The sequence below is a fragment of the Malaclemys terrapin genome, chromosome 3 (assembly GCF_027887155.1).
Source record: "Malaclemys terrapin pileata isolate rMalTer1 chromosome 3, rMalTer1.hap1, whole genome shotgun sequence".
NCBI classification, from domain to species: Eukaryota; Metazoa; Chordata; order Testudines; family Emydidae; genus Malaclemys; species Malaclemys terrapin.
This window is the reverse complement of record NC_071507.1, coordinates 185,102,203-185,174,291: the sequence shown is the minus strand read 5'-3', so window position 1 is coordinate 185,174,291 and position 72,089 is coordinate 185,102,203. Positions and strand designations below refer to the sequence as shown.

General features: G+C 43.5%; 2 protein-coding genes and 1 non-coding gene across 3 annotated transcripts; 2 read left to right on the top strand and 1 right to left on the bottom strand.

Annotated features, from left to right (window-relative positions):
• Nucleotides 1-39,846: 39,846 nt before the first annotated feature.
• Nucleotides 39,847-40,035, bottom strand: LOC128835167 (U2 spliceosomal RNA). The gene has a single exon (XR_008444596.1). It is a non-coding gene; the product is annotated as a U2 spliceosomal RNA (small nuclear RNA).
• Nucleotides 40,036-43,660: 3,625 nt separating this feature from the next.
• NT5C1B (5'-nucleotidase, cytosolic IB) lies at nucleotides 43,661-55,609 on the top strand. The gene is made up of 6 exons (XM_054022432.1): nucleotides 43,661-43,998; nucleotides 44,672-44,839; nucleotides 51,045-51,174; nucleotides 52,092-52,214; nucleotides 52,984-53,168; nucleotides 54,657-55,609. The coding sequence occupies exons 1-6, from the start codon at nucleotides 43,840-43,842 to the stop codon at nucleotides 55,017-55,019; spliced, it is 1,128 nt and encodes a 375-aa protein (XP_053878407.1). The 5' UTR covers nucleotides 43,661-43,839; the 3' UTR covers nucleotides 55,020-55,609.
• A 5,763-nt stretch (nucleotides 55,610-61,372) lies between these two features.
• Nucleotides 61,373-69,742, top strand: RDH14 (retinol dehydrogenase 14). Its single transcript, XM_054022431.1, has 2 exons — nucleotides 61,373-61,900; nucleotides 67,913-69,742. The coding sequence occupies exons 1-2, from the start codon at nucleotides 61,373-61,375 to the stop codon at nucleotides 68,528-68,530; spliced, it is 1,146 nt and encodes a 381-aa protein (XP_053878406.1). The 3' UTR covers nucleotides 68,531-69,742.
• Nucleotides 69,743-72,089: the final 2,347 nt, after the last annotated feature.

Below are 72,089 nucleotides of genomic sequence, written 5' to 3'. Positions count from 1 at the left end.
ATGATTTTAAGAAGTTTGTTTCAAATTTCAATGTATATTTTTTATGAACTTATTTGAGCTCTAGATTTTTTCTGAACAATTAATTGTTAAGTATTCAGTCAATTATCTAATATTTTCAATTTGCTATTAAACCTTCATCACAGGTCTCCTAAATTACCTGATAGCTGATCTTGGAAATAAGTAGTTTTCTTGGTTAAACAAATATTGGCTATGATCCATGTTACTGTTCACAAAAAGTAAATAACAAATGACTAAATAAATAACTCTCTCAAGCCCCTCCTATAACCCAAACATCCAGAACCATTATATTCCCAAAATAAGTTTTAGTGGAAAATCAAGGTGACAAAAGACCCATCGTCTACCAATTCCAGCTAGGCTCCTTTTGCACAGGATATCATGTAATGTGCTCGGAGTGTGCATGAAATACTGAACTCCACTATAGCAAGCAATAATCATCAGAGGTGAGCTGAGGAAGTCAAGATGACACAGGAAGCTGATCAGTACCACTTCTTAAAGAACCTAGCAATAGCAACTGTTTTCTTTAAATGTCCAAAGAGATGCACTGAGGATGAAATTCAATGTATGCAAAGGGCCAGCACAACGCCGTTGCACCACTTATGGCCCAGTCAAGTCTTATTAGGAGGGTTTAAGTAGGAATCAAGTGGTGAATAGGCTCTTTGCTGGCCCTCTGCATGGAGGTGAATTTCACCCTGAGAGAAAAAGTGGTAAAGGGAGAGAGAGGTTTATTTTATGCAAGGCTATTTGAACCTAGGGTGACCAGACAGCAAGTGTGAAAAATTGGGACAGGGGGTCGGGGATAGGAGCCTATATAAGAAAAAGACCCCAAAATCGGGACTGTCCCTATAAAATCGGGACATCTGGTCACCCTACTTGAATCTGTCTTCTTGGATATCTTGAGCTGGTCCATTTAAGTGCCATGCTCACTTGGTGCCATTTTTAGAAGGTGTTCTTGAGAGACGATCGTGAGATATAGAAAGAGGGAGAAAAAAATGTGAACAAAAGGATTGTTACTGGGATTGAGAGGCAACAAACAAATAATTCCAGTAATAAAAATGTCTTTGAAAAGCCAGCAATTCTTAGTGTATTTTATGTACAAGAGGGGGGATTTTAGAATGGTTGCAGTCCATTTATATACTTCCCAGTCTTTTCATCGCTGTTGCTCACAATAAGCACTCCCCTCCACTGCAGTCGTTCCTCATCACAATCCTTTATTATCTCTTCTCCTTTTATGGTTTTATGCTTTAAATTGCTCTAAGTCTGCTGGTAAAGGAAAATACCTCAATATGTAACAGATACACCAGTGCACCTTGGGCGGAATGTTTTATCGACTCACATGTCATCACACTCTTCACAATCACATGTTCCGTCCCCCTACACATGTGGTGCACAGCTGAAGCATCCTGGAACTGCTCTTACTTGTCGTGTGAACTTGGGAGATTCTTGGGTTCAAAACTAAAAAAAAAAAATATTGAACTCTTTTTAAGATGTGCTACATTTAATAGATGCAGCAGCAAAAAAGATCAATGAGGAAGCATGGATGATGCAAGAAATAATATTTTCCATGTCTTCAATATGCACTATTCCAATAGCAGTAGAAGCTGGATGGGACATTGGTAACCCAGAGTCTGCATCCCTCAGCACTAGGGTTTTTATCCTGGACATATCAATGTTTATTGAAATGATAGCATTGTAGCATTAAATATTTGCATCTGGTATGGTCAGACTGCAGTCCTCTAATAATAGGACTTGGTATTTAAGTAGCTCTTTTCATTCAGTTACTTTCAGTTACACTTTATAAGGGTGGAATCATTATCTCTATTTTGCCACTCAGGAAAATTTAGGTACAGAGGGATTAAATGACTTGCCCAAGAAATATCTTAAACATCATCTGAGGGACAGCAAAATACTAATGACCTCTGAGACAGAAGCTTTCAGAAGTTAATGCTGAACAATAGGTCAGTGGCAGTGCTTTAATCAACACATACTAAACGTCCTTTCATTCTTGGAGACACCGAGGAGAGCATGCATGGATTCGCGAGACTGGAATAAACCTTTAGCCTCTGCAGCTCATTGTGTGTACTACTTAATACACCAGGAAGTTCCAACACACAGCTGGGCATAAACATGAAGAGCTTGTGCCCCACACACATAGCCACACAGGACAGATCCGCCATGGCAGGACTGCACAGGGCCTGGTAATTGACCAATGTTATTTTTTATCCTGGCATTCCTCTTTCACCCTAGTCATTCTGGCAGGATTAGACTTGCCCAGTGTATTAAATTCAATAAATTTTGCCCCCCTTTGGTTAATGTAACAAATACAGGCTGCCAGCTGTTCCTTTTCTTTTTCTTGTCATCTTGAGCTTTATCAGCCATAATAGACAATATGTCTGCTGGTTTTATGTTGACTGGCAGCATTTCCCTAGCACATCTGTCCATTCATTGGGTTTATATGGATGACTTGCATTGCCTGCTGGCCGGCTTTAATTTTACATCTGGCAATTCCAAAACATTTCGTCTTGTTCTATTTTCAAGATAATCTTCCCTGTGTAAAGGCAATGCTTGTTTTTAATAAAAATCTACTTGGTTCAGCAGGATGCTTCTTGCTCTTTCTCCATTCTTGCTTCATAAAATGGGACAAAACATAGGAGATGCTAAGAACCAATTGGCCGCAATGGGGATTCCCAGTGGTCAACACATTCCAGGATGTGGTCTAGTAACATATGTTCATATGGAATTTACATCTCATCCTGAAAGCTACCACCTCTTTCAGTGAGGATGTTTGTGGCAGTCCACAGTGTTCAGTATAAATGTTTATAAATAATATAAATGATGTATTTATTTATCATTATTTGTATTGCAATAGTTCCTAGAACCTACTCCTGGACGTGTAGCCCACTGTGGTAGGTGCTGTACGGACACGGACCAAAAAGAAGGGCCTTGCCGTAAAGAGCTTATTACTGAAAAAAGTCTTTGATGGAGTCAGCCCTTAGACTGATATGCAAACTATATAGACTGATCATTTCACATACATATCCGTCTACTGAAATGAAGGTGTTTCTGGGGTGAAGCATGGAGGCTGTTCACCAAGCTGATTTGGAAAGGTTTCCTAGGTAGTAAGTGTTTGCAGGATCATGCCTGGAATTAGGAGACAAAGTGAAGAGGAAGACTTATCAAACTGAAATTGCTGGGGATACTTAGGTAGGGTTGTGAACAGGTGTCAGGGGACCATGGCCAAACTCCCTTTCCCAGATTGCAAAATGGGAGGAGAATCTTGGTTAGATCTGACTTGATGGGAGGAGGGTTCTGGGCTGATTCTGGGATGGAAAAGGTATTGGAATATGGGAAACGGTGAGACTAACTGGGGTAGGCAAGCTGAAATACCCAAATTGGAATGTGGATAGAACATGGAGATTAACATGCTACATTTGCAAAATATGCTTTCTTTATTCCTAATTCTCTCTCTATTCCCCTTTCTATATTGTATGTTTATTGCTGTTTGATGATGTTTTCCTATAGCAGTGTACTTTTTCAAAATACAAGGCAATGAGTCATACTGCACAAATAAGAGATTGGTGGTACATTCTGGTTTTTGAATGATTCCAGATTACTGGGTGTATCCTCCCATCACTCACGTTAACAAATCTATATTGGGATGGCAGGAATGGACCCATATATCAAGGGAACTGTGGCCACCCAGTGGTCATTCAGTATTACATTACTTGGCAAATGCCTGAAGGATTCATGGAATCATAGAAAGTGTAGGACTGGAACGGATCTCAGTAGGTCATCTTGTCTGGTCCCCTGCACTCAAGGCAGTACTACGTAATAACTAGACATTCCTGACAGGTGTTTGTCTAACCAGTTCTTAAAAACCTTGAGATACCACAGTCTCTGTGCAATGTATTATTTTATAAAGGTATTAGACAGTACTTTTTCTTGGGCGGGAAGAGGGTTAATACAAATTATCTGAAACTGTATGATCTGGTGATTATAAATATGCCTAACCTGAAGGTGTATGGTATGAAATGTTTGCAAGAAAATCTCCCTCCTCCCCCGATTGGCTCCCTCCCCGAATCCCCACCTCTTCCCCAGGCTCACCATTCCTCCTCCCTCCACAAGCGCTGGAGGGAGGCCCGGGAGACACAGGGGGAGCGCGGGGCTGGGATGAGTGAGAGTCCGGCCTGGCCCCGAGCAGGCAGGACTCAGTTGGGTGGTAGGGAGAGGAGGGGGGTGGCCCACAGGGCCAGGCAGCGGCTGTTCTCCCCCCCCGGGCAGTGGGACTCGGCAGCAGCTGCTGCTGCAGCTCCCACTGCCGCGGGGGGAGGAAGCGGCCGATGGCCAAGCTCGGCGGCTGCGGCTGTGGCTCTGGCGCCCGGGCCGGAATCCCCCGAGCCTGGGCCTGCTGCGGGGACTCAGCAGCGCATACACTGCGCCCAGCCCCTGGCCAGTCGTGTCTGGGCTGCTGCCCATCTGGTGCTATCCCGCGGCGGCCCCGGAGCGGAGGCATCGGCAGCCCAGCCCCATTCGTTCCCCTGCGGGACCCAAGCAGGACGGGGGGGCTGGGGCCTGCTGCCCCCACTCCGGGGCCACCGCGGGATTGCACCAGCTGGGCAGAAGCCCAGACACAATTGGCCAGGGGCTGGGCGCAGCGTACGCGCTGCTGGGTCCCCGCAACAGGCCCGGGCGCCAGAGCCGCAGCCGCCGAGTTTGGCCATCGGCCGCTTCCTCCCCCCACGGCAGTGGGAGCTGCAGCAGCGGCTGCTCCCGAGTCCCGCTGCCCGGGGGGGAGAACAGCTGCCGCCTGGCACTGCGGGCCACCCCCCTCCTCTCCCTACCACCCAACTGAGTCCTGCCTGCTCAGGGCCAGGCCGGACTCTCACTCACCCTGGCCCCGCGCTCCCCTGCGTCTCCCGGGCCTCCCTCCAGCACTTGTGGAGGAAGGGTGGTTTTTTTTGCCCCCCACCCCCGCATCACCCTCTCCCCCACGTCCCAATATTTGACTTGGGTGATCTGGTCACCCTATTTGTGGTGGAGCTTTCAAAAAAGCTCAGCTCAGTCCAACATTAAGCATTTTTGAAAACTATTCTTTTTCTGTCCTCTTTTGCACAAGGATGATCAGTATACTGGGCTACATATTAAACCTCAAGGCTCCAAGGTTTAAGCCAATCTCTCACTCTTAGAGATCAGCATGAAGGTGGGGCAGATTATCCCAAGCGTAGGCCTACTGCACCTTCCTCTAAAGGATCTGTGACTCTCAGAGACAGGATGCTGGACTAGATAGACCACAGGTCTGATCCACTACAGCAGTGCCTATGTTCCTACATACATGAACCCCAGATTTAAAATGAGCTGAATTCTTTTTTTATCTGAGGAGGGATGATGTAAACCACATTTATTGGCATCCTAGAGGATTTCATCTTTAAGTTTCTCTTGACACATTCCTTCCCTGTAGCTGCACATGTAGATATGGTGTCTGAGAAAACAGTCTGAATTTGCTTGATCAGTTGCAGTTTTTTCCTGTTAATACCCCCATTCACATGAATTAGAGTTCCTCCCCCAAACACTTGTATGAGTAAAAGTAGATGTTATTGGAAAAGTAAATAGAAAAGATTGTCCAGTGGACACATGATTCATATTTCAGAACCCTGTTTGCTAATAATTATCTCAATTCAACCAGCTCCTGATTTGACATGAAATCAGCCGAAATTTAGTGATTTCAGTTAAACTTCACTCGTAGTGTTAGGGTCATTTTCACTCACAACAAAAAGCAAAATTTGAAAAGTGCAAACCAACAAGGGGCAAAACAGAAGGTAATGGTCCCACAAACCAGAGCCAAGCAAAAATGTTGAAATTTGCCCTGCTCTAGTAATTACAGTTTATTCAGATTTAAAATGGGCTTACGTCGCACTATTTTCCAGTCAAAACAAGGCTACTGAAGGGGTAAGTCCTTTTGACTGCCTGCAGAACCAAACCCGTTAGACTTTAAAATAATAATTTTGTATTCTTTATGGCCAATTCTCACTGCAAGCGTTGTTCTTGCTTTGAATCTGGTAAAATGAGAACTCTGCAAAAAATATACATGTATTGACTTGGTAGAGAGTTCCTGAATGACATGTACTATGAAAAATACCTCACCAATCTGAACAATAGTTAGAGATGGGTTTGAAACAAACTGTCTGAATGCAAACACATGCATACTTTATGTTAACTTCAAATCCAAACCCAGCTTGAGCTTTGAATTTAGCAAATGAACCTTGTTTTTATAATTGGCAGAACCAAAACTTCAGATCCAAATATCCCAAATTTCAAAATCTAGTTGTGTATTTTGTGGATTGGGCCCATCTCTTTTGGTAGAGATGTTTTCAAAGTTTTTTCCATAAGAAAGGTTTATTAACGGTCATGAGATTTTTAACATCTTTCTCTTCAGAAAATATTTTAATATACCTTTCAAATAATCTCTTTTGAATTGCACCAGTCATTTGCTCTGACTGCAGTGACTGCTATGTGGCCATATCTGATCATTTGCAGACCCTGTTAAACAGGCTGCCCATGACTTCAGCGGATATTTTAGCTAACATAATTTCTATGGGTATGTAATATAGCATTAAGGATCAGAGAACAAAATGACCCCAAGATTCTCTCTTCGGCTTGTAATGTAATTTGAGTTTAGGAATTATAAAATAAGAGCTAAGAAGCCTGTAGTGTAGATTATAATAGGGTTCATTTAGGGTTAATAGTAACATTAATAAATGTAATACTACAGAAATTTTACCAGTATGCATATGGGAACAAGTTTGTCACAGCCAGATACAGAGAGTGATGTCTAATGTTTCCAAGAAAATATTTTTTTGTGATGGTCCCACACTCAGGCAAAATGCTTTAATCAATGTTGATTTAGCAGTTGTTTCAAACTTAACTCACAGTCTCCAAATAGCAACAGCAATATTTATTTAGACTTAAATAGACATCAGTAGAGCTGGTAAAAAAAAAAAATTAGGAATTTTTCACCAAAGGTTTACAAATTTTGATCAGTTCTAGAGATAAATTATAAGGACAGATTCCACATAGTTCATATTTTAGATATTTCTGATATGACATGAAATATGACTGTACATTTTTAAAGTACCGTATATGCTCGATCATAAGCCGGTTCGTTTATAAGCCGACCCTCCCAAGATGGATAAGTAAAAATGGAAAATTTTTATAACCCGTTCATAAGCCGACCCTATAATTCAGGGGTCAGCAAACTTTGGCTCCCGGGCCATCAGGATAAGCTGCTGGTGGGCCGAGATGGTTTGTTTACCTTGAGCGTTCGCAGGTAGGGAGGTAAACTTAAGTAAACAAAGTGTCCCAGCGTGCCAGCTGCTTACCCTGACAGGCCAGGCCAGAACAGCAACTGGTGGGGAAATTTTTTGGGGGGGAGAAGCTGGGAGTCAGGGGAGTAATCCCTGTGACCACCACCCACATGACCCTCCCCCCCAGCCCAGGACCCCCACACTCTCCCCATCCCTTCCTTCCCACCTTATCTGGGGAGGATGTCTCTGGCCTGGCTGGAGCTGCTCCGGCAGGCTGGGCAGCGCGGCCGTGGCCTGCTCCGGCAGGCCAAACCGGGCAGCGCGGCTGCAGCATGTTCCAGCGGGCTGGGCTGAGCCAGGCGGCGCGGCCACAGCCTGCTCTGGGGGGCGGGGCCAAGCGGCACGGCTGCAGACTGCCAGCCCTGGAGTTGCAGCTGCTTCGGAGGCTGGGGGGAGAGCAGCATGGCCAGAAGCAGATAGACTCCTCCCTTCTGGCTCTGCTGGCTGTGCTACATCTCCTTGCTCCCTCTGTTGTGGGGAGGGGCTGTGTCCCACCTATCCCTCTCTATACCCGTTCATAAGCCAACACCCCTTCTCTGGTGCTTCCCTTTTTTACTAAAAAAATTCGCATTGTGAATGAGTATATACGGTATATTGCTCAATGCATTTCTTTATCAAAATTAAGATGTCAGATTTTGTTCTCAGATATTCTTGATTTACAGAGTTATAATTCCACTAATTTCACTGAAGACAGAATTTGGTCAAAATTATAGATTCTAGGACTGGAAGGGACCTCGAGAGGTCATCGAGTCCAGTCCCCTGCCCTCATGGCAGGACCAAGTACTGTCTAGACCATCCCTGATATAAATTTATCTAACCTACTCTTAAATATCTTCAGAGATGGAGATTCCACAACCTCCCTAGGCAATTTATTCCAGTGTTTAGCCACCCTGACAGTTAGGAACTTTTTCCTAATGTCCAACCTAAACCTCCCTTGATGCAGGTTAAGCCCATTGCTTCTTGTTCTATCCTTAGAGGCTAAGGTGAACAAGTTTACTCCCTCCTCCTTATGACACCCTTTTAGATACCTGAAAACTGCTATCATGTCCCCTCTCAGTCTTCTCTTTTCCAAACTAAACAAACCCAATTATTTCAGCCTTCTTTCATAGGTCATGTTCTCAAGACTTTTAATCATTCTTGTTGCTCTCCTCTGGACCCTCTCCAATTTCTCCACATCTTTCTTGAAATGCGGTGCCCTGAACTGGACACAATACTCCACTTGAGGCCTAACCAGCGCAGAGTAGAGCGAAAGAATGACTTCTCGTGTCTTGCTCACAACACACCTGTTAATGCATCCCAGAATCATGTTTGCTTTTTTTGCAACAGCATCACACTGTTGACTCATATTTAGCTTGTGGTCTACTATAACCCCTAGATCCCTTTCTGCCGTACTCCTTCCTAGACAGTCTCTTCCCATTCTGTGTGTGTGAAACTGATTTTTCCTTCCTAAGAGGAGCACTTTGCATTTGTCTTTGTTAAACTTCATCCTTTTTACCTCAGACCATTTCTCCAATTTGTCCAGATCATTTTGAATTATGACCCTGTCCGCCAAAGCAGTTGCAATCCCTCCCAGTTTGGTATCATCTGCAAACTTAATAAGCTTACTTTCTATGCCAATATCTAGGTCGTTGATGAAAATATTGAACAGAGCCAGTCCCAAAACAGACCCCTGCGGAACCCCACTTGTTATACGTTTCCAGCAGGATTGGGAACCATTAATAACTACTCTCTGAGTACGGTTATCCAGCCAGTTATGCACCCACCTTATAGTAGCCCCATCTAAACTGTATTTGTCTAGTTTATCTATAAGAATATCATGCGAGACCGTATCAAATGCCTTACTAAAGTCTAGGTATACCACATCCACCGCTTCTCCCTTATCCACAAGACTCGTTATCCTATCAAAGAAAGCTATCAGATTGGTCTGACACAATTTGTTCTTTACAAATCCATGCTGGCTATTCCCTAACACCTTACCACCTTCCAAGTGTTTGCAGATGATTTCCTTATTTACTTGCTCCATTATCTTCCCTGGCACAGAAGTTAAACTAACTGGTCTGTAGTTACCTGGGTTGTTTTTATTTCCCTTTTTATAGATGGGCACTATATTTGCCCTTTTCCAGTCTTGTGGAATCTCTCCCGTCTCCCATGATTTTCCAAAGATAATAGCTAGAGGCTCAGATACCTCCTCTATTAGCTCCTGAGTATTCTAGGATGCATTTCATCAGGCCCTGGTGACTTGCAGGCATCTAACTTTTCTAAGTGATTTTTAACTTGTTCTTTTTTTATTTTATCTTCTAAACCTACCCCCTTCCCATTAGCATTCACTAGCTTAGGCATTCCTTCAGACTTCTCGGTGAAGACCGAAACAAAGAAGTCATTAAATACCTCTGCCATTTCCAAGTTTCCTGTTACTGTTTCTCCCTCCTCACTGAGCAGAGGGCCTACCCTGTCCTTGGTCTTCCTCTTGCTTCTAATGTATTGATAAAAAGTCTTCTTGTTTCCCTTTATTCCCATAGCTAGTTTGAGCTCATTTTGTGCCTTTGCCTTTCTAATCTTGCCCCTGCATTCCTGTGTTGTTTGCCTATATTCATCCTTTGTAATCTGTCCTAGTTTCCATTTTTTATAAGACTTCTTTTTATTTTTTAGATCATGCAAGATCTCGTGGTTAAGCCAAGGTGGTCTTTTGCCACATTTTCTATCTTTCCTACCCAGCAGAATAGCTTGCTTTTGGGCCCTTAATAGTGTCCCTTTGAAAAACTGCCAACTCTCCTCAGTCATTTTTCCCCTCAGTCTTGATTCCCATGGGACCTTACCTATCAGCTCTCTGAGCTTACCAAAATCTGCCTTCCTGAAATCCATTGTCTCCATTTTGCTGTACTGCCTTCTACCCTTCCTTATATGCAGTTCAGTCCAAATGATGTGTTTTTCAGCAATTTAGTCTCTCATCTTCTATGTAGTTTAATAAGAATTGTTCAGCTAAGATCTATTTTGCTGTCAATATGTATGCACATCTTGTGCACATGTTTATGGGAATGGAGAGAGATAAATAGTGGTGTCCCCAAGGGGTCTGTACTGGGACCAGTCCTATTCAACATATTCATATATGAGCTGGAAAAAGGGTTAAACAGTAAGGTGGAAAATGTGTAGATGATATAAAACTACTCAAGATAGTTAAGTCCAAAGCAGACTGTGAAGAGTTACAAAGGGATCTCACAAAACTGGGTGACTGGGCAACAAAATGGCAGATGAAATTCAGTGTTGATAAATACAAAGTAATGCACACTGGAAAATATAATCCCAACTATACATATAAAATGATGGGGTCTAAATTAGCTGTTACCACTCAAGGAAGAGATCTTGGAGTCATTATGGATAGTTCTCTGAAAACATCCACTCAATGTGCAGTTGCAACCAAAAAAGCTAACAATGTTTGAAATCATTAAGAAAGGGATAGATCATAAGACAGAAAATATCATATTGCCTCTATATAAATCCATGGTACGCCAACATCTTGAATACTGCGGGCAGATGTGGTTGGCCCATCTCAAAAAGATATATTGGAATTGGAAAAGGTTCAGAAAAGGACAACAAAAATGGTTAGGGGTATGGAACAGTTTCCATACGAGGAGAGATTAACAACACTGGAACTTTTCTGTTTGGAAAAGAGACGACTAAGGGTGGATATGATTGAGGTCTATAAAATCATGACAGATGTGGAGAAAGTAAATAAATGTTATTTATTCCTCATAACACAAGAACTAGGGGGTCACCAAATGAAATTAATAGGCAGCAGTTGCTAAACAACAAAAGGAAATATTTCTTCACACAACACAGTCAACCTGTGGAACTCTTTGCCAGAGGATGTTGTGAAGGCCAAGACTAAACAGGGTTAAAAAAAGAACTAGATAAATTCATGGAGGATAGGTTCCTCAATGGCTATTAGCCAGGATGGGTAGGGATGGTGTCCCTAGCCTCTGTTTGCCAGAAACTGGGAATGGACGACAGGGGATGGATTATGTAATGATTACCTGTTCTGTTCATTCCCTCTGGGGCACCTGGCATTGGCCACTGTCGGAAGACAGGATACTGGGCTAGATGGACCTTTGGTCTGACCCAGTATGGCCGTTTGTATGTTTTTATGTTCTTATGATGCATATTTACTTATATCAGAATAAACCACCCTGGAGATCAAGATGATTATATACCACTAAAACTGGTCAAAATGTTCAAAATGTTTCTGAATTCAAACTTCTGATTTTTTGTCGAAATTTTGTAGTTCAACAACAGTACACCACTCACAAGGGATTTTTTCCAGAATTTTTTTCCAAGCCAACTAACCTTCAAAACTTCTAAATCTTCCAAAACTTTGAATACCTTCCTATCCAGAATATGTATATGTATAAATGGGAGTAACTGCATTGAATCCAATTCATGTAAGTAATGTCTGCAGATGTGGGCCCTTATATTATTAAAAAAAGAAAATATAACATCCAATTCCAACAGATAAAGAAGAAAATAAGGCTTATCAAAATACTAAACAGCTAGTCTTATAAAAATATGCCAACGTAGGCCATGTAAGAAGCAGAGAGGTCCTTGGGAGAAGCTGCCAGGAGCCCTACGGAGAGTAGGCAGTGGGGAAAACCTGCTGGAAAAGAGGTACTCTAGGAGAAGAGCCCTGGGAGGTAGCGCTCAGTTTAAGTAGCACAGAAGAACTCTGCATGGTCTAGGAGTAGGGGCAATGAGCATGGAACTTCAGTGTATCCCAAAATGGGCAGAAGAAGCTTAATTTTGAGGTTTATTCTGATTTTCAGTTGGACTTTTGTCTGGAAGGTGCGTGACCTTAAGAGATGACCTGTCTGGAAGGCTGGACCATGGTAGATGTAGACAGAGCCATACAGAAACAGGACATCAGGAAGCCAAAGAAGAGATAAACAGGCCTGGGTGGTGCGTGAGCCCTCCCTTTGGGGAGGCCAGCCACACAGCCCCGCCCCCTCCACCCAAGGCCCCGCCTCTACCACCCCCCTTCGTCCGCCAGAGCCCCAAACACACACACACACACCCCTTTCCCCCTCCCCCAGCCAGAAGAACCGTGGCCAAACTGCCCCAGGCCACCGACCAGCACCCGCACTGGGTCGCCAGCCATCCCCAGCACCGGCCAGGCTGCTGGCCTGGCCCGCTGGCCCAGCTGCCTGCTGGCCTCTGAACAAAGCTGAGCCCCCATTGGCTTCAGGGGAGAGGGTGGAGCGTGTGCAGGGCCAGGGCCTGGGCTAGGGGAGGCTTAGCCTCCCCGGCCTAATATACCCTCTGCCATGTAAACAGGGGGCACTAGATGAAGACCCCAGTTATGCCCTATATTGAGGACTTGTGTGGGATTTGTGTCTCATACTCCTTGTGCTAGCTATCTACACAGCTGTTAATTTCATCTGAAAGACCTGTTCTATTTGCTGAAGATTTCAGTTAAATCTATACTTTTCCGGTAGCAGAAATGAAAGGTACAGTGTCTTCTACTTCATACAGTAAATAATCAGTAAATAAAAAGCGTGGGGAGAGATTGGGGAGAAAAGATGGAAGAGGTCTGCATTTTTAACTTCAAACTAATATTCTCTGGGGAGAAACTACTAAATAGTTGAATTTCTACATAATACTAATTTCTTATACTCATGTGATTAACAAGGGCTGCAGAATAATGAATCATATCATCACTTCAGAAGATAACATGTACACCCTTAATGTGTTTGAATTTCATAAAGATGACATGACTATTGTTGGTGACTTGCCAAACTTTAGAGCACTTATAGAATTATATGCACAGTATCAAGGTACAATAAGCAAGCAGGAAAAACAATGTTTTGTAGTTACAGACAGAAACTGGAAAATAATACGTTAATGGATAAGCAGACCTAAAGAGGCCCATTTTTTTGTTCTGTGATATTTCACAGGCTGGCCATGTCTCATATATGATTAATTAGTCCCCTCCATGATATGCCCCTCATTATGTTGCTGAGATGGTAAACAATTAAATCTTTTTTTCTTATGTGTGTTATATAATTGCAAAAACAAAATCACTGCTCTCTCTCTCTCTCTCACACACACACACACACACACAGAGAGAGAGAGAGAAAGAGAGAGAGCTCTTTATAATTTTAGGGCAGAATCTAGCTGCTTTTGTAGAACTGTGTAAGGGGTAGAAGTGGCAGTACATATATCCTTAAAACGTTCAATGATTCTAAGGCCAGAAAGGACCACTGTGATTCTATAGTCCAGTGGTTCTCAACCTGCGGCCTGTTTGCAGCCCAGTCAGCACACAGCTGCGGCCCATGTGACATCTTGTTAAAAAAATGTAGACTGCTGCACAGATTGCCTCACTCCTGGGTCCTGGCAGGCCCAGGGCCGGCTGAGGGGGAGACAGCACCACAAAGCCCTGTTCTTATCAGAAGCTGTGAATGGGCGACAGGGGATGGATCACTTGATGATTACCTGTTCTGTTCATTCCCTCTGGGGCACCTGACATTGGCCACTGTCAGAAGACAGGATACTGGGCTAGATGGACCTTTGGTCTGACCCAGTATGGCAGTTCTTATGTTCTTAGGTTCACTCCCTGCCCTCACTGGGGAGATGAGCATGCTCTGGGCTGTAGTGCTCCCTGTATTGGCCCAACCATGGGTTGTCTGCAGCAGGCGGTGCCTGCCTGCCCGTCCACCCGGAGCTCACTGCCAGAGCAGGAGGATGCCCTGCAAATCCCGTCTCTGCAGGGAGATCTGGTGCAGGATGGAAATTTATCCAGTGGCTTCCCAGCTAGGATTCGCCATGTCTCAGTGGGTGGGATCACCCCTGCTGCAGACTGTCTGGGAGCAGACATGTGCATGATGAGGCAACCACAGAAGGCGGGGTGGGGAGGAGCCCTCTCCCGCTCCTCCTTCCGTGCAATCTCTGCTCCAGGGCTCTAATGCCCTCTGAAGCAGTGACCCTCTCTGGCCTGGACAGCTCCCCAGTGTTGAGCCCCACATGGGACTGAGTACACACTCCTGGTGCCTGCTGCACTGAGCGGAGCTCGGAGCAGCCCGCTCTATCCCAGCTGTACCCCCTCCACAGTCACTACTGCCACTCAGAGGTCAGTGCCCGCTCACCCATGCACAGAGACAGCAGCTGGGCAGCTTCCAGCAGGGCTCTGCCACCATCTCAGATGAGCTCCAGGTGAGAGGCGCCCAGGGCACAGAGCTACTGTGTGCCGCATGCCATGCACGCTGCCCCCTGCACTACAGCCCAGCAGCCCAGGGGAGAACTGACGCAGGTGACTCTGCAGCTGTTTTGTGGGTCCAGCTCAGGCAAGACTTAAAGTGAGCAGAGTCACAAGGGGTCACAGTCCCGGCAAAAAAGAATTAAAAATGCTGTTGGGTCACTGAGGGGTGCACTTAAGCGCTGCCCTACCAAGTGCATGAACATTTATTTCAGCTGGGATTACCATAGACCCACACACACACACAAACATGACTTTTCCAGACCACTTTAAGCACAGAGCTCAGGGATTCACAATTAGATTGCAGTGATCGACACAATCCTGACTATTGTACAGACACTGGTTGATTCATCACGGGCACTGGTACTGTCTGTCTCCCATGACTCACACACACTGGCTCTCACACACTTCCCACCTGTTTCACACAACTTTCATTTATACACACTCGCTCATTCTCATACACATGCACTCTCACTCAGCCACACCTGTACAGACCAATGTGTTAATAGAAAAAACCCTTTATTTCAATAAATAGACTCGCTACTTTGGGGCTATTTTTTTTAAGTGACTTTAGGCTATTAGTGCTGTAGAAATCTGGCAACCCATCGCTTTGTTGTTCATGGAGAGAAATGACCATTGGAAGCTTCAGAAACCGATGAAAGATAAATGAAATATGAAGGAAAGAAGTATCCCAGTTTGGTAGTAGACGGCAGAAAGTTACAAGACTAGACTCTAGATCAGCGGTGGACGGCCTGCAGCTGCACACAGCCTGTCAGGGTAATCCGCTGGAGGGCCGCCAGACAGTTTGTTTACATTTGTATGGCTGCCCACAGCTCCCAGTGGCCACAGTTCACCATTCCCAGCCAATGGGAGCTGTGGGAAGTGGCATGGGCCACAGGGGCATGCTGGCCACTGCTTCCCGCAGCTCTCATTGGCCGGGAACAGTGCCACTGGGAGCTGTGGCTGGCCATGCAAATGTAAATAAACTGTCTGGCGGCATGCCAGTGGATTATCCTGATGGGCTGCATGCGGCCCACAGGCTGTGGGTTTCCCAACAGTGCTGTAGATGATCACAAAAGTTCCTAGTCTGATGGAATAGCCTTGGAATCTGTGAATCTATGAATACCAAGTGTGCCAAAGTTCCTCCTCTACCTTGGTGGGTCCTGCGCTTATTGGCGGATTTGCTCACTTCACAGATTCACCCTGTGGGACAGGAAACAGTCCAGAGACCTTCCCCTCTAGTAGAAGCTATAGTCCAGGTCAATTCCTCCTGTGTTTGATCAGGAGTTGGGAGGTATGGGGGGAACCCGGGCCCCCCTCTACTCCGGGTTCCAGCCCAGGGCCCGGTGGACTGAAGCTGTTTAGAGTGCCTCCTGGTACAGTTGCACAATACCTACAACTCCCTGGGCTACTTCCCCATGGCCTCCTCCCAACACCTTCTTTGTCCTCACCACTGGACCTTCCTCCTTATGTCTGATAGCGCTTGTACTTCTCAGTCCTCCAGCAGTATGCCTACTCACTCTCAGCTTCTTGCACACCTCTTGCTCCCAGTTCCTCTCACACACTTCCTCTCCCCTGGCTTGACTGGAGTGAGCCCTTTTATAGCATCAGAGGGGCCTTAATTAGAGTCAGGTGCTTAACTGCCTCACCTGACTCTTAGCAGGTTAATTGGAGTCCGGTGGTCTATTAGCCTGGAGCAGCTCCTGCTCTGGTCACTCAGGGAACAGAAAACTACTTATCCAGTGGCCAGTATATCTCTCTTCTGCTACTCTGCTGTTCCCAACTGGTCTGGGTCTATCATACAAGGTTTAAAATAGCTGCTTATTAAAGAAAAAAATCTGGAATATTTGACCTGCTGTTCTTTCTTTCTTCCTTTTGAGATGTACAGGCAGTATATATATCATGTGGATGCAACCCACATAATACATAGAGAGCTGCATTTGTGACCCACAATGGTAAAGAGGTTGAAAACCACTGATGTAATCTAGTCTCCTGCATAACAATCCCCCCCTCAGTTCCTTCTCAACCACCCCTGGTTAGAGACGAAGTTATTCACAATCCATTGCTTTTGATTTTGCATTTCTATATTTAGTTTACCTCTTAGTATTTAGCATACTTATAGACATAGTCATACTTATAGTCATAGGACTAGCTCAGTGGTTTGAGCCTTGGCCTGCTAAAGAGAGGATTGTGAGTTCAATCCTTGAGTGGGCCATTTAGGGATTGGGGCAAAAAACTGTCTGGGGATTGGTCCTGCTTTGAGCAGGGGGTTGGACTAGATGACCTCCTGAGGTCCCTTCCAACCCTGGTATTCTATGAACTTCATTTTTCTACTTTAAAAAAAAAGCACTTTATTTTTTCCTGCTTTTTTTTTCCTTGTTGGGGACCCGTCCCCCAATAGGGCATGCTTCAAGCAGTGCCTCTCTTGCAAAGAGGTGATCCTTGTTGCAGACAAGCACTTCCAGTGCATTCGCTGCCTCAGGGAAGGCCTCATTTGACAAAAGTGTGGTCTCTGCCAGCAACTCAGGCCCCAGTCTCATAAGGATAGAGAGCTCAGACAGAATATTATCTCTCTAACTGTTTCCAGACCTGTGCCATGAGTCACCAGGCAGATGAGAGTCTTCCTCACGGCCCTCAACAGCTAAAGGTTATGGGTTGAAGAAACAAGGTGCTGACCCCCTCTCACAAACCGCCGAAAAAGAGAGCAGGAAGTCCCCACAATGAGCCCTGAGATAGCCACAGGTGCTCTCTCTCTCTCTCTCTTCAATGCTTAGCCAGACAGTTGGCCATAGCGATCGTTCGCCATTTTGTCCGTTCCTGCAAAGGCTTGACGGCCTAAGACTCCAACATCAGAACAAACTTAGTGAACCCATGTAATAGGGGGTCTGTCTCTGGCCTCCTCCACCCCTCGGTTGATGGAATTTTATCCCGGATGTTACAAGCCACCGGAGAACGGCATTCACTGGAACATCTTATGGCATCCTTGTGACATGTCCAAAAAGTGTAAGGCACCGCCTGCGGACAATGGCCCTAGTAGTCAATAGACCCGAGCAACCATAAACATCTGCATTACAGATGAAGTCGTACCACTTTATGCCCAAAATACAATGTTGACATTTTGTGTGGAAAGCCTCCAGCTTTGTCCAGTCTGAGTGGCATAGTGTCCATGTTTTGCCACTGTATAACAGTATGGAAAGTATACAGCTCGAATAAATCCTGAACTTGGTTGTCATACTAAGATGATGTTGATTCCATATCCATTGTAAACAGCCCACGGCAGCTGCTGCGATGCCAATTCAATGGAGAACCTCCATGGTAGAATTGGAGGAACTGGTAAGTATAGAACCCAGATAGCAAAAGCTGGAAACTGATTTGACAGTTTTGTTGTTCAAAGAGATTGGAGTCGCGGGTGGTCCTAGATTTTGCAGTTTTGTCTTTGACCATGAAACATGGAGCCCAATCTTAGCTGACTCCTCCTCCATAAGCTGGAGTGCCTCAAGAAACCTTTCAGGGCTCTGTACTAAAAGAACAAGTGCTCTCTGGCATGCTCAATGTCCTTGGTACTGTCGGCATCAAGACTATCCCAGTCTGGTACTCATGGTTCATGAGAGTCCAGAGCAGCAAGGTCTTGTAAGGGCACCAAGTCAACAATACCAAGGAACAAGGACAGGAGTAATCAGTCCATGAAAAAAGGCATTGCTGGTACATGATTCTACATCAGTACCATCATCAATGCCTCATCCAGCACCAGAGCGACCAGTATGGACAAGATCCCTGTCCCCCCAGGTACCATCAATGGCACCAAGTCTGTCGGAATTTTGACACTCCAGGGACCTCAATGTATCTGACATACCAGAATCTCATCTTCTCATTGCCAGGACCTCCGCACTGAGTCTTTACCTGGCTTCCTCGCTGCCCTGCCATGCTCCCCTTTTCTCCAGTGAGGACTTGGATAGCGAATTTTAGAAGTTAGCATCACAGTACTTCTCCCAGGCCTCTTACGGTGCCCAATATCAACAGCATACCCTCAAATGGCCCCCTCGCCAGCATCTTGGTACAGCCACCCATGGGCACCACCACTGAGCTCTATGCCACCACCACTTCAGAGGCCATAATGGGATCCTTGGGCTGCATATGGCCAGCATACCAATCGAGCTTCTAGCCCCACTTGAGAACCCTCAAGACACATCCCTTCAGCCACAACATCCAGAGCTTCAGAACCTCCAGAAGAAATTGTGGAGGAACAGGAGGGCGGTTCTTCAGAAGAAACGAGCCCAAGGACCATATCCTCCTCCTCCCTAGATGAGGCTTTCATGCCTCCCCCACTGTATCTGGCTGATGACTTTCACCTCTTCTAGGACCTAGTGATGAGAGTGACGGACACTCTCCAAATACTGCTAGAAGAATTCAAGGACACCCATGATTGTCTTCTTGAGTCCACTCATCCTTGTCCTCAAAGATCGCCCTACCTATTAATGAGCCTTATTAAGTAAAGCACATTGAAAACATAATGCTAACTATACATATAAAATGATGGGGTCTAAATTAGCTGTTACCACTCAAGAAAGAGATCTTGGAATCATTGTGGATAGTTCTCTGAAAACATCCACTTAATGTGCAGCGGCAGTCAAAAAAGCGAACAGAATGTTGGGAATCATTAAGAAAGGGATAGATAATATGACAGAAAATATCATATTGCCCCTATATAAATCAGTGGTACACCCACATCTTGAAATACTGTGTGCAGATGTGGTTGCCCAATCTCAAAAAGATATATTGGAATTGGAAAAGGGTCAGAAAAGGGCAACAAAAAATGATGAGGGGTATGGAACAACTTCCACATGAGGAGAATTTAATAAGATTGGGACTTTTCAGCTTGGAAAAAAGATGACTAAGGTGGGGGATATGATAGAGGTCTATAAAATCATGACTGGTGTGGAGAAAGTAAATAAGGAAGCGTTATTTATTTCTTCTCATAACACAAGAACTAGGGGTCACCAAATGAAATTAATAGGCAGCAGGTTTTAAACAAACAAAAGGAAATATTTCTTCACACAACACACAGTCAACCTGTAGAACTCTTTGCCAGAGAATGTTGTGAAGGCCAAGACTAAAACAGGGTTCAAAAAAAGAATTAGATAAATTCATAGAGAATAGGTCTATCAATGGCTATTAGCCAGGATGGGCAGGGATGTTGTCCCAAGCCTCTGTTTGTCAGAAACTGGGAATGGGCAACAGGGGATGAATCACTTGATGATTACCTGTTCTGTTCATTCCCTCTGGGGCACCTGGCATTGGCCACTGTCGGAAGACAGAATACTGGGCTAGATGGACCTTTGGTCTGTTTCAGTATGGTTGTTCTTATGTTCTCATGTATCTGTCACAGCTCGTGACGTGCCCACCAATCCCTCTCCCAGCCACTCCGTACCTCCTTTCGCAGAACAGAGGATGTACCCTAAATCCCAATCAGGGAATTCTCTGCCTCAAGGTATGTCTCCTTCTTAGTTCCAACACCTAGAGAGCTCCTGTTCAAAGGAGGTGCAAGAGGTATTATTACACAGTAGAAAGTCCTCAACACCACATACTTACCTGCAAAAATGGTCCAGGTTTCAGATTTGGTGTACTTCCCAATGAAGTACTGCCTGACATTCATGACTCGTACACATATTTTAGACTATGCTCTGACCCTAAAAAGATTGGGACTATCTCTAAGCTCTCTCCACCCTACTGAACCCCAACCAACTGCACCTGGATCCCAACCCCACTGAGCTCCATTCCCCCAGTATCTGGACCCCCACACGCCCAGACCCTTCTGCAGAGCTTTATCCTCCCCACATCCAGACCCGCTCCTGCTAATCCCCTCAACCACCTTTACACCTGGACCCCCTCACAGAGTCCCATTACCATTGCACCCAGAACCCCACAACAAGTCCCTGTGCATCCAGATCCTCAGGGATCTTTGAACAACTTTACCAATAATCTGCTCTCATTCGACTCCTGCTCCAAATGGGTGCCTGCGATTATTGTCTGTTTGTGATATTTTACCCTCAGATACCAAGAAAAGGAAATTTGGCCTAAAACTCAGAACAAATTACCTGTGTTGTCAATGAGAAACACTTGATAATTTGTAATGCATTTAGCCATTAATCATTTTAAGGGGCTTTTAAATGGGCATGAAGTCCTTTGAATCCTTTCCACATACAGACATTGGATCAGGGACCATTACTACAAATTACTTTTGTCTGGACTTCTAATACAAAATCAACTTGAAAATGGGCAAATACATCACTGTTACATTTGATTACAAGACAGAGCCATTATAAAACATCACGGGAAACATTTTTGAGCTGTTCTATTAATAACAGAAGTGCCTGATTTCTTTGGTTTAAGATTACCTTTTTCACATTTTTGGTGACATTTTCCAGATATAAATTGTTATGATGAAGAGTCACTCAAAGAAGGGGGGAAAGCTGCAATTATGTTTCTTTCTTTCTTTTTTTTTTTTTTTTAAAAAAGGGTAGAGTGGGAGGGAGATTATTTTACATGGATCAGTAAAGGACACCCTAATAAAGATTGGTCTGGAACATTTCTTTTTATGACAATTGACTTATCAGCAATAGCCATTGTAGCAAATCTGGAAATTACATAATTGCCAGAAACTGTAGATATTTGACTTGGCAAGTACTCTAGGTGTCTCTGATTTATTATTGTAATAATTTGGCTCTGCAGAGATGAAGAAATGTTTAACGAAAGAACAGTAGAATACAAATGAAACAAGCAGAGATCCTGCTTTCAAGGACTATATTTAACTACACTGTCATTATTGTGACAACACAAATAAACGAAAGTGAAATTGTTCGAGCTGGCAAACTGGCACAAACACCAGCCTAAATGAAAGCATTAACATCAACAGCTGCACATATTTCTTTCCATTTTTTCCTCCGAGTAATCGTTTTTGTTCAATTCTGTGTATAACTTATCTGTGGGACACTTGTGAAATGATTATCATTTTAGCACATGTGCAGTAACACACAATAATGTAAGGTGTAACATTCCCTTCACGTGGTGAAAGGTAAAGGGACTAGATACCATATAAAGAATTAGATAACATAAAAAAATCAGAAAGAATTAGATGACTTCAAAATCAGAGTATGATGGCCTCTGTTGAGCGGGGACATTGTATATACTTATTTTAGACATGGAGCATTTGGAACCCATAGCATTTCTGAAAATGACTATAATATTACATGTGTTGGAATGTTAGTTTGAATATATTCACATGCCAGGTTGTCATAGAGTAAATGAAGGCAAATGTTTTTGCTTGACCCATTTTCATCAAAGAGATTTACTTTGGCAACTCACTCAGGAGACGGTTTCCCTCTGATAAAGTTCACCCTTCAGCTAAAGAGATGCAGTTTCCTGAAAATGTATTATCTTCTCTTTAATACCTTCTTATATTTCTCATGCTTATCGTACTACCTCACAGGGGAGCTACTAAAAACATCATACAGTGGATCTGTCTAGGAGGTCAATTGGGCAGCAACAGCTGGAGACAATGCTGCTACTGCTCCATGCAGCAGTTGAAAGGGAGGAGAAATGCTAGAAGTGAAGTGGATCCAGAGGATACACAAGTTGGTACCATCACAATCAATCAGGCCAGAATTTCTGAGTCCACTGTCAGATTGGAGGTTCTCTGCTGGCAATTCGACAGATGACTAGCCTGCCAGAACTCTGATCATCTCTACATTAAGGAGGAGTAAAACATTCATTCTAAAAAATGTTTCTGTATAAATGGAAAACTGAGTTGATATATCTCATTGTCAGGAGAAGATTAGAAAGAAATATGGCAAACAGTCAAATACATCCACCTCATTATCTCTGTGATTTTTCCAAAGCAAAATATTACAGATTATACTAGACACCAGGATGTCTATATAAAACAGGTTTAGGTAACCATAGTAAATGCTAGTGATTCTGCTAATCATCAGCTGACGTGTCCCATATACATCTTTCTTGCCAGAAATTACTAATACTGGAGCAATATGCGCAAATGTCCCTCCACAGTTCTGAATACAAAGATCTTTCCCTCCCTAAAAGTCTGTACACTGGAATTAGTAGATGAATTAAGGCTTCCAGCAAAGATCAAGAAATCTGTACTGATGTGAATATTTGATTCAGAATGACTGAATGGACAGTCAAGCTCAGCTTTTATGAAGAAAATAACAATATGGTGACAAAATGGGGAAAAATATATTAACATTTGGTGTTGCATTAATGCAGTTGTAGCACGGCTCCTACATGATGCCATTACTACAGCAACATTTCTTGAACAACGTTTGTAAGTAATATACACTTATCCCATGGTCATGCAATACCATTTCCTATGCCAAAATTAAAAGCAAAATGAAAAAACCCAGGAGCTAAAATTATAAAGCAATAGTTATATGTGTGCACTGCTTTCTCCTGGTTTTGGTGGTAATTATTGTTGTATTAATTTAAGTGTCTTGCTCATTGCATTGGTTTGTATTTGTTTGATTTTGTATTTTTCTAGAAAACAAAGAATTTGTTAAAAATCATTTCTGTGCTTTTTGCTTCACAGTTTGTATAATGTTTTGTTGGGTTTTACTCGCATCAGATGATATTTCTTGCTTTTCAGCAAAATAATTGTTGCTGTATTAGAATGTGACTCTCAAAAGTTTTTTTTAGTTAAATATTCTACTTTGCCCTTCTATACAAGCAAAATAACTGATGGGTAAGTTTGATATTAAATGTAACAGCTATATACTATTCTTATTTCCATGGTGACTAGGCAGTTCATTAAATACTTGGGTAGCCATGCATGTAAAATTGTCATTAATGTCAATGGAAATTCTGCATACAAACTGAGGGCAACATATGGTCCTTTGTTTATATTGCATAGTTGAAGTAAATGTTGAAACATACTTAGGCAAGATACTGGATAGATGCAGTTATTTAATAAATAACACTAGATCTGGTCAAAAAATAGATTTCCCATCCCATGGGAAATTATTTCGTTTTGTCCCAAATTAGGACAACAAATTTGCAAATATAATATAAGGCTGAAACATTTCATTTCAATAAGGTTAAATGTTTCATTTTGACAATAAATATAATTATAATATGTCAAAACAATAAAGTCAATATGAAATATTTCAACTTTATCAAAATGAAACATTTCAATAGTTTCTCTGTCAAAAATTTTGACGAAATCACTATGTTCCCGCAAAACATTTTGATTTAGTTGAATCAGCATTTACTAATGGAAATGTTTTGACCAGTTCTAAATGACACTTTAAAAGGAATCACTATGCTAACATGTGAATTAGTGAAACAACAATAGAAAAAAACTCACCCAGAATTTCAGCAGATGTATTACACTCTAACAATCCTCAGGACTTATTTCAACTTAAAACGCAGGTCTGAGAAGTGACTTTGAAAACAGCACGTTTTTTATCAACAGATCTGCTGCTCCTTGTGAGTATTCAGATTCATTTTCTTGCAATCTGTCTTTATTTGTTCTATGAAGTAACACCTATGGTGCTATATAGTCTATAACAAAATTGATCTTTGCATAATTTAGACTCTAAAAAACATATGTATTAGTTGTTGTTTTTCCACTCAGGTTCTCTCTGCAGAGCCACCAAAAGTGAACGAGAGTGAGCTAGATTCTAATCTTTCTTGTGCATCACCAGCAGAGCTATTTACTAAACTATTTACAGGGCAAATTCATGCTTAAAGACTGCAAAACTAGCACTGAGGGCATGATCTGAGGGCAACAGGGTTAATCACCAGCTGCACTGGGCTCACACTTTGGGGGAGGTAAAGATGGCCTTCAGCCACCTTTCTGCCTCCTTTGGTTCTGGTCTCTTCAATATGTTCTAGCAGTTATAAGATTTCTCTACTTTACATGGCTGGTTCCTTAGCAGTGATTCCACTGATCCAAGATTGCCAGAGCACAGTACATTCTAACTCTGCCCCTCCAATAATAATATGGAGGAGAAGGAGTTGTTAAATACTCCTATGAAATTACAAATCTACTGATTTCAATGGGAGTTGGATTATGTCAGGAGACCAGGTCGTAGTGGTCGGAGCAGGAGTCAGGCCTAGTGGTTGGAATCTGACAGGGATCCAGGCTGGAGCAGAGCAGGAACAGGGGTAGGAGGGAGGTGAGCACAGGGAGGCAGAGAAATAGTAGGCGTGAGCAATGAGCAGCTGTTGAGCCTCCACAGTTGCTGGACTTAAAAGCAAGACACTTGACTGCCTTAGCCAATCAGGTGGTTCTGCTGTGGCCCAGCTGCACTCATTGGCTGTCTGATGATTGGGCGGGCACAGCTGCAGGCCTTCATTCCTGACAGGCTGAGTCCTACACAGGTGAATACATAACTAATAAAAACAAGTGCTTTGGTGGGATCTAGATTATTAAAGACTCAATTCATATTTTTTTTTCTTCTTATCCTCCCACACCTACAGGGGGAGGGATAGATCAGTGGTTTGAGCATTGGCCTGCTAAACCCAGAGTTGTGAGTTCAATCCTTGAGAGGGCCATTTAGGAATCTAGAGCAAAATCAAAATTGGTCCTGCTAGTGAAGGCAGGGGGCTGGACTCAATGACCTTTCAAGGTCCCTTCCAGTTCTAGGAGATGGAATATCTCCATTAATAAATTAAAATTACCATCAGACACATAAGGCATTCACCAGATTCCACCATTTATTTCCATCTTGTGCTGGCCTATTCAGGCTTCTGAGTATCATGTTGATGGATTTAGCTTCATTCTCTATTGTTCTACATAAGAACAATAGGTTTCTGTAGGTTGCCCTCTTTTTCTCTTTCCAGCTGGTGTCCATGTTACACCTGACATGGAAGCTGTGTTGTTGGCATCGGTAAAGCATATTCTAAAAATGTCCATTGTCTTCATCTTGCCATGCTTGATGCTTCAAGCTGGTATGCTGTACTTACAATTTCTGATGTTGTTATCATGGTGCCTGCAGTGGTTCATGACCATGAGTGCCAACCTCAGGGCAGATTTTCAAAAAGAAGGGCAGACACCCCAAAATGGTGGTATGTTCTATAATTAGATTTCACCATCCCTGTAACAAATGTGAACTCCTGGATCACTGTAACAGTCTTACTATGGGGTCACTCTAGTCTATCTTGCCACCCAGGCAAGCTGGACTTAGTAATAAATGGTTACTGACTCAAAAAAAAAAATCACAAAATATTCAGGTTCTCCCAGTGCCAAGAGACCAATCACTTACCCCAGATCAAGTTGTACCTCAAATCTCACATCAAAGACAACGCTCGTAGTCAATCCTATAGTAAACTAACTAAGGATATATTAACTAGGAAAAATAAATAAGAGTTATTTACAGGTTAAAGCCGGCAACATATAAGCACACATGAGTTACAGTCTATGGTTCCAAAATATGACAGAGCTGTAGAAATCTGTCCTAATGTTTTTTAGGGCTAACCATGGGTGACCCTGAAGATCTCTGCTTTTGTTCCTTATCTCCAACCCTTGTGAGAGTCCTAACAACAAAGAGAAAACTATTTCTTCTTGTGAGCTTCTTTATATGCCCTCTCGCAAGAGTTCAGACCAATGGGATGAGTGCTCCTGCACATAACTTCTTCATGGATGGATGGGGCAATCAACAAAGTTTTTTTCCTACAGTGGCCCGTTTAGTTTTGATAGTCTTTCTTGATGGGTGGGGGAAGTATTCTTCCTGCCTAGGTTCATAAGTTCAGAGCAGGCATTTTTTACAATTATAAAGCAAATGTTTCATATTACCTTATAGCATGAGATACAGATATTACAAGTAAGATTAATGCATGCAGCAACTTACAAGCATTTTATAGAGTCTAAACACTAAACACATCCTTACAAATCTAACACCTAGCTTGAACAATACTAACATACAGATGAGCTAGTCTGGTTTCAAGCTATGAATTTGTGAGTTCTCAGCTGACATCAAGAAACTTGTCAGGAGCCGGCACCTGGTATACCAGCGTCACAGTTGTAAATAAACTCTTTCCAAAAAACTCTTCCGCAGACATTTACTTTGGAATGAGTTGATCTTCTTATCAATTGCTGTTGTGGATTTCCATGACTCTGTTCCATAAAGGAGGACAGACATGATGCTGGTGTTAAAAATTCATATTTTTGTATCAGTGCTGATCATGCTATTTTCCCAAATCTTTTTAAGTTTATCCTTGTGATGTTGTTTGACACCTAGCATGGTGTCACCATCATAACACATCTTGCTCCCCAGATACATAAAATGACTTACTTCCTCCAGTACTTCTCTGTCTACTCAGATGTTTGCTTTTGGAACATTAATAGCCATATATCATGTCTTCCCCTTCTTGATGAACAAACCAACTTGTTTTTCTCTGTCTGCCAAAAGCTGGGTCTTTTTTTCCCATTAAGCAATGTCATTAGCAAAAAGAAGGTCATCCAACTGCACTTTATCATTTGTCTATAAAATTCTTCAGTTGCCTTCTAGAGTTATTTTCCCCATGACACAGTCAGTGACCATTACAAACAACAGGGACATAATACACCCTTCCCTTACTCCAGTTGTCACTGCAAACCATTGGCTGATGTTATCACCATCTCTAACTGCATATTTGGCATTATCACATAGGTCTTTGATTATTCTAATTAAGATATCAGAACTGTTGATATGGTGAACTGTTATGTTTGCTGTTTCTGACAGATTCTGCAATATGAATTAAAATTATCAGGGCATATATTACAATTGGAATCCACTACCCTAGGAAAAAAGGGTCATATAAATCATCCAGTGGGAATGAAAATAGGTTTTATAAGGACTCTAAGTGCAAATCAGAAGTAATTTGTGACTCATTTTGTCTGCATTGCTGTGCTCTAATTTAATGGACTAGTTATCTTTCTTTGACAGTTCATCATAATTGTTGGCAGTGTAGTCTTTTCCTTTAAAAAACATTTGTCAGACATTAAAAATAAGACAAGAAGTTGGCTACTGGTTACTTCAGAGCTTTTTTATTAAACTGCAAAGAGTTTTGTGTTTTTGGATGCGGATATATTATAGGCAGAGCTGGTACTGATGTCTAAGTTAAGGTGCCTAATACTTTTCATTATAAGCCCTAGATTTCAGTTGCTTATAACTTTGCCAAACTGTAACTATTTGGGCTTGAGTGTTCTTTGAGTGCTGATCCCTATGTCTATGCCACATGTGGGTACCTATGCATTCCATGTGCCTGAGACCAGAGATTTGTAGCAGATAGTGTCTGTTGGTCCGTGCCTGTGCAGTTATTCTCCTTGTGCTCTGAACTGAGGACATAAAAAATGGCAAGGGCCAATACCTCTCTAATTCTTTGTTACCATTGCAAGGCCTGAGTCAGAATCTTCTGTGTCTAAAACGATCTTCTTCTACTTTCAGAATCTATAAATATATATTGTAAATAGTTTTTAGTATTAGCCTTAGTGTCTCAGTGTTTTTAGTATTTATAGTTAATATAGTTTGATAGTTTCTCCCAATCTCAGGGAGCCTCTCCCTGTGGAGAAGGACTATACCCAGAGTCCCGGGGTTAAGAACTGTATCTCCTGCCCCAAGTCTTTCTCCATCAGCAATGAACACCAGTGCTGACTTACTGTTTTGGGAGGCTCACATCACTACTAAGTGCAGCATTTGTTGCTCCTCCTTTCCCTGAACCCACAAGGGAAAAGAGCTCCATCTGTAGAAACAACTCATGGAGAATGCCATAAGACCCCAGTTGGACGCAGGTCAGGGAGGCCCCGTGTACAACAGTCTCAGACAGCAAGCAGTGCCCCTCCAAGCACAAGCTCCAGAGCAGAGGCCAAAACTGTTAAGCCTAAGAAACCTTTTCATAAGAGCAGGGGACATACTCACAGGCATGAAGACAGATCCCAGCCTAGATCTACCTCTAAGAAAAAAGATCCTGCCCCATCTCAGTCCAAGTCAGATTCCTTGCATGCAGGGTTAAGGAATTAGGTCTACATAAATCTTCTGGCCAAGAGAAGAAAGAGAGAAGGAAGAAACTGCCACTGGTACCGACTCTATAATTCACAGTCTGAAAGATCAGCACCTGCCGGCTCTGATCAGGAGCTCCATGTTGGACTCCCATTTGACAGTTCTGGCATATTCCAGCAGCAATCCTCTGAGCATCAAGTCACTGGATGCATTGGATTCATCAGTCCCAACCTCCGGGACTCCCTGAACTCTGGGAAGGACTGAAAGCTTTACTACACTGGAGAATATTTTCACCTTTCCCCACTTGCAATCTCTTCTTTTATCTGGCCCAGTCCTCCTCAGAGACATTTCATTACTGAAAGAAACCACCTCAAGGACGAAGGGATTCTTGCCTACCATGTCCACAAGCTGGTGGCACCACCAATAGAGCATGAAACTACCTTTCACTGGATGAATCTGATGTTCTAGATCAGTGTTTCCCAAACTTGGGATGCCACTTGTGTAGGGAAAGCCCCTGGTGGGCCGGGCCAGTTTGTTTACCTGCCCGGTCCGCAGGTTCTGCCAATCACGGCTCCCACTGGCCACGGTTCGCTGCTCCAGGCCAATGGGAGCTGCTGGAAGCGGCACGGGCCAAGGGTTAAAAAATTATCTTAAGATTTCATCTGCACTTACCATGGTAAATCCCCACCCAATTTCTAGGAGCTGACAAGACTGCATATGTATTGTCCCCCACAATCAGACTGAGTGTGATTCATAGCAGGGTTCCAAGACTGAGCAGAACTTTCTCTGAAAATGCATCTTCTGGCTGCTGGGAGCTGTTGTGACACTGGGAACGAGAAATCAGAGACAGAAGACTACATCTACTGTCCTCTCAGTGCCCTCTCCCCCTCCACGCCCATGCCGCATGGAAGCAAGGAATCAGCCTGACTGGAATGCTGAGGGGAGAGAGCTCGGCAGAACACTGAGACAATAAGTGGTGGGGAAGAAAGGCAGAAAGGACCAGGGTGGAGTTGGAGAAACTGAGGGGAGGCCTGGGACCAGTGAAGCACTCAGATCCTATGGTGATAACAGCCATAAAAAAGCCCACAAAGAAGTTAATAATTCTGTATTCAGAAGATCTGTGCAGTAACTAAGACATGGGACCACACACCAAGCGGTGAGGGTAAAAAAAAACATTGAATAGCTACCCACTTAGTGTGCACCGTATATCCTGCGTATGGGTCCTGTGGAAAGAATATGTGATTATATAGTGAATGCTACCTCAAGCAAATACCCATAGGACAAGAGGTCCCCAAACTGTGGGGCCTGCTAGGGGACACAGAGGAACGTTCAGGGGGCATGGCTATGTTGGGCCAGCCCCCATGGGGGGTGGGATGGGAGCACCACCCAGCCCTGCTCTGCCCCAAGCTCTGCTCCAATCCCAGGTCCTGGCCCCAGCTCCGCTCCCGGCCCTAGCCCCAGCCTGGGCCCCCAACCATGGCCCTGCCGTGGCTTCGGCTTCAACTCGCAGCCCCAGCCCCAGCCTCGGCCCCTGGTCATGGCTCCATTCCCAGACCCAGACCCACCCCTAGCTGTGACCCCAGTCTCGGCTCCCTTTCCCCAGTCTGCCCTCCTCCCCTCCCGCGGAGCCCATAGGGAGCGACTGTGAAAAGTTTGGGGACCACTGCCATAGGACCAGCAAAAATCTATTGCCTAGAAGAGGTGGGGCTAGGTTCATCCTGTGTGGGGCAGGAAGCACCTGCACTTCAGGACCATTCATAGCCAAGGAAGGCAAGCTGTGTTTCTAGCTTCCATTTCTCAGACTCTCTGTCAAGGGCAACTTATTTAATTTCCATTAGGGGCTCAATGCAAGACCTGTTGGCAGTGGCATCCTTGTGCTGCCTTGGTTCATCCTGAGCTTCCAGGTTAGGGCTGCTCGCTTTTTAGGTGGTGTTATTACCCTACACACCTCTCAACTCCAGCAGAGAGGAGGTCATATCGAGGAATGAATCTTAATCGTAGCCTTTAATTTAAGGATAATGTATGGCAACTCTTCAACAGCCCTGAGGAACACTATGCAATGCATTAGAACAGGAAGTATCCAGTTTAAAACAGAAGGGAGAATTTACAGTACATAGACAATATTTAATTACGCAAATTGGAATCTGGCCAGGCACCAGAGCTATCAGCCTTAATCAGGTGAAAAGTGGCAATAGGAATTTTACTATTCAGAAGTGGTGATCAGCACAATGGTTTTGCAAATGTGATTGGGGATCATCTCCAGGACCACAGTGCTTCCAAAAAGCACACTGGTGTAGGGGCATTCCTTCAGTACCAACTCAGAGGGAAGACTGCTACCTTCTGACTCACCAAGTCCACTAAACACTGACTTACATTGAACCTATTTAACCTCTGAGAGCTTACCTCTGAGAGCTGCAGCCCACAACAAGCACACTGGATACAACCTAATTAGTAGCAAACATGGATGACAGGCACTGTCACCTAGAATTCATTCAAACCCAGACAAGCAAATGGAAACGATAACAATATTTTTCTTTGTACGACTGTAGTCTCTCTATCTGAGGCTCCTAAAGTACGTTACAAAACTTACTGAATCCAGCCTCACAACCATCCGTTAATTCTAAGGCCAAAACAACCATTATGATAGTTTTGTCTGAACTCCTGCATAAGACAGACAATTGAATTTCACCCAGTAAAATTTCTGCATTGAGTCCAATAACTTGTGATTGACCTACAGCGTATATTCTAGAAAGACGTGCCATAATGACTGTCTCACTGCAACTGATTTCCAGCGCGGGTGGCTAGATTCACACTGGCTCCACTCACTCGGGAGCTAGTGAACTAACAGTAGCAGCCTGGACCGTGCTGCAGGGGTGGCAGCTCGGGCTAGCCACCTGAGCCACCGACCAGGCTGCAACTTATATGCTGCTGTTTTTAGCATGCCAGCTCGAGCAGAACCAGTACAAGTCTGTCTACCTGTGCTGGAAACCACACCTCCCCACTGCAGTGCAGATACACCTTAAAGACTTCACATCCTTTGTTAAGCTGTTCCGGTGTCTAAATGGTTCAATATATTATTTGCAGTTTACATTTTGCTATATTTAAAATCCGTTTGTGCCTAATTTTTTGCTGTAAAAGACCACTAGGCACTTAGGTTTATACCTCTGGTCACGCACAGAACACCTTGATCTAGGAGCCCAGACACCTATCTCATGCCTAAGCCCCAGTGGGATCCTCAAGTCACATGACAATATGCGCTACCCCACCTCAAGATAGTCAAGTCCGAGGCCTATTCAAGATAGTTAAGTCCCAGGCAGACTGCGAAGAGCTACCAAAGGATCTCACAAAACTGGATGACTGGGCAACAAAATGGCTGATGAAATTTAATGTTGATAAATGTAAAGCAATGCACATTGGAAAACATAATCCTAATTATACATATAAAATGATGGGGTCTAAATTAGCTGTTACCACTCAAGAAAGAGATCTTGGAGTCATTGTGGATAGTTCTCTGAAATCATCCACTCAATGTGCAGCGGCAGCCAAAAAAGCAAACAGAATGTTGTGAATCATCAAGAAAGGAATAGATAATAAGACACAAAGTATCATATTGCCTCTATATAAAGCCTTGGTACACCCATACCTTGAATACTGCATACAGATGTGGTCGCCTCATCTCAAAAAAGATATATTGGAATTGGAAAAGGTTCAGAAAACAGCAACAAAAATGATTAGGGGTATAGAACGCCTTCCGTATGAGGGAGGGATTAATAAAACTGGGACTTTTCAGTTTGGAAAAGAGACGACTAAGTGGGGCTATGATAGAGGTCTATAAAATCATGAGTGGTATAGAGAAAGTAAATCAGGAAGTGTTATTTACTTCTCGTAATACAAGAACAAGGGGCCACCAAATGAAATTAATAGGTAGCAGGTTTAAAATAAACACAGGAAAATATTTTTTCACACAACGCACTGTCAACCTCTGGAACTCCTTGCCAGAGGGTGTTGTGAAGGTCAGTACTATAATGGGGGTCAAAAGGGAGCTAGATAGATTCATGGAAGATAGGTCTATCAATGGCTATTAGCCAGGATGGGCAGGAATGGTGTCCCTAGCCTCTGTTTGCCAGAAACTGGGATTGGGTGACAAGGCATGGATCACTTGATGATAACCTGTCTATTCATTCCCTTTGGGGCACCTGCCATTGGCCACTGTCAGAGGACAGGATACTGGGCTTGATGGACCTTTGGCCTAACCCATTATGGCCATTCTCATGTTCTTAGCTCATCTGTGGGGCCTGATCCATTAGGCATCCTCAAAGCAAACCTAATGCCACACAAAATGGCTGGGGGGAATGGTGGAAGGAGGAGGAGCAGGAGGAGGAGGAGACAGAACTGCAACGCCTTTTATTGGCTCTGGCCCAGAGAGGTTAAATGTTTTCTCCAGAGTCACAAGGCAAATCTACGGCAAAGCTGGGAACAGACCCCAATCTCCTTACTCCCTGTCCTGTGCGCTATAGCCTATTGCAAGCTCTTTGGAGCAGGGACTGTCTTTTTGATCTGTGTTTGTACAGCACCTAGCATAATAGGGTCCGGGTCCCTGATATGACCACAATAATAATAAAATAATAATTAATATAACCCTAAGACCATTCTAGCTCCCAATAGGAATCATTATTAATTATTATTATTATTATTACATGCTTTTAATAGGGTACTGTCATTAGTAGAAGATGAAGATTAGTAGAAAATGAAGAATAATACTGAGAACAGGGAACTTGAACACTGTAATCAAACACAACATGAAAGACATTCTCAGGGAAGCCAAAAGTAAGCTCATACCTACGGAAAATACTCAAAGAGCTGTGGCTATGTCATGTGAAGACAGCAGACATATCTAACACAATAGTATCTAACACAAAAGCACCCTTATGCCTTTGGGCAGTGTCATAATACAAATACAAACACTAACACATCATCATTAGTTTTATTCTCTAAGCCCCTACTCCCAATGGCTCATTACAGCAAAAAGTACTAACAGACTTGAAAAAGAAAAGTGACACACTGCAAAATGGAGTTGTGTTGCAACTCAGAGAACAACCATGTTGTACATGAGTCACTAACAGGCTTGATACTGTAACTCAGACAAGCCCTAAAGCTCTTCTAGTTGAATATAAACTAGTTTCGTGTTCTCAGGCACTGCTTTTCCCCTCTGGAGTGCTCGTCAATAACCACTCACAATTGTCTTCATGCAACCAGGTGTTAACTATATATACAGTCAAATGCATCCCACTTGCATCTTCTCTATGAACAGGTATAAGTGCACTATATCACCACCCTTGCTTAAGGCAATTGGTAGTTATAACTGTAACCCCACCCTGTAATTATCTAGAAGTGTTTAATAAATGTATTTATTAAAACACATTTACAACAAAAAATATTTTCCCCTTAAGCCCTTTATCCATTCACGCCATTAAGGCCACAACTCTCAACTGTGACATCACTGTGTATGAGTAGTGACAGGTGTATAAACCAAAATTCTGCCCTTCCAATTCCCTTCTGCAACTCCCATTATTTGTGATATACACAAGAGTATCTGAGGGTTGAACTGGGCCTTTATATTTGGGAGGAAAAGGCAGATGTCTTGTTTTAGCAAAGGCTCAATTGTCTTTCAATGTAAATATGGAACACAGTCAGTGTTACAATGTAATCAGTTTACTTTTTGTTCCGATGAATGTTCCATTGTCATTGCCTCCCAAAAACTCTGTCACCTGTCAGCTCTTGCAGCAGGGACTGTGGAATAACTACCATTAATGATACTTGAGTATGAACATAGTCTAAAGCAACGTTCCCTTAAAAGGAGATAAGTGGGAAACAAGAATTTATTTTAATAGGCACTCTATGTATGCATTAAAAGTATAGCTAAAAAGAAGCAACATTCTTGTTAGTCCTCTCGGTTTTTAAATCTAACAAGCAAAATGTGCCATACAGCCAGTGTGATATTCATGTATGCCAGGGTATGACTAATTTTATCTTGATATTTTCAATATGCTATTTTCATAAGATACCTTGAAATTCCCATGAACCCTAATGGAAGACTATGTGACCTAGCAGATAAATTGTTGCCCATATATTGCAAAGGTAGGGTATTTCATTTATCGGGATGAGTCATACTATGCTTTAATATCTTTTGTTATTTGTCAAAACAAAGAATTAGGTTTTTGAACACCTAGGCCCAGATTCACCAAAGGATTTAGGCACCTGAGAGGGGCAGGGCTTAGGACACTTCCTTTTCCTCAGCATCTGCTTTTGGCTAGCTTAGGTGGCTCCCCACCCAGGATATATAGGAAGCATGGGGGCTGGATCCTCAATGCTATTTAGATGCCATTAAAATCTATGGGAGTTAGGTATCTAAATATCTTAGAGCAGTGGTTCCCAAAGTTTAACAACCCACAAACCCCTTTCACTAAAATGTCAAGTCTCTTGAACCCCGTCCTAAAAATGAATATTTCCATGGATTTCCTCCCTTACCTCAGCATACATTATAAAAGCAGTGACTTGGAAATATAAAATTTGTTTTTATGACATGCTTATTACACACAATTTATTAATTATTATTTATCATTACAATATTTTTATTACATTATGAAAACGGCAACACTCTTCCAAGATCTCACTTTTGTAGCTTGTATCACTTTTGATTAAGCCAGTTATAAGACAAGGCTCCTATCAGAGGCGCCAGGAGAAAAACGGGGTGCAGGGGCAAAGCCCCTGTGCACCCCAGGGTCTGGGGGGGGCACTGCCGGAAAAGTGGGGGACAAGAAAAAAGGGGAGGGACCTGTGCTGGAGCACACTATGTGGGGGCAGCACGTGACCCTTGTCGCCCCCCGATACTGGCGCCTCTGGCTCCCAGGTTTCATCAAGGAGTATCAGATGTGAAACAGCATGAAGGTATTTAAGAAGCCAACTCAAAGAGCTCCTCCTACACAAGCATTCAGGTCTTGAGCACTCCAGGCAAACAATGCACGTTACAACAAAGCTTAAACTTGTTCTTCATAATAATTTAAAAACAACACTAGCAGCCTATTTAATTTTAAAAACAGCAAAAAATATCCACCTCCCTTTCTATTTGGTATACAGAGTCTTGAAGTTTAAATCTCCTCAGTGTGATAGATATGCTTGCTTTGATCTGCTTAGCTCTTGGAAGTCCCCAAGGCTCCGGGCTGCTGGCTCCATGCTGCCCGGGGTTCCTATGGACAGTTCTGTCCGCCATTAGGGAATTTTTCCCCGAGAACCCCCTGTAACATTTCATGAACCCCCAGGGAACCACTGCCTTAGAGGGTCTGGGCCTGGGCCCCTCACTAGACAGCAGGTACATAAAAGTTAGGCTCCGCAATGCTTAGCATTGCACCACTTAAATCCCTTTGTGAATAGGGTTCTAACCCTGCATAGGCAGATCCATGTGCCCTGTGGAACAGTTTGCAGGACTGAGGCCTTAATTTATCTGTATCAACAAAAAGATACTTGACATGTAATACAATGCCAATTAAACAATCCTCCCCAATTAGCAAGACTGTTTTTAAATTGTTGATGATACTTTGAATATATCCTTTCAGTAAAACCCTGGAAACAGGCCTTGTGTGAACACTTTTGCCCTCTTATTGATATTTTGTTTTACAATTCAAATATGCTTCTGTTTTATCTTGAGAACAGTAGAAGAATCTTCCTATGACTAATCTAATACCCAGATATTTCCAGAATATTAATCAAAATCTGTGTGCCCTAATCTAGAAGTGCTCGTTGTATAACTCAAATGATATAAATTCAACTCCTGTTGTGCTTTAACAGTTCTATGGTCATTTTGCAACATGTAAATTATGGATTAATTATTACCACTTTTCTAAAGCTAAATGAAAAAGTCATATGACTTATTTTTCTATAATATATCTTCACTGAAATTGATGGAATTACACTGGGACAGCATGTCTGAATATAAATATTTGCAGCTAGATTCTGCTCGTCTGACCTGCTTGCCCCACCTCCTCTTCATTTTGGTTAATCTACTTGGATCTTGGCTCCTGGGTAGGCGTGTAGTAGTCCCAGCCTACCGCTAAATGCTTCTCACTTCGAGCAACTGGGCACGGAGCTGGTGGTGAGTGGGAAGAGCAAACGTTCTGCTCCCTTTCCTCCCTACTCACTGGCCAGGCACAAGGGGAAAATAAACCACACCATTTTTCTCCCCTAGAGAACAGTGGAAATATTCACTCTGATTCATAGTTCTTTCCTTGGGTTGTTTTTGAAGAAGTATAGTTTTGTGCCATCCCTTGCTCAGCCTAAATAATCATAATATGTTTGTTCAAAAAGTTAAGAAAACAGTTCAGTGATATAAAGATATGATATATATGGGCTTTTTCCAGGAGAAATTATATGCAGCCTTCTAGGGAACAAAAATCCCCAGAAGGCTGCATACCGGTACACTGCTGATGTCGTGAACCTAATTCTCTAGGGGACTAGGGAAAAGTCAGGATGTTGAACAAAGTGAAAGAGGAGAGAGGAAACTTCTGCTGCAGGGCTAGATAGAGCTGCTTAGGGGAAGGAGATCGCAGTTAAATGAGTTCTTTGCCTCCCATGCACCAAATGTTCCTGTGATGCTGGCAAACCATGTGCCAGCTCATGCCCAGGTCCCTAGGCCTCACTGAACACTGGCAAATGCATAGCTGGAAACCAGTCTGGCTCGCCTGTGTGTTAGTTATGTTAAAATAGAGATTAGAATTATAAGAATGTGTTTAGTATTTAGACTTTATGAAATGCCTGTAGGATGCTACAAGAATCTTGCTTATAAATATCTGTATTCCATGTTATAAGGTAATATTTAAATATTTGTTCTGTAACTATAAATCTATTTGCTAAGACTGTAAACTCCCAGTCAGGAGAGAAGCATTACCAAGTGTGAAATACTAGTTTACCACAAGATGTATCATCTACTCTCCAACAAAAGAAGGCCCATAGACACCAGACAAACCATAGTGGAACATGGGTAGACAAAAGATTTTGTTGAGTGCTTCCCCTACACCCATGAAGAGGAGACATGTACGAGTCTTTGTCCCATCACAGCTTGAACGCTGGGGGAAAGGAATAAAAATCCCTGTTAAGGAGAAATTATCATCACTACGCTGCTTTGAATTCAGAGAGGGCAATACTTCTAAGCATAAGTAAAGGATCCCCAACCTGCTTAATTTACATTGTTCCTAAAGGACATATAGAGTTTGCGTATACAACAGCATCTATTATCTTTTGAAACCTAAGACAGTAACTCATCTGTGTGTGTATGTTTACCTGTTTTAACTTTGTAAATAGCTCTCATTTCTTTTTCCTAGTTAGTAAATCTTTAGTTAGTTTATTACAGGATTGGCTACAAGTGTTGTCTTTGGTAAGAGAGCTAAGGTACAATTGACCTGGGGTAAGTGACCGGTCCTTTGGGACTGGTTGTAATCTGAATATTGTTGTGATTTTTGGTGTATGTGACCATCGATCACAAAGGCTTGTTTGCCTGGGTGGCAAGACAGACCCGAGTACCCAAGGTAACTGTCTGTGATTCCATGGTTAGGCTGCTTGAGGAGTTCACATTTGTTATTTGGTGGGTGAAATGTAAGTACAGAACTTACCACCTGTTTGGGGTTTTGTGCCCTGCTTCTTGACAGTCTGCCCTGAGATTGGCATTCACACTCAAACTTGACAACTCCTACCCTGGACTCATCTTTTAGTTCCTTCCCATCCCACCATCCCCACACTGGAGTCATTCATGCTACAAGTTACTGGCAGACATGTGAAACATCATCTGGTAAAATGCAAGATCTTTATTTCCAAGGAAATACATCTGGCCATTGCTAATTAATTTAATGTTAAAGAAAGACTTTAACAGTAGAACACAGCTCGAAAAAGGACATCAAACTGTTGCCATAGAATGGAATGTGATGTCACAAATTTAGCATTCCAATTTCCCTACAAGAGCAGTGGTGGCCAGGCGGGACAGGGCGGGGTGAGGCAGGGTGGGGGGATGGAAAAGATGGGCTGAGGGAGGCACAAACCATCAATTATGCTGTAACATCGTTAATAATTACCAGATGTATGAAGAACTTTCTGAAAAGAAAGAGGAAGGTAAATACCTTGAAGTGTTTGAAAGATTTCCACAGCGTAAATGTAAATGTATCATGGCGTATCTCTGCCATTAACCAACTGACTTAGCATAAAAGTGGCATGCATGAATACAGGCACTTTAAAAGACAGCATCAAGAAGAAGCATGCAATTAAAGGGACAGAGGCAGACTAGGATTCAAATGTCGGTTTTGTGGAACAAATGTAAAAAATATATTGTTAATAGAAATGTGTTCATGATTTTTTAAAAAAAATCAGTGATCTAAGTGCAGAATTGTATTTAGTAGTATCTATACTACAAAGCACATGGTCTTACCCAAAATGACAGGTTTCAGAGTAGCAGCTGTGTTAGTCTGTATCCGCAAAAAGAACAGGAGTACTTGTGGCACCTTAGAGACTAACAAATTTATGCATATGCATCCGAAGAAGTGGGCTGTAGCCCACGAAAGCTTATGCTCTAATAAATTTGTTAGTCTCTAAGGTGCCACAAGTACTCCTGTTCTTTTTACCCAAAATGGTAATCTGGTGGAGCAGATAAAATTATAATTATTTATTATGTGTATTACCATATCACCTAGGGGTTCTAGATATAGACTAGGAATCTGGCAGTATCTCACCAGCTATGTCTAGCAGCATGTCCTGGCTTGCTGCCCTGGGCCAAAGCCTTTCCCAGGCTCCTTCCAAGAACATCTTACCTTATGGCACGAATCTGGAAGATTTACCAAGCATCAAATTGCCCTGTATGCAGCTGGTACCTGTCGTAGCTAAGTCAGTGCAATCGCACAGATGAAGTGTCCTTGCAGAGTCCATTCTGCAGTGTATCAGTGCCTTATGTCCTAAGGACTGAATATTGGCTACCTTACATTATCTGTCAATGTGCAATATTTCTTACGGTCTACACATTCAGAAGATAAAACTGATCTTTCCATCTCAGGCCCCTTCCTTGCCTTTGGGTCCGGAATTCTAAAGTTGGTAAGGTTCTTATATCTGTTCCAGAGATGAGTGGATGCAAGAAAAAGCAACAGAATTTTCAGTGGAACCTTCAGTCTAAGCACTGAAATACTGTCCTTAAACTACTTCTTTTTTTCTTTGCACTGTTCCTGGAGGCACTGCAATACCAGGTCCATGCATGGGGTGGACGGAGCAAGCTCCTATTCCATCCCCCTATTTCAAAAATCAATTTAATATACAGTCCTCAAATAAAGGACATATTAGATATTCAAATGATAAGAATAGATTTAAAAATTTTATTAAAACTAATGTCTAAAATTAAATATACACAAGTTAAGAGGGAAGGTACTGTACATCTGGGGTCCGGCTTGAGTTATGAGGGATTACAGGTATCAGTTACAAGGATCACAAGATACATACATATCACATAACCAGCATAGACCCAGATTGGGGTGCAGGGATTTTGATCTTAATCTTCTTGTTAGGCAGGGACACCTAATGAGTTGATGGGAAAATAGTTTCAACCAAGGATCAGTATCAAAAAGCAGGAGACCTCTCTTTCTGTCCTGTCAGTGGTGACAGACTGTGAAATACACATGTGATTTTTTTTTAACAGCACATTCACAGGGTATGTCTACACTGCAATGTAAGCCCAAGGTTAGTGGGACTGGAGTCAGCTGACCTGTGTTAGGGAACCCTGGGATAGAGTGTCCACATTATATTGTAACCATAAGTTAAGACTCTTCTAAACCATGCTCGAACCTAGAGCTCTGGTATCCACACTGCAGTGTGCAGACATAAGTCAAAATAACCATATCCCAGAGTCCCTAGCACTCCCACCCCCAAAATGTGGCCGCTCTAGCCCTAGGACCGGGGTGAACTGTGGGAAAACTTTACTGCCAACACATTACCAGGAAGCAAGTCAATTTGCAAAAGGCTTGATCAGTTCACTCTCCCTTGCAAACCCAGAAGGCTCTCTGATAGTGTGCTTGCAGATCAATAATCAGAAGGGAATGTGTTAATGCTGACCTGATCTGCTGCCATTCGCAAAGTGGGGGTGCCTTCTGCTTTCAATAGAGCAGATTACAGATTGTTGGGCGAGAGGAAGCTATCCCATGGAATTGCGGGATACTTCTGTCTGACTCCTGGGACCCAAGTCAAGTGGGGCTGCGTCTACAGTGCAAAGCAATAGAACTCGGGCCCTGGATCCTGGCTTAACTCAAGCTTGGACCCTCCAGCCCTGCAGGTTCCTGGGACCCTGGGTCTGAGCCCTGGTTTAACGCAATTGTAGCATAGACATAAGAGGGGTTAGGTATGAGACCAGGTTCAAGCATGGGCTAACATTGCAATGTAGACAGACCCACAAAGGCTCCAGCTCTTTTTTTAGCAGAGAACCCTAGTACAAATATTGCAGGTAAACTGGGAAATTAACTTCTATTAACTTCTGGCTGAGAAACCACCAAAGGAGTTGAATTTTGGATTCTTTCCTGTTCTTGGATTCCCCAAGAGACTTGATGCAGTGAGAAATAACCCATTCCTCCTCAACAGAACTCTAAGGGCACCATTAAATATTTCAGATGACAGCACTGAATTTGCATTTTGAAGGTCATGGCTTGATGTGTAAGGCCCTGAAGCCAGACCACTTCAGTGATAGGACCCAGGATCACTGACTCAGGCAACAGAGTTGAAATTGTTGACATTTTCTGGTAACTTGAAAAGGGTAAAAGGGATCTTCATAACTAACTGACTGAATAAACCATAAAAAGTGGGTGTGATAAATTCTGATTTTACTTGTTAGAATAGCAATACAAAACGTTGCATTAAGGGGTCAAAATAGAAGAAAAAAGTAGTGGAACTCAAAAGCTCCACCAACTGGTTTATATTTCAATGTAAGCTTACACGTTGGCGCAGAAGATGGCAGCTACCACAAAAAAGCTCTAGCTCATTGTAGTGAATAGGAATAGAGTAACAATAAATAATAATACCTAGTTTTTATGCAGCACTTTTTCATCAGTAAATCGCAAAGGGCTTTACAAAGGAGGTCAGTATCACTATTTTACAGAGGGGGAAACTGAGGTATAGTTTCCAAGGCCATCCAGCAGGCCAATGGCAGAGCCAGCAACAGAACCCAGGTCTCCTGAGTCCCAGTCTAATGAACAATCCCAGGGGTGGGCAAACTACGGCGTGCGGGCCACATCCAGCCCGTGGGACCATCCTGCCTGACCCCCAAGCTCCTGGCCCAGGAGGCTAGCCCCCGGCCCCTCCCCTGCTATTCCCCCTCCCCCACAGCCTCAGCTCGCTCGCTTCATCACCGGTGCAATGCTGTGGGCAGCGGAGCTGTGAGCTCCTGGGGCAGCGCAGCTGCAGAGCCCGGCCTGACCCAGTGCTCTGTGCTGCGTGGTGGTGGCAACGGCGTGGCCCGGCTCCAGACGGGCGGCACGGCTGTAGCACCGCCAGCCACCGGTGCTCCAGGCAGCGCGGTAAGGAGGCAGTGAGCAAGAGGGGTTGGATAGAGGGCAGGGGAGTTAGGGGTGGTGGTCAGGGAGCGGGGGTGTGTATAGTGGTCGGGGGTAAAACAGGGGGTTGAATGGGGGCATGGGTTCAGGGGGGGCAGTCAGGAAGGAGGGGTGGTTGGATGGGGCAGCAGGGAGTAGTCAGGGGACAGGGAGAAGGGGGGGTTGGATGGGGCAGAGGTCCCGGGGGGGGGGGGGGGCAGTCAGGAATGAGAGGAGGGGTTGGATGGGGCAGGAGTCCCGGGAGGGATGCGGGAGCAGATAGGAGGTAGGGGCCGGGCCACGACCCCCTCCCCGAACCGGCCCTCCATAAAATTTACGAAACCCGATGCGGCCCTCAGGCCAAAAAGTTTGCCCACCCCTGCACTATCCATTAAGCAACATTGCTTTCCTTTAAATAGTTCTCAAGCCCTCCAGTGGTGTTCACTGTGTTCTGTGTTTTAGAGCCACCCAGACCCCAGCCAAAGCAGTATTTGTGACTAGGCCTTAAATGTTGTGTATATTTAATGAATAGTTATTTGGACCCCACTGTTCACTCACTGAACCACTTAAAGCCAGCCACTTTTGACCGGTGGACACATCATTGTTCTTTTGCTCATATTCTAGTGAGAAATCCTTCAGATTTTTCTGCTGCAGTTAATGTTAAAGCAGTTAAACTGTTGTGCAAGTAATAAGTCTCTAATCCTGTTGATAAAATCAGTGCCTGAAGCCATAACATAATATGAAATGGCTGTCAATATTAAGACTGGAGACATTAAGGTGAACAGCAGTTACTTAGTGTCCAAGCTGGAAGGGCCAGGTCATATAATTTTTTCCATATTCCAAATTCTTCATTGTTCCCTTTAACAACAAGCTCAAATAAACACCAGCAGCCTAGCAGCATTAACCAGTGCATATATGTTGAAATAATATTTCTGTAAGGAAACAGATTTCAAATTATGAAAGGGAATTTCCTTTGATCCATCCACTCCCCCTTTTTTAAGTTACTAATAATACTTTTTACTTCCTAGTATTTAGGGCCTGATCCCAAAACCACTGACTTCTGGGCTTTGGGCCAGACCCCCCCCCCACCCCAAGCTGTTTGTAGCTGACGGGGGGGGGGGGGGGGGGGTTGCAGCCCAGTTCGTTCCCCCTAGGCTGTGTGTAACTGTGGGGGGGGGGTCTGTTGCAGCCTTGACCCCTGCCCCCCGACTGTGCCTATCTGTCTGTCTGTGTGTGTGTGGGGGGGGGTAGCTCTGGCCTCCGATCCCCCCAGGTTGTGTGTATCTGTCCGGGGGTGGGGATGCAGCCCCGGTCCCCCGCCCCTTCCCGCAGGCTGTAGGGCTTGGTCGGGGGTTTGCGGCCCTGGATGGCGGGCAGCAGGCCCGGCGCTGGCGGCAGGCGGAAGGGCTGTGGCTGGCTGGGCGCGGCACAGCGAGCCCCGGGCAGGGCAGAGCCCGGCCCGTCATCATTTCCCCACGGCTGCAGCGGCGGGGCGGGGATGCCCAGAGGCGGCTGGTGCGCTCCGCGCTGACCTCGGTCCCGCTGTGTCCGTGTCGCTGCAGAGATCCTCCTCCTCCCCCGCGCCGCCCGGCTGCAGCAGCAGGCACCAGCCGCGGGCACCAGCCGCCACCATGAGCTCCTGCAGCTCGGACAAGTCCCAGAGCAGCTCGGCCTGCAACACCCCGCTCACCACGGCGCAGCAGCAGGCGGCGGCGGTCGGCGCCGAGCAAGACTGGGCAGCGGCCAAGGCTTTCTACGACAACCTGGTCTCCACCAAGAGACCCCGACCGGTGAGTGCTGCCGGCGGCAGCACGGAGTAGGCGTGGGGGAGGGAGGACAGCTCTCCGGGGCTCATAAACAGCTGTGTGTGCTTCCTGCCTCTTCTCTCTGATACGTGCCCTGTCTGCCTCCCTCTGCCGATCCTTCCCATCCAACCTCCGGGCCTGGCTTCCCCGTGTGCCACCCCCTCCCCTGGTGCCACTCCTATTTTTTCCTCCCTGGGTCACTGGGTGCCATCCCCACCCTCTCCTTCCTGGTTACCTCACCCTGCAACACCTAGGCTGTCCTCCCCACGTGCCACACTATCCTTTCCTCCCGGGATGCCACCTGCTCCCCGTGTGTCACCCCCATCCTCTCCTCCCTGGGTGCCATCCTCCTCGCCGTGTGTCACCCCCATCCTCTCCTCCCTGGGTGCCATCCTCCTCGCCGTGTGTCACCCCCATCCTCTCCTCCCTGGGTGTCATCCTCCTCCCCGTGTGTCACCCCCATCCTCTCCTCCCTGGGTGCCATCCTCCTCCCCATGTGTCACCCCCATCCTCTCCTCCCGGGGTGCCATCCTCCTCCCCATCCTGTGTGCCACCCACCTCCATCTCCTCCCCCTTTCCTCCCTGTGTGTCACCTTCCCCCCATCTCTCTCTCCTCTCCCGCCCCATCTGCCCTCTCTCACCATTCCGTTGTCTACAGCCTAAGCCCCAAAATGCCACCACTGTGGCAGTCTCCTCCCGGGCTCTCTTTGACATGGTGAAAGACAGGAAAATCTACGAAGAGGAAGGGGTGGAAACCTATGTGAAGTACCAGGAGGAAAATGAGAACGTCCCCCTGAAGCCCGGGCCAGCTTTCTATTTTGTCAAGGTAAGACACTCCGTTTAAAAGTTCAGCTAAGCTTTCTGTTCCATAAACAGCCTTCCACAGAGTTTCCTGCCTGCCTCCACCCTTCCCCAAAGCCAGAGTGGTTGGTAAATACATCCGTTTACATAATCATGCAGCCAGCAGTCTTTTCTCACATAAGAATACACTAAACATGGCTCCTAGGTTTGTGTGCTGGAAGGGGAACTACTCCGGGATGTCATGCCAGGGAGGATGCTGAAAGCTCAAGTCCAAATTTGGGGAAGAGGAGGAGTCTTCTACTGAGCACAGTGAGGCTGCTGGGAAATGGTTTCAGGCTTAGTGGCCTGTTTGCGTTGATTGAGTAATCTCAATTTGCTCTATCTCCCGACTGAAATGAATTAGAATAATTTTACTCTCCTCCCCTCCCTGAGTCAGTAAAGATACAAGCCAGTGTAAGATCACGTAGTATTTCCTACTGAAAAATTGGCACAGTTTAGATGGAGAAAGTTAATAGCCTCTTGCCAATCTAAAGATTAAAGAATGTGTGGTTAGGTGGTGGTTAGGAGGAGACTCAATGCCTAGTAGAGTCATGCTACAGACAGAAAGTTCATTTCCTTTTAAAGCATTGTCAGATAATTTAGGCCCCAGATAAACCAGGGGCATAGCTACAGGTGGACCTGGGTAGGACGCAGCCCACCCACTTAACATCCAGGCCCACCCCCAGCCCTGGTTCTGCTCAGGCCCCAGTGCTAGCCCTGCCCAGACCTGCAAGACACTGCATGCCGGGTGCACACACACACACAGCTCGACCGGAGGGGGAGGGACAGCAGTGACACAGCAGCGGAGCGCTTGACGAGTGCACCGCGCATGCTGCAGCAGGAGGAGGGCGACCCGCCCGCCGAGCAGCAGCAAGCATCAAAAAACATAGGCCTGCTGCCTCAGGGAGCCAGGCCTGATGTGGGGCAGTGCGACGGGGATGGGTGCCAGGAGCCATGTACACTGGAGAGCGGCATCTCCTTCCAGAGCTGGGTGCATGCATGGGGCCCCGGAGGGCCCCTGGCCAGAGCATCCATCATCCCCCACAAGGCCAGCTGGACTGGTGGGGTTGGGCGGAGGCGGGCCCCCTGATCCTTCCTGCCCCTCCATCATTGCCAGCCTACCCAAAGTCGGAGCCCATCCAAATGTTCCATGCTAGCTACGCCACTGCCCCAAACTTGTATGGGTTTTAATTGGTTATAAAACCAAATCTTAAGATCTTTACTCAGTGTGGAATGACCTAGGTTGAGGATATTGACACCCTATCAAGGAAGATAGTAACTGAAAATAAATGGTCAAAAGGGGAAAGATCCTGTGATTGATATCAAAGCATCTCAGAAAATAACATCCACTATTGTGAGACTGCAGATAGGCCACATTGCAGAAGTCAGAATCAACAGAGATGGGAGCAAGATGTATCTATTTTGGAAGACGATAAAAAAAAACTAGATAAATTCATGGATTAATTCATTACATTATTCATGGTCCATCAATAGCTATTAGCCGGGATGGGCAGGGATGGTGTCCCTAGCCTCTGTTTGCCAGAAGCTGGGAATGGGCAACAGGAGATAGATCACTTGATGATTACCTGTTCTGTTCATTCCCTTTGGGGCACCTGGCATTGGCCACTGTCGGAAGACAGGATACTGGGCTAGATGGACCTTCGATCTGACCCAGTATGGCCGTTCTTATGTTCTTAAGATGTACCAGGAGCAGGCTTAAATACTCGCCCATGCTTTTTAATGTAATATTGTAAGGAAAGTGAAGCTTTTCAGATTGGATCAAGCCCTACATAGGACCCTGTACAAGTTGTTAAATTAATTCTTGAACTTCATGGCCTGATACAACACTTGTCCCACGATAAAACAACACCTCAGTTTTTACTCTGTTCACTCACTTCAGTTAGAATTTGCCTGACTAACGATGTGGGTTCAAGGTTAATAGAATTCCTTGGACTATTTAAAAATAAAAACATGTATGACTGGTTTCAAACATTGCTGGTGCAACAAGAACAAGGCAAAGAAACTGACTCTGATTCAGGGGCCTATATGCAGGAGTGAAACTGACAATTTTGTTTTCATTGTGTGAGCTAAGAGATAGCCAAAGGTAAACAGCCCTAAATGATGTAGAGTAAACTATATTTAAAATATTCTTTCATCTTTGCTTATTTAAATGTTTCTAATAAACACAGACTTCAGCAGGGTTGCTTGAGTGTTATAGAGGAGAGAATTTGGTCCAAAGCGTTCATTTTAGTTCTTCAGGGAATTGTCACCTCACAGGCCTCACCAAAACAGTTTTTGAGAAGATTACTGGATTGTCGGTAATTAAATAGACTAGCTGGGAGGAAGAGTCTATGACATAGCACTTCCATGTGGATTTAAAATAGACCCTTAACTTTAATTGTTGTAAGACTTGCCTCAGAAAGGCTATGAGTAGCTAAACATTTTTTACCACTTATGATCAAGTTATGGGTGTGCTGGGTGGAGGGGAAAAAAGAAATAGGTGCCAGCCATGATGCGATTACCTGTGGTCTTCTAAGTGCAATAGGGAACACAGCCACCAGCAGCACTCAGCACCTTATCAAGGGTGTGTCTGGGCAGGATGCAAGCAGGGCAATGAAAACACCCCTCCTATACACTACACCATTTTACAAGTATAGTAACTACTCTATATGGGTACGAGCATGCTTCCACTAGCCTCCACAAGCAGAATGTGTTTTCAAAAGAGCCTAAGAGTTAGATACCCAGTTCCCAATGAATTTCAATAGGATTTGACTGCCCCACTCCCATAGGCTTATTTGAAAATCCTAGTTTTTAGGTGGTGTACCTTCCCACTCATTCCAGTGCAGTTCATGCTGTTAGAGCCATAAAATAGGCTCTTTAGATTTAATCATTTGAGCACTAATGATATTTTTTTCTAAGGACAATTGGATTGGAATGTGCTCACAATATTTTTTTTAAATATTAAACCGTAACATACTAGATACATGTTTGGTTGGGTGATATGGGATTGTTTACTCCAGGTTTCAGTCCCTGAATCCAGAAGGATCATCTAGTCACTAGTCTGATCTCCTGCATAACACATAGGCCACTAAATTTCAAGTCTCATAAGGGATTATTTTCTACTTAGATGCAGAAATGAATAGTTCTTAAATAGCATCTCTGTATACAGACTCCTTTAAGGGAAAGCTTTAATATGTTGTTATTTTAATTTGTTGTTTGTATTACTATAGCACCCAGGAGGCCTAGTCATACCAGAACCCCATTGTGCTAGGCATTGTACAAACTGAACAACAAGACAGACCTTGCCCCAAAGAGATTAATGTAGAACAACAGTCAAGGTTTGCTGACTTTTCTAGCCTAAAACTTTGAGTTTCTTACTAAAAAATCAATTAAACTTTCAAGTCCACAAAAGTTACTTTTCCAGGTGAACAGTATTACCTGCCACTTCGGAAGGGATTTCTGTTTACCTTCAGATTGGACTTTTGGGGCCAAATCATCAAATGTTGTGAATCAACATAACTCCATTGAAATGAGTGGAATCTAGCTGACTTACACCAACTGATGATCTGGCCATGGTGGGTTTGCTTTGTTTACAATTTCTTTAAATTTCAAGAAAGTTGCAGTAAAAATAAGTGTGATCAACACAGTCACTTATTGTCTAAATAATAAGTTAGACAATAATTTTATAACTCGCTGCATCCACAAGGTGCTTGGGAGTGTGTACCAGATAATGAAAAAAATAAAAACATGATTAATTACAGTAGCCAATACACTAACATATCACCCTCTGCACTAAATGCATCCTCTTATCTGATATTTCAGTGAATATGCAGCGTTGTTGTAGCCATGTCAGTCCCAGGATATTAGAGAGACAAGGTGGGTGAGGTAATATCTTTTACTGGACGAACTTCTGTTGGTGTGAGAGATACGCTTTCAAACTACACAGAGCTCTTCTTCAGGTCTGGGAAAGGTACTGAGAATGACACAGCTAAATACAAGATCGAACAGATAATTTAGTATAAGTAGTTAACACATATTGTAAGGGACCATTCAAGATGAAGTTAATACCCCTGTAATCATAGGACACAAAAGGCATTAGGGGTTACAGATTGTTGTAATAAGCCATAAATCCAGTGTCTTTTTTAAGACCATGATTTTTAGTGTCTAGCAAAGTTATGAATTTCAGTTACCAGGCTTTTTTAAAAGTGTTGTGTAGGTTTCCTTTGAGGATGAGGACTGATAGGTCAGATATAGAGTGATTGCTTTGTGAAAAGTGTCCCACAAAGCGAAAGCGTGATATTACCTCACTCACCTCGTCCCTTCAATAAATACCCAATGTACTGGAATACTACAGGCCAGTGGACACAAAGTGGGAAAGGGGACATAGGGAGTCTTATCCTTTCTCTATGAATAGGATCTCTCTGTAGGTCTATAGATGGCTGTCATCTAGAGCTTTCCTAAGCATAGTCCACACAACAAGGCCAAGAATTTCAAAACTAAGTGCCTAAAGGTAGGCTATTAAGAGCACATTTAAGCACCTAAATAAGTGGTCTGGTTTTTAAAAGCACCATCTTGTTCCTTTATCTTTTCTGATACCTTAGGTCACTGGTTCTCAAACTTATTTGATCGGGCCCCCCTTCTTTGTATATGTAGCTGTTTACACTCCCACCCCTCAAGAACATATACCACCACCCAGCTCTGAAGGCAGCACTACGCCAGCAGCAGCACAGAAATAAGGGAGGCAACATGAAAAGTGATATTTGTCAATAGCACTTTTCACAGCAGACTTAGCACCCTATTGCCACCCTTATTTCTCTGCTGCTGCTGCCACCCCAGGCTGACAGCTGGAATCCCACCGCCTCCAGGTGCAGTTTTGGGGAGCAGGGAAGGAAACGTGAGCCCAGGTTACCTCCCAGTGAGGGATTGAGGAGGAGACCCCAAGCCCGGGTGTCAGGGCCGTTCTGCAGGAGCCCCAGCTACCCAGGGCTGACATAGCTCTTCAAAAAAAAAACCCCAAAACACACAGCTCTCACCTCCTTTGTCACATTGCTCTGCCTCCCTTGGAAGGCCTGCCCCATAGTTTGAGAACCAGTGTCTAGGTTAATCAGGATCAATCCAACTCACTACCTGGATTGGGAACCTCCAAGGGAAATATCTACTGGATAAGGCAGGATTTAATGCTCATTATTTAGGGACAAATTGTCAATCCTGCCTTCCTAAATAGTGTCTGCACCAAACCTGCATTTGTAATCACGTATATAAAGACACTTTATGCTTGCTTGTGAATTTTGCAGGAGCAATTTAGATGTTGAGTTTAAAAAGTGTCTCTGAATACCTGTATCCATTAATAAAATTTCAGAAAGGATTACCAAAAAGTATTAACAGGTACCATCTACAAAGAGCTGTACAGGTCTGGAAAAAAATAATCTTTTGGCTCCTGGAGAAATCCCATTATCCAAAACCAGGAAAAACTTCAGTCAAATACAGATCAGAGTAAAACAAATGTACTTCAACCTTCAGAATCTAGAAAGATTAGATTCCACAGTTCATCTGAAAACTAACTAAAAGACCTTTGGTGGTGTACAGTACCTTTGCAGATTTATTTTATCTGATGATAGGTGCCTCAGGCTAGGTCTACACTACAGCGGGGGGTCGACCTAAGATACGCAACTTCAGCTACGTGAATAGCGTAGCTGAAGTTGCGTATTTTAGGTCGACTTACCTGGCTGTGAGGACGGCGGCAAGTCGACCGCTGCCACGCCGCCATCGACTCCGCTTCCGCCTCTTGCCGCGGTGGATTTCCGAAGTCGACGGCAGAGTGATCAGGGATCGATTTTATCACGTCTTCACTAGACGCGATAAGTCAATCCCCAATAGAAACGATTGCTACCCGCCGATCTGGCGGGTAGTGAAGACGTGCCCTCAGGTAAAAAGAACTTCATTATAAAGTTGAATTCTGTAACTTTCATCAAAAGAAAACTGCTTATTTGCTTCTCTTATAACAAGTCCAAGAAAATAGTTGCTGGGAGGTGAAGAAGAGAAATGAATAAAACAAGTTTGGCAAGTTTAAACTGCCAAACTGCTTTTCACATTCTTCTTCAAGGCAGGGCCCATGTGTATAACCAAAATTACTCTGATTGAGAGGACACATATGCAGCTTGTTTATGCACATCAATGTTTCTAACCTGCAGGCACTAGAACAGGTCAATGCCCGGCTTCGTGAGCTGTACCCTAATGATGAAGAGCTATTTGATATTGTTCTGATGACTAATAACCATGCCCAAGTGGGAGTGAGACTCATAAACAGCATCAATCACTATGGTAAGTAAAATAAATAACATTCTGTAGAGTTGCTTGCTGCCAGGCTGTAAACTGAAGCATTTTCAGTTTGCGTGCTCTGACCCTGGAATGGGCAGTTCCTTTGATACAGATACCCATTGCTAGGTGAATGATGTTTATTTGTGTGTGTCAGAACAAGTGAGAGTGTGTTAAACAGGATTTGGCCCAAAGCTCTAGGTTTAATTGTCAAGTCCGAATCTCAATTTCTAAGAAAAGGTCCTTGAATGTTTCTTTATTTTGTATTTTTCCCTCTAAATTTGCAATCACTGAGCTGTCTCAGAGGGATTTTGGGGGGGTGGAGGGATTCTTGGGGAATAAGAAACAATCAAACATTGTGGCCAAGTTAAACCTCTTAAAGTTGTTAAAAGTCAGACTACTACTGGACAAACTTCTTTAAAAGTTTAACATTAATTGAAAAATAAGATTCTTCTTGTAGGACTAGAGTGCCAGTTCCTCAGCTGATGTAAATTGGCGTCACTCCATTGACTCTGAATAGTCACTTTGTAAAACTGGAAGTTTTCAGAAGGACATAGAGGAAGTCCTTAGTTGAAGATCTGGCCACTATGCTCTCAAGATTCACGTTGTTAAGTTTCAGTCTTTCCAACATGTGACTGCAAGAGTTGTCATACCAAAGTAGACCATGAGTGCATCTAAGCTGATATCCCAACTCCAGATGACCCCATGTTTCAGAGGAAGTGGGGAAAGTAGCTTTTGCTCAGTAAGGAATTGGGACGAATGTACATCAAGGACAGATCTTAACATTTCAGAAATTTTACTCTGTTCAGATAGTAACTGTATTTTGTTTGTGTTAGGACAAAAACACAGCAGGGTTGTACCTTGTCATATTTTTGTACCTTGTTTGTTTCTTCTGTATCTGAGATTTTCATGCCTGTTTTTAGGTTTATCGATTGAACGCTTCTGTATGACTGGTGGAGAAAGCCCTATTGGTTACCTAACAGCATATCTTACCAACTTATACCTTTCTGCGGACTCTGAAAAAGTCCAAGAAGCTATAGAAGCAGGTTTGGATTGGCTCTTACCTTGGTTTATTTCTCACTTAAGCCTATTATCACATGAACTCAATAATTACATGTATCTTTTCCACAGGAGATGGAAATATTTCAGTAAATATGGAGTCCAATATACAGTATATATGTAATATCAACTAGTCACTGGTTTTATTTGATTATTATCCTTCTGCTTGGATCTTGTTTCATATAATGCCCCTTTTTGCCCCCTGCACTGTGTCAGTAATGCCAGCCTAACCAATCCTTTTCTTTATCTCTTGCTCCCAGTTTCATGTCTTCATCCATGCTGCCCCTCTCCCTTGCATGACCACCAGTGTACCAGTCCTCCCTCCTGTCTCACTCAAATTCCTCCTGATGTCACCTTTTCTCTGATGCCAAAAATTAGCCAACATCCAGTGGCTTCTGCACTGCAACATTAGAAAGAAGAGAGTGAACTTAAAATGAAAATAAATAAATAAAGCTAGAGTAAATATTGTCCTCAGAATTTTCCACTATTTCTTATCTTCAGTGTGACTTAGGGTCCAATCCTACAAACACTTATGACTGAAAGTAACTATGCATGAGAATAATCTCACTTAAATCAATGGGACTGCTTGCATATATAAAGTTACTCCTATGCAGAAATATATCCGGGGTCAGGGCCTTAGACTGTAAGTGCCTCTGGGCAGTAAAGTTTTGTACCCATTCTGTGTCTATGCTACTGCAATAACAATACTAGTGAGTCCACTGGAAACTGCTAACTGAGCTTCTGATGTGTTTTCAGGCATTGCATCTGCTACAATGTTCACTGCAAATAAAGACATACCTTACTGCGATAAGCAGCTGAGGGTGGCGTTTGATGGGGATGCTGTTCTCTTTTCTGACGAATCAGAGCAGATTGTCAAAGAGCATGGATTAGATAGATTTTTTGAACACGAACAGATGAATGAGAATAAGCCCCTTGCACAGGTATCTGCTTCTTGAACTGTTAAGACAACTTTGCTTTTTTATTGCTAAAATTGTAGTTGGTACTTTGATTTTGTTTGTCGTATGTGTACATTATTTTTCTCTTAAGTTTATACATTAATGTGTCTTGTTCTTCATGGATGTTTTATTTGTGAGTCAAAGAACCTTTTAATTGTAACATCAATTGCATTATACCTGCTTGGATTTCCTTTTTCACAGACAGTTATTAGAATGCATGTTTGATATTTAAGGGCCTGATCCTGCAGTCCTTACACAGGACTCCCATTTCATTGGGAATATTGCATGAGTAAGAACATGAGGTTTTTGTAGCTACCTCTAGAGGTATTTTCACTTAATCATCCCCTAGAGGCCCGATCCAATGTCCACTGAATTCATTGAAAAAGATGACTACTGATTTCAATGGACTTTGGGTCTGGTCCTAGGTGAGGTGAACATGGCAGCCTATATCCATTCATAGCAATCAGCCCCACCTCCAAACATACTACTCGGTATTTGTGATCCTTTGTTGCCCTCTGTGCATGTAACAGAATGCACATGTCTGGGCTTGGAATGTAATGTCCATTCATACTTTGTTCCACTTTTTATTGTCATATGGAACAGCTATTGTACATCTCTCAATAACATATTAATAAAGAGTTGGCATTTGTTTCAAATGCCAGAATGGTCCAAGTGTAATATTTATGTTCATTGTCAAACAGAATTATGATGTTTGTCCAGGAATGCAAACATGTTAGAATCAACTTAAACAACTTTACTTTCATTTACACTGGTATAACTCAGAATAAGGGCCTGATCTTTGAAAGCAATGGAAATTGTAGGTACTCAGTGTATCAGAGTTTGACCCAAATAGTTTTTGTTTTTAATTTTGCACCTCATCCTTCTGTCACTCAAACTGGTGTAAATCTGATGGAACTCCACAGAAGTCACTTTAGTTACACGAGTGTAAAAAATCACTATGAGAACAGAATCAGGTGTCGTTAAAAAGCAAAAGGTATGTTTTTCATTTCATGAACTCTGGACAGAAATTATTCCTGTATATTAGGGCTCTCCAGCCCCAGTCAGGGTCAGGACCCCTCTGAATTAGGCACTGTAGAGAAATACAGATTTACAAGATCCCTGCCCCAAAGATCATACAATCTAAGGAGACAGGCAACATACAAAGAGAGTAAGAGGGATGCACTGAAATATATAAAAATTATAATATACAAATATACTTTGTGGTGGGAGGGCATTCTATTATGCAAATAGGTATCCGTATTCAGCAACTGCCCCACACAGCCAAGCTGTCACTTGCTGGTTGGTTTTCTTTGTAGGCATTGTGTTGAGAAAGGATTCCAAGGAGGAGAAGGTAGTGGCCTTATGGATCATGGAAGGAGTTCTATATATAAAGGACAGCATGGAAGAAAGTACAGAGATGTTTGTGGGAGAAGTGGGTAAACATTAAACATGTTTCTGATATTTTATACCTAGGGTCCTTTGAAAGGTTTTCTGGAAGACTTAGGGAAGCTGCAGAAGAAATTTTATGCAAAAGACGAACGATTAGATTGTCCTATAAGGACCTACCTCGTCACAGCTAGAAGCGCAGCAAGTTCTGGAGCCAGAGTGCTGAAGACTCTCCGTAGCTGGGGTTTGGAGATTGATGAGGCACTTTTCCTTGCAGGAGCTCCTAAAGGACCGATTTTGGTGAAAATACGGCCTCATATTTTCTTTGATGATCAGATGTTTCACATTGAAGGAGCACAACAACTGGGTACTATAGCAGCACATGTACCTTATGGCATTGGTCAGAAGTACAACAAATCCAAACCTAAAGATGACACTGTTAAAAAATAGCTTCCCTTTAACTTAGCCTCTAACACATCAATAGTTAAGTCTGAAAACTCTACCTTTGTATATTATAAGGAATATGTTTAAAGATTTGACCTCGGTAGCTAAATAAGTTTTAAAAGGAAATATTTTTAATATACGTTTTTTTAGATAGTACTCTTGAACACTTTTTGGTTTGGTTTGCTAGGTCTAGCACTGTCGTTTCTTAATATTAGGAAAAGTCTTGTATTGATTTTATAGTTTAAGCCATAATTTAAAGACATATATATATGTATATATGTATGTCTTTAAAATATATAAGTGTGTGACTTCTCTGAAAGTGTTGTAAATGGGTTATTTATAACGTGAATCATGCTGCATAAAGAATATTTACAGGTTATTTTTGAAAAGACCAAAAATGTGGTGCGAGTATGTTTACCTATTCAGGGTCAGTTAGTCGAATATGTGCTCAGTGATTGTGTCATCATGAATCTTTGATCTGTATGGGTGATTTGTAATTCCAGTGGAAACTGTTAGTTTGTGTGGCCTTGTGTTTACAGGAACCCTTTATTTTTCTAAACTATTTTTCCTACTCGAATAAAGCTGACTTTGCAGAACATTGCCATTTTTCTGTGTTGGGGTGGGGTGGGCGGATTTTTTTTCCTCAACAAGGATCACTCAGAAGTTATGGCTCTTCTGAGGCCTATGTGAAATGAGTTTGGTGACCTCAGTTCAATTTCTGGTCGACCAGTGTCCACTTCAACACCACATTAATGTTCATTTGCACCATTGTTGATAAGCTGAGCAGAGGACCAAGGAATGAGTAGGTATGGAAAAGGGAATTATCCACACCATGCACCTTCCCATCCAACCAGCAGTCCATCTAGAACATGCACCGTGTTGGCCAGAGCATAGTTAGCAGACTTGGAATGCTTCAGTTTGTGTTGATCTGTAGATAGAGGACATTTTCTCCAGAGCTGTCAGTCCTTAACCAATCTTGAGCATTAAAGTGTGTGAGGAGAAAAATGTAAAAAAGATCCTTCTGTTTTTATTATGTTATACATTTGTTCATCAGCAGTCAGACTCTAAATTGACACTGAAGGTTCTGTTCTTTGATGTTTTAGTTATGCAGGCTTACCTTCAGATATGTCAGATACGTGTTGCAAGATGTCAGCAATGTAAGATATGCAAGAACACATTCTAGCTGTGATAAAGTTAGCACAAATCCTATTTCATCCTTCCAAAGGAGGTTCCTCTTCACACACTTTATAAAGTTTCTGAATGCAAACCACAAGGGATCGACTTTAAATCTCAGGACACATTTAGGCCAAAATTTTGAAAAGGGGCCTCTGATTTTGTATGCCTCAGATTTTGGATGCCCATCCTGACACCTTGGCAGCTGATTATCTAAAATGCTGAGTGCACACAACTCAGCTGAGGTGAGTGGGAGTGTACAACATCTCTGAAAATCAGGTTCAATTTATTTCAAGTTGAGTGTTTAAAAAAAAAAGAAGACAGAATCAGAGGCCACTTTTAAAAATACCATCCGCAGTGATTCTAGCCATGAGGTATGAAGATTGCTGATTAAGTTTTCTGTAGTTAGCAAATGCTGTGTTTACAGTTTTCTTTAATATAAGCAAAGGAAATATTCTGGTATCTGGTTTGGTTTTGTATAGCTCTGGGATTGAATGGGCACATCCTAAGTATTTGTTCGGCTCTCTAATGGGATAGACTTGCCCATTGTCCATTACAGAATCAAAAGTAAAATGATAATGTATTTTTTGGAATGTTCTGCAACAGTTTGAAGCATTGCCTTGGGATTACAAGTGGCTATTAAGCTATACATCAAGCCAGCTGTCCTGAGTGATGGTAGTGAGCTAGATACCTTGAATCCTCCTGGAAAGCTTTAATTTTGGAAAACAATGATCATTGCTCAGGGGCTAAATTTCTCATTATGGAAACAACCCATTGTACAAATATAATACACTGAAGAACTGACTGAATAGAGGTGATTAAGTTTTTAATCAAATACCTTTACCAGATTTGCCAAACTTTTGTTCTTATATACTGTGTCAGGGCTTCTTGGAAAGGATTTAGACTGAAAATATATTTTAGGCCTGTGGCTGACTTTGTTGTCTTCTTGATAATATTAATTTGGTTGGTGTATTCTGATTGGGATAATTACGCAGAGAGGAGGTTTGGGGTATCTTTAGGCATTGTTCCAGGTCAGCATCTTTTCTGGGTGTGGGTCTTAGAATGAAAAGCAAAACTCATCCCTCTGACTTGGCTTTCCCTCTCTCTCTCTCACACACACACACACTCAGGGTGTGTACACACTATCACTAAGGCTGCGATTCTTTCACAGAGGTCACGGAAGTCATGGATTCGGTGACTTTCTGTGACCTCCATGACTTCTGCAGCAGCTGGTATGGCTGACTTCAGGGCCCTGGGGCCAGCTACTCTGGTGCCCCACGGCCAGCCGCACCTGCTGCTGCTGGAGCGACCGGGGGCCAGCTGCTCTAGCGGGCAACCCCAGGCAGCTGGCTCTGGGGATCACTAGAACAGCAGCCGGTGTGGCTGGCTCCGGGGAACACCCGAGCAGCATTCCTGCGGGAGCCCTGGGGACCGCCTAAGCAGCTGGAGCAGTGGCCCCAGGGGCGCCCGGAGGCCATCCGGAGCGTGGTCCCTGGGAGCAGCAACCAGGAGGCAGTCAACCCCCGCACTGGAGCAGCATCCCCCCTCCCCAACCAGGGGCGGCTCTATGTATTTTGCTGCCCCAAGCATGGCAGTCAGGCGGCTTTCGGCGGCACACCTGCGGGAGGTCTGCTGGTAACACGTATTCAGCGGCATGCCTGTCGGAGGTCTGCTGGGCCCGCGCTTTCGGCGACCCGCCGCCGAATTGCCACCGAAACCGTGGGACCAGCTGACGTCCCGCAGGCATGCTGCCTAAGGCAGCCTGACTGCCGCCCTCATGGCGATCAGCAGGCCACCCCCCGCGGCTTGCCGCCCCAGACACGCGCTTGGTGCGCTGGTGCCTGGAGCCGCCCCTGCCCCCAGCAGGGGCTCCCCGCAGCAGCGGGGCCCCAGAAGTAGAGATTTAGTCAGGGGTATTTTTGGTAAAAGTCATGGACAGGTCATGAGCCATGAATTTTTATTTATTGCCCATGACCAGTCTATGGCTTTTACCCAAAATACCCCTAACTAAATCTTAGCCTTAACTATCAATAAGTAACTTATCTTGGTCAGAGGTGTGATTAAGCCACTCCCCTGAGTAATGTTTGTTACACCGACCTAAGTACCAGTGAGGACAGTGCTATGTTGACAGGAGAGCTTCTGACGCTGACATAGCTACCGTCTCTTGTGGAGATGGTTTTATTATGCTAACGGGAGAGCTGGGTTTGGAGGACAAGTTTGATTTACTTCCTTCTTTTTATTTTCCTTCAGAAAGGAGGAAAAACTCAGACGCTTCAAAATGTATGTTATTCTGTGTGTTGCATTGTGCTTGTGTTACTTAGTTTACTAGCTTCTATACAATTGTACTTGAGTTTATATACAAAATGTTTGCTACCTCAGGCTCAGTCCTGTGAGGTGATGAGCACCCTCAGATTCTAGCAACAATAACTATTGGAAATAAGGGTGCTTGACACTTCACCGAATTGCACCTATGAATGATGAGCCAGAATGTACAGGTTTATCTACATCTACCTTTGTTGTAGTGGTGTTGTGGTTTTAAGGTGGGTAGATGTTTGTAAAATATTTTGAGATGCTCAAGTGGTATCATTGTGAAGTATTATTATGTTTGGGGGTGTTTTTTTGGTTTTGTTTTTCGGCCATTACACTACTTAGCTGTCCTCTCAATGTTGTAAGTATTTAATGTGCTTTGTGATCCTGACTGATCATGCTCATCTTTTAGTAGCTGAATTATTTGTCTTATCAATTATGCTATTTTCTAATTTAACAGGGAAATACATTTGTCCTCAGCAAAAAATCCTAGGCAACATTTTCTTTCAATGTAGACTAGTGATTTCCGTGGGTGCTCAACTTGAGTAGCTTTGATTTTTGGAAAGTGGATGTTCAGCTCTTTTTAAAATCAGGTCCCTTTAAGGCAGGGGTCTCAAACTCAATTTACCCAATGAAGTCAGGGTAGAACAAGGTCCTATGTTTTAGTGCTCCCTGGAGATGAATATTAAGAAAAACAGGAGCCTGGTCAGATAATAGCATGGTCTTTATCATGTATTAGATTAAATCAGCAATCAGGATATGGTAGATATATATCCCTCTTCTAAGTTTTGTACTGAGAGATAGAGTTTTCTCCGTGTGTCTATTAAAATCTTTCATTTTTTGAAGGGTTCTGGAGGCCTTAGATAGCTTTTGTAACCCAATTTGTTTCATTGGGTAGATAATTCAAAGTCACCTGACATTTAATATTTTGGATACCTTGAGAAATATTTCAATAGAAAATTGATTTGAAATTGAGCCATTTATAGGTTCACTATGGTGTATCTTCTGTCTCCCATTTTTGCTTTCATAGTACTAACTTTCATGCTTTTGTCTCTAGATTGGCCCAGGGTTTGCATTGGGAAACCTAAACAAAAGAAAAGGACTGCTGCTTAAAGATAAGGAAGCAAACCTTGTCAGAAGCTTTCAGTATTCAAGATTGGTCTATACATAGCTGAATCAATGTCCATAAGTGCATCTGTGATCTTTTCTTTATTCGTTCTATGTAATAAATTCACGCATAACCAGTCATTAATAAAAAATGTAAAAAATGCATTCAGCCATGTTTTCTAATGAAGAATATGTTAAGCAATATCATTCAGTAGCTCAGATCTGCGTAAAAACTGAGTATGACTTAACAGAATTGTAGATACGTGGGGCTGGAAGGGACCAAGGTCATCTAGTCCAGCCCCCTGCGCTAGACTATTCCTGAACAAAGTTTGTCTAACCTGTTGAAAACCTCCGTTGATGGAGATTCCATAACCTCCCTCAAAAACCTATTCCAATACTTAACTGTCCTTTTAGTTAGAAAGTTTTTCATAATATCTAACCTAAATCTACCTTACTGATTAAGCCCATTACTTTTTGTCCTATCTTCAGTGGACATGGACAACTGATCCCCAGCCTTTTGACTTTATAACAGCTCTTAATGTATCTGAAAACTATTATCGAGTTCCCCCTCAATCTTCTTTTCTCAAGACTAAACATGCCTTTTTTTTTTTTTTTTTTAATATTTGCTTGTAGCTGAAGGGGTGCCCTGAACTGGACACCGTACTCCAGCTGAGGCCTCATGAGTGCTGAGTACAGTGAGACAATTACCCCTCTTTGAAATGACACTCCTGTTCGCATAACCTAGAATATCAGTCTTTTTTGCAACTGCATCACATTGTCAGCTATATTTAATTTGTGATCAACTATAACCCTCAGAGCCTGTTCTACAGTATTACTGCCAGTGTTTTGCCATTTTCATAGAATCACAGAAGTGTAGGATTAGAAGGGACCTCATCTAGTCCAGTCCCCTGCACTCAAGGCAGGACTATGTAATAACTAGACCATTCCTAACAGGTGTTTGTCTAACCTGTTTTTAAAAACCTCCAGTGACAGAGAACCCACAACAGCCCTAGGCAATTGGTTCCAGTGCTTAACTACCCTGACAGTTAGGAAGTTTTTTTCCTAATATCCAACAGAACCCCCTTCCCCTTGCTGTAGTTTAAGCCCATTGCGTCTTGTCCTATCTTTAGAAGTTAAAGAGAACCATTTTTCATCCTCTTCCTTGTAACAACCTTTTATATACTTGAAAACTGTTATCGAATCCCCCCTCAGTCTTCTCTTCTTGAGACTGAACCCATTTTTTCCAATCTTCCCTCATAGGTCCTGTTTTCTAGACCATTAATCTCTGGACTTTCTCCAACGTCTCCCCATTTGTCGTTGTGTATCCGATTTTTCACTGTAGTACTTTGCACCTGCTGTCTTCCCTGAATGCTACCTTGTTGATTTCAGAACAGAGTTCTCCCTTTTGTCATGGGAGCTTTGACTTTTTTCAGTCTATCGGGCTTTGGGTGACCAGATAGCAAGTGTAAAAAATCAGGACAGGGGGTGGGGAGTAATAGGTGCCTATATAAGAATAAGCCCCCAAAATCAGGACTACCCCTATAAAATCGGGACATGTGGTCACCCTATATTGGACTCAGTCCCAGTCTGACCAAGAAAAGGGTGGTGGCTGCAGGAGACACTTTTATCTGCTCAAACGCGTTTGCGTCTCTGTCTGGGGTGCCAGCAGCTCAGGGGCGGCCCTGCGCGGGGGAAGGGCTGCGTAGCTCACAGCACAGCTAGCGCGGTGCTCGGAGCTAACCCAACCCACGGGCTCCGCGCAGGGGAGGCGGATGAAACTACGAGTCCCAGAATGCAAAGCGAAGGGGACCGCGCTGGCCAATCGGTATCTAAACACCCGTACGCGGCGTTCGGCATCCGGCGGCGGTGTAGCGCCGGCTGCGCCCTGGGAAAAACGCCGGGGCGGGTGTTGTTCGGCCCTTGCTGGCCCCGAGCGCTGGGCTATGGCCGCTGCGGCGCTGCTGGCCGCGGTGTTGGGCGGGGGGCTGCTGCTGATCGCCCGCCGCTACCTGACCGGGGCCGGCCGGGCTTCGCGGGGCGCGGCTGCCGCGCTGATGCGGGGCAAGACGGTGATCGTCACGGGCGCGAACAGCGGGCTGGGCCGGGCCACGGCGGCCGAGCTGCTGCGGATGCAGGCCCGGGTGATCATGGGCTGCCGGGACCGCGGCCGGGCCGAGCAGGCGGCCCGCGAGATCCGCGCCGAGCTGGGCGGCCAGGCGGAGGGCGGGGAGCTGGTGATCAGGGAGCTGGACCTGGCCTCGCTGCGCTCCGTGCGCAGCTTCTGCCAGCGGGTGCTGCAGGTACAGGGGCCGGGGAACGAGGGGAGGGGCTGGGTGGGGTGGGCAAGTATGGGGGAAGGGATGGGGAGAGGGTAGGCTGGGGGCGAGGAGGAGGAGGGGGGCAGAGGAAGGGATGGGGTGAGTGGAGAGGGTAGGCTGGGGGGTGAAGAGGGGGGTGGGGGGAGGGGAGAGGGTAGGCTGGGGGGTGAGGGTGGAGGAAGGTGGGGGGAAGGGATGGGATGGGGAAGAGAAGAAATAAGGGGGAGAAGGATGGGGGAGGGCTGGGGTGAGGAGAGGGGAAAGCTGGTATGGGGGTTACAGGGCCTTGGTGAAGGTAATACGGGAGATGGCATATGAGGGAATGAGTTGATCCAAGGGCAGAGAGCTTGGCTGGGGAGGAGGAGGGGATGTTGGGGATCGGGAGGACACCCAGCTAGCTGGGGATGGGATGGGTGGACAGCTGGATGCAGGGGACCCTTTGCAGAAGGACAGGCTGGTGTGCCCTAAGATACATCTGACAAAGGGGTCAAGAAGGAGGAAAAGTTTTTAGGGGGATGGTCAGTTTGAGGGGGCTGAGGATGGAGAGATGCTGATAAGTGGAGGATGGAGGGCTTGGGATAAGGCTATGGGGGGGATTGGCATGAAGAAGAGAGATGGGCCCTGCTGGTGTGTGGACATGAAGGGCAGCAGCATCCAGACATTGCGTTGGCACCATCCTATCCTTTGTAGAGGACTGGAGTTTGTCAACAAATCATTCTGCGTGTCTAACTAGCAGGGCTTGTGCAGGTTTGCAACTCGGGAACATTCCTGTCTCTCACTCCCTTATCCAGCAAGGGCTACAAAGTCTTCAAATTACCCCTTTGGTGACTTGGAGTTCTTCAATGCTGAAATTGAGTGAAGATTAGCAGCTTTTGTCAAAGCTATTCTTGCATTTTATAGGGAATTAAAAATAATCCCAAAATATTTTGGGATGTGATGTAATGTTTTGGTTCATTCTTATTTATTGATTTTTAACCCAGGGAACAAAGCCTTATTAGGCCAAAGTTCCTTTCCTAGGGAAATTTTCCTGTTCCACTAGCTGTGTTGACCAGTAAGAAGGACTGGGCCCATGGAGTTATACAGTGCAGCCAGAAATCACCTTCACAAGCTTATATCAAGATGCAGCAGGCAAGGGGTGACCTGTTATCTCTGGGGGCAAAGAAAAACTAGGGCAGCTGCAATCTGCTGCAGTTTATTCTGCAAGACATCTGGAACTTGTGACTGTGAATTGGCTTAAGTTTGAGCCCCCTTCTATCTACAGCATAGAGGATAGGCTGCAATGAGAGAGCACTTCATGGGGTCATCTGAATCCAATATACATTTATCATGTTTCTATTACAGTACACCCTGTCTCTAATGCCCTTCATAATACCGAATCTTTGGGTATAATGAACTCAGTCCCTGGATCCCACCTCCATCCATGGGGCTGTGTCGGGGGCTGTCAGTTGTGGGGCTGGAGGAGCTGTCTTCCCCGCTCCTCCTCCCCTCTCTGTCATGGGTCTCTTTGTGTAATCACCCCCTTGCTATAATGAACAAATGGCTTGGATCCTATGGGGTTTGTTATATCGAGGGAATACTGTGGGCTGGTCTACACTGGGGGGGTCGATCCAAGATATGCAACTTCAGCTACGCGAATAGTGTAGCTGAAGTCGAAGTATCTTGGATCGAATTACCTGGGGTCCAGATGGTGCGGGATCGATGGCCACGGCTCCCCCGTCGATTGCGCTACCGCTGCTCGCTCTGGTGGAGTTCCGGAGTCGACTGTGAGCGCGTTCGGGGATCGATATATCGCGTCTTAATGAGACACGATATATCGATCCTGGATAAATCGATTGCTACCCGCCGATACGGCAGGTAGTGAAGACGTACCCTGTATGTCCATAATCATTCTGATTTTATCAGACCTATCCTGGATCCTGCAAGCCTACTTTGTGAGGTGCTCACTAGTGTCCTACAGTCTTTCCTAAGAGATTTTGTAGAAGGGCATGAGCAAGCGAACAAATGGTTTCACTGGGCATCTCATGGATACAATTTACACTGTTTAGGGATATCCCAAAATAGAGGAAAGGGTGTGTGCTGTGGGAAACTACATAATGGTAGAAAATGAGCTAATGCTGGAACTGCCACCCTGTATAACTCTGGGGTAAATATTTTTTTGATACAATTTTCTTAACCCATGAAATGTCGTCATCTTAACACTTGATGTTTCAGCATAACTTCACATTAATAATAACGTGATGAATAGACTTTCTCTTCACCCTTTTGGGCCTTTAACATAATTTGCCAGGAGCCTGGTGTCATTTCTGATTTGAAATATTTGGCAGACACTCAGATAATGTAGTGATTGGGAGGTATGATGAAGAAATTGTATCTTTCAAACAGATTGGATTGAGTGTTTTTCAGATGCTAGATCTCGGAATGCAATTCACAGGGCAGGTCCATGCACTTGGAAGTAAGGTTTGACATATATGTAAAGAAGGAATGAGGGAATGAGTCAGGACCCAGTTGTCATCTTTTAGGATTTTACTATCTCATCTTGGGAAAGGGGGAAAGTTTCTCAGATGCCAGAGAAAAAGGCAGCTAATAGCTTTCTTTTGTTGATACTCTTAATAGGAACAAAAAGTGAATAATCTTGGATTAAATAAAGTTGAGAGCTAAACATGAGTTTCTAACGTGACGTGCCAGATTCACTTCACAGGATTTGTGTTAACACTTTCTTCTGTCTTGGATTGTGTGGGTTCCCACTTCCTGAACTGAGGAACAATAAGCAAAATCCAGTCAAAACTACCAAATTTCTCCTGGTTCTAACTAAAACTGAATAATCTTGATGCAAAAATCCACTATTCAGTCTGAGTTTTCTAGACTGTAGGGGCACTGTTTGCGGCACTTTCTCTGGGTTTTAAATGAAAAGCTAGACAGGTATCTCATAACTTGGAATATTTTTGTGCACATTTCACTGTGTTCTAATTTATAACAGTCCCTTAAATATCTAGTTTATTTTTCCAGGGTATTTTAAAGATGTCTATCACCATTGTGCCTAGACAGGAATACTGTTGCACTCTTTGGGTCCGAACTCTGATCCAAGAGGCCCTTGAAGAAATCAAGGCAGGAAGGGATATATTTTAAAGAAAAAGCTAAATGTTTCTTGAAAATCTGTAGGATCCCCACACATTTGGGTAACTAAATGACACACTTAAACAAAGGTGTCAGAAACCATGAGTTTAACTGAAGAAGAAATATCTGGAATAATGAAGATGTGTGGTAAAAAGGGCTACAGCTCTGGGTCTCTCCTAATCTCTAATCTTTGCAGATAAGAAAATTGTAAAGGGAGTGAAAAGAAGGAAGATAAGTGTTGAGATTCACACTCTGTTGGCCCTATTTTAGGACATTATGTGTGTGTGCATTTTCCTCCTCCTTTAAACAGAACAAAAACTCTTAACAGAAAAGACCCACAGAAACAACAGGGGAAATTGACTAAAGCCCTAATTCTGTAATTGGTTTGTCATGGACAGACAGTTGTGCCCATGTAAAACTCCACAGACTTCAATGGAAAGCCATTTAGCGCCATCTGCGTAGATCCAGTTGCAGGATCTGGGCTTGTTTGACTTTACAGGGGAAACTGAATGTGACTATACACAAAGTGCTGTGAAATGCACAAAGTAAACACAGGGAAAACAATATACCCTTTTTTTCTAATCTGGTGTAGTGCCTCATAGGTGTTAGTGATACATTTAAAAAACAGTGATTATTATTATTTTTTTTTTTAAGCTGGCAGTCTCCCTATTGGCAAAACCAATTAAAGTGTTGTCTTTTCACAAGCAAAATTGAGAACAAAATAGCGAGGCATGAGATGAAGTGTGTGGAATGACATACCCGGGAGTGAGCTGGAGACAGCCTGGGAAGGTAGTGCCGCTATTGGGTTTATTTCTAGTGGTATCTGCTGTTTTAGAATACCCTCACCATGGCATAAATGATGGAGAAAACAAAATGATTGAGATGACTAGTTCTAGAAACACTTCCATAGGGCTGTAGTACATACACACTTACGTTATTCCCCTCCTTTTCTGAACTTGTGACTCCTTTCTGAAGTTGTCTGTAAGATAAAGGAGGTTCCTAGATTGATAAGATGAGACATAGCTGGCACTCCCACAGCCTGGCTTTCATTGTGGGTGTTTAGATACCTGCATTTTAATTTTTCACTTTTTTAGCCTCACTGCACAAAGACCAACTGCATTGTGTATTCAGAGTAATATGCTGGCTTCAGTGATAAATTGTTACATCTTTCAGTACTATGCAGCTATGGGGGAGATGTGAATTCTTTCCGACTCATGCATGAAGGACCCAATCCTGTGAGATGTTGAGCATCCTCAACTCCCATTGATATCAGTAGGAGTTAAGGGAACTTAGCATCTTGCAGGATCAAGCCACAGCTTGATTTAATTATTAACTAAATTCCAAATGCAGGCTCAGATTCTGTTCTAAGTTATACTTGTGCCATTGATGGCAAAATGTGTGGACTATTAAATTTCAAAGGTGTAAATGAGGATAGAATCTGGCCTGCAGAAAATTTCTTACTGGTGGTAAGGAGCCAGAAAGAGCTCAGCTTGACTTCCAGAGCCTATGTTAAATTTGCAGGACTGGCAGGAAAAGTGGGGGAGGGGAAGGGATGGAGTGAGGGGAGAGGGTAGGCTGGGGGGTGAGGGTGGAGGAAGGTGGGGGGAAGGGATGGGATGGGGAAGAGAAGAAATAAGGGGGAGAAGGATGGGGGAGGGCTGGGGTGAGGAGAGGCGAAAGCTGGTATGGGGGTTACTGGGCCTTTGTGAAGGTAATGCGGGAGATGGCATATGAGGGAATGAGTTGATCCAAGGGCAGGACTGGCAGGAAAAGTGTGTGTGTGGTGGGGTGCGGGGAACAGAGGAAGGGATGGAGTGAGGGGAGAGAAACATGGAACTTTATAGTGACACTTGTGTGAAGTCATTTTTCAGAGTGCAACCACACTTTGAAACTCCTAAGATCTTTCCCTCTCGGAGTTGTGGGTGCATAGACTATGCAGGATTTGGAACATAAGTATTGGGGCCTTAGATTTCATTTTTCTGTTACTAGTTTTACTTTCTGGTTCTTGTGCATTGGCACAACATAGTATCTTGGTCCACCACAGTTCAGGCAAATTTTAAATTAGGTACCATTGTTTGAAATTATTAATAGCAGTGTTTTCAAAATTCATCATAAATCTAATTATTTTTCCCTAATCAAATGATGGGTTTAAAATTTGTTGGCAGTGTCTCTTTAACAGGGGGGCAGGGATAGCTCAGTGGTTTGAGCATTGCCCTGCTAAACCCAGGGTTGTGAGTTCAATCCTTGAGGGGGCCACTTGGGGATCTGGGGCAAAAATCAGTACTTGGTCCTGCTTGTGAAGGCAGGGGGCTGGACTTGATGACCTTTCAAGGTCCCTTCCAGTTCGAGGAGATGGGATATCTCCATTAATTAATTAATTTATTTATATTTAACCCTAAATCCCTGCCTCAAAGAGCTAGATTATCTTTTTGTTCTTTGTACAGTGCCTAGCACAATAGGCTCTATGACCGGGGCTTCTAGGTGCTGCCACAATATGAATACTAACTAGTAGTACACTTATCAGCTTTTCTTTAATGTCACATCCTGATAATTCTTTGGAAAGAAATTGGTATTACAGAATAATTTCAGTAGATTTCAATTAAAAAATGCTATTCTTGAAAAATGTTTATATTTTAGCTATATTCAGAGTAACACAGCCCCCCCCCCCCCCCACAACCCATGTGATTTGATACTCCTCTTACTGACAACTACCAAAACACTTGTTTTTTCAAAGATTACATTAAAATAACCATGACCTAGAAAATCCCATTTTAGAGGATGAGCAGTTGAATGTTTTTTCCTAATAAAGGTCATTGAATATAATTAATCTTAATAACAGATTGCTGTGTTTATAAATCTGATTATTTTTGCTATTTTAAGGAAGAGCCGAGACTGGATGTTCTGATCAATAATGCGGGGATATTCCAGTGTCCATACATGAAGACAGAGGATGGTTTCGAGATGCAGTTTGGTGTCAACCACTTGGGTCATTTCTTGCTCACTAACCTCCTCCTTGGCCTCCTCAAAAGTTCTGCCCCAAGCAGGATTGTGGTAGTTTCTTCCAGACTTTACAAATATGGAGAGATCAACTTTGAAGACTTGAACAGTGAGATAAGTTACAATAAAAGTTTTGGCTACAGTCGCAGTAAACTGGCTAACATACTATTCACCAGGGAGCTAGCCCGCCGATTGGAAGGCACAGAAGTCACTGTCAACGTGCTTCATCCCGGTATTGTCCGAACCAATCTAGGCAGATACATAAATATTCCTTTGCTGGCAAAACCCCTCTTAAATTTGGTGTCATGGGCTTTCTTCAAAACCCCATTGGAAGGAGCCCAGACTTCTATTTATTTGGCCTCCTCTGCAGAAGTAGAGGGTGTGTCAGGCAAGTATTTTGGGGATTGCAAAGAGGAGGAATTGCTGCCTAAAGCCATGGATGATTTAGTTGCAAGAAAACTTTGGGATATCAGTGAAGTGATGGTTGGATTATTAAAATAAATGCTAGGAAAAAAGACTTACAGAAAGGAATGAAGATAACTAATATTTTGCTACCCTGAAGCTTTCTGCAATGGTATTTTCCCCCTTGAATGGTGTGAAACACAAATTACTTTGCTCATAGATTTCAAAGCTACTAGGAGTAATTTGTACGGCTCTTTTAAAATAGAGAATATTCTCTATTTTAAATAAATCCGTATTTTGAAAAAATACAGAACTAGAGTCTAACAGCCTGGGTGTTTGAATATATTTCAGCATTAAATCTCTTCTGAAAGCTACTTGTTCAGCAAATAAAAAGTTATTTGCTATGTAATGTATATGCTTCTTTGTTGTCTTCCACTATTTGATCTCAGACATAGCACTGTATTGCATTGTACATGAAATGTGTGGCAGTTTGCTTTTTCTTGTAGATGGTTTGTGAATCCATCCTAATACCAATAACAGTGTTGGGTTGGTGAGCAATCCAAGCTAAAACCATGTGAAAGATTTTACCAGTGAGTTGTGAACACTCTTCTGCTATGATCATCTAGGCCTCCAAATACTGTTTCATAGCACAAAAACTCTTTCCCACAACTGCATATCACTAGCTGCCTGAACAGGAACTATATCAAGCCATATTATAACTCACCTGTGGGTCACAAGTCAGATATTTTCAAGATGGCCTTCCATAAATTAGCATCTGTCACTGCCATTAATCTAATATATATGTTTGATTGTACAGCAGGTTCTATTTTATTTGGGCCAAACCTGCTCTTCTAGCGATATGAACCAAGGCCGCTGTCCTGCACTAAGCCTTGGGCTGATGGATGCCCCACCATTGACTTCAGTAGGTCTTTGTGACTGGAGGGTGTGTCAGAGCCCAAGATCTGATCCTGTGGTTTGTTTTGTGAATTGTCTATTTATAGATTTTTCTCATACTGTCTTTCATAGTGAAATGTGCATAAGGTTCAGTCTAATATGGCCCACAGTTCTTCCTGATAAGTCATCGTCTGTGTAAGTGCATATTTCCTTAACCTCACTAATGCGTACACGGTACAAATATGATCAAGAAACTATTACACAAACTTGACAAAAGTAGCCTTGGCAACTATCCTACATAGGCTTAGAGAGTCTCTACTATGCAGAGAGAATGGAATTAAAATAGGCCAAAAATAAATACAGGGATATTACATAAAGATGCCTCCCTTATTGTTTTAAAATAAATATATAACTTCAGTAACTGTTTCCGGTTAATTATGATTTGCTTGTCTCTCTTTAGTAATTTTATTTAACAGCACCAATTTAAGGTAAAAGTAAATTTAATGAATATGAAGAAAGTAGTGCTTTGGGGGTCTTGATTACTACTATTAATTTATTTATATATATATATATATATATATATAAAAAGATTGAAGTGTTTGAAGCTTAGTCTATCACACTATAAATCCTTATTGGCTCAACACTTGAGTTAACACCATATTTGAGATTCTCAGATCATTTACAGCGTATGTCTTCTAACTCGTCCTCACTGCATGTTGTTCTGTATGTTCTAACTCACACATTGTATTGTACTCAATCCCTTCCACACCTGTTTCCAGAGACACAATACTGTGGATATAGGAAAGAGGCATAACAGGAGCTCCATGCTTTTGGGAGGAAGACAGAGAAATCTAGAAGATCATAAGTTAAGGGGGAAAATTGATTTTTTTTTTAAGTTCCTGTAACAATAGTTACAGCATATATTTCTCACTGTATTGTAATTGCAGCATAAGTTGCTCACTTTTAGGCAACAGAACCTATAGGAGTAGAACTGAAGTGTGTGATTATTGTGTACTCTGAATGTTTGACACAAAAATGCTGTTTGTAAATAATGCAGAGGGCCATCCCAAAGAGAGGATGGAAATATGGTTAGAGAATAAACAGGTATTCAACCTGTGAAATCCTATTTTACATTTATCTTGCGTCTTTCATCTAAAACAATCCCCAAATGACTATGTGTAATACCATTGAAATGCAACCCTGGATGGAGTGGAAGGCATCAACCAACTACCATGCAGCATAATACTGAGGGCAAGGCAAAGTTTTGACCAGTTGCACCGGGGCACAAACTCTTCTGACAAAAAACAAGATGGGTTCCCTCAAGTCCCTACAGACCAGAAGATATCTTGGTTTTTTACTGTTTATCAAAAGGAGCTCAAGATAAATTAAATAGAACTCAAATGTATGATCTGTGATCCACTGTTCCATTGCTACCCCTGTCAAAACTACTGTGTGCATGTTAGAAGAGAGTCATGGATGCCTACTGGGACATAGCTTGCAAAGAAAAGTGCCATGCTGAAAAGCACTTAAGTGGGAATTCTGCACCTTCATCCCTTAGGCATAGGCATGTTTGAAAATCTCCCTAAGAGATTTGCCCAAGGTCAGACAGGGAGTCAGTGGCATACTTTGCTTAATAATAAGTTTGCATACTTTGCTGAATCAAGGCTGTCATTTTTTGCTGTCTTTGTTCATGGCAAACAGGGCTTGTGTACAAATTTAATATTTTATATTTTTTTAAAAAAAGAGTACAGAAGAAAATACTGAGTCTTTGGCCATTGGGACACTTACTCTAAAAAGACCCACAATCTACAACGGTGATGAGGCAGCTGTACATAGCATGAGACTTCCAATACAAATTGTCTATCTTAATATGAGATAAATGATCAGTTTTTCCATGATGCAATGAAAAAATATTTTAACTCCCATTTCATTCTATTGTGGTTGCTCATTGTACCCATGTAAGCTTCCTACTATGAAAAAGCATCACAGGCTTCAAAGCCTGAGTCCTGCGAGAGTACGGTAAGGGCATGAGGGGATTATGCGGATATGGATAGTTCCCAGTTTAAATACATTTGGTTTATTTCCACCTCAGGCCATAAAGAAAATAACTTGCAAGAGTCATTCAAATAATTTTAGTATACAAGGCCTGTTCCCCTTTACATATACATTTTCCCAAGCTAATCTTGAAGGAGCTATTTGGCTGGCAAAAAGATCCGGGAGGCCTAGACAACCGAATCATTATTTTTGATGGGTCTCAGAGTGGAGCTGATATTTCTCATAACAGAAAAGCTGCCTCCCTACAGGCTTCTTACCCACCCCCTCAGCTACCAGAAGTGCCCTTGCACCTGTTGTGACTGGACTCAGATTTGAGAACTTATATTTGAATATTTAACTGATTCCAAATGTTCTAAACCAGAGGTTCTCAAACTGTGGTCCATGGACCATAGTTCCCTCTAAGGTGTGTGCCTGGGCAGCCACACACAAGAGAATGAAGGGCCACCCACCTAATCGGCTCCACTAATTAGGTGCCTGGACCCTGGAAAAGATGCACAAGTAAGGTGAGGTGGTAGTCTTGGGGGGAATACTGGGTAGGTGGGCGGGGAAGTGGGGTGAGAAGAGGGCGTGGGAGGAATTTGGGAGGTGCGGGGCTGTGGTGGCCAGAGAAAGGTGACTTTCTCCAGCTCCAGGGCTGCTGGGGAGAGACGACCCTCCTTCCTAGTTCAGCTCTGTGGCTGCTGTGGTGGTGGAGAGACACCCCCCCCCC

What these genes read in the sequence shown, in the direction of transcription:
- NT5C1B (XM_054022432.1), top strand. Translation starts at nt 43,840, where the DNA reads ATGAGCTCCTGCAGCTCGGACAAGTCCCAGAGCAGCTCGGCCTGCAAC. An exon ending in CCACCAAGAGACCCCGACCG is followed by an intron (nt 43,999 to 44,671) that starts GTGAGTGCTGCC and finishes CGTTGTCTACAG; the next exon opens with CCTAAGCCCCAAAATGCCAC. An exon ending in AGAATAAGCCCCTTGCACAG is followed by an intron (nt 53,169 to 54,656) that starts GTATCTGCTTCT and finishes TTTTATACCTAG; the next exon opens with GGTCCTTTGAAAGGTTTTCT.
- RDH14 (XM_054022431.1), top strand. Translation starts at nt 61,373, where the DNA reads ATGAAACTACGAGTCCCAGAATGCAAAGCGAAGGGGACCGCGCTGGCC. An exon ending in TCTGCCAGCGGGTGCTGCAG is followed by an intron (nt 61,901 to 67,912) that starts GTACAGGGGCCG and finishes TGCTATTTTAAG; the next exon opens with GAAGAGCCGAGACTGGATGT.